This window comes from Hyperoodon ampullatus (genome assembly GCF_949752795.1).
Source record: "Hyperoodon ampullatus genome assembly, chromosome: 1".
Taxonomy (NCBI): Eukaryota; Metazoa; Chordata; class Mammalia; order Artiodactyla; family Ziphiidae; genus Hyperoodon; species Hyperoodon ampullatus.
This window is the reverse complement of record NC_136914.1, coordinates 135000074-135072162: the sequence shown is the minus strand read 5'-3', so window position 1 is coordinate 135072162 and position 72089 is coordinate 135000074.

The window sequence follows — 72089 nt, the reverse complement described above, 5'->3', positions numbered from 1 at the left end:
TAGCAATTTGGTGCATTTTGTATAGTAACTGCTTATTTATGTATTTTTTAAATCAAAGGACAGAAAGTTCAACATAGTAACATTTATTTGCTCTGTATAATATTTTCCAGAAAAGAGCTTGTGCTAGTTCCATACTGCATGAAAACAACTTTTAAATTGCTTCTCAATCCTATCAGATCCAATGTCTCTTCTTTACAACAAATATATTTAGAGTTCCTTTTACTACACTGAAATGAGTTGCATAGAAATGATCACCTAAGACCATTCAAGCATTTTAAATCAGAATGATGCATTAATTTTCACAAAAAAGGGAAATAAAAAGGAGATAAGTTATATTTCAGTGTATGAATGCCTACAGTGAACTACATAAATAATATAATAAAGTAGTCAGGTGCTTGCACCCATATGTGGATTAACCCTAAATGTAAAAGCTACAAATGCAGACCAATAAAGATTTATTTTCCTGGTAATTCAAACACCATAGATAGTGTGATCTGGGATCATCTGCTAAATGATGAACAATTTTGGTAACACTGCCAATAAAACTAAGTATAATCTTTCTTAAATTTATATAGGATTGAATTCCTGGATAATTCTGTTTATATTAAAATTATACACACAGTAGTTTATGCATGATACTGTGTTTACATATAAATCAGAATAATGTCCTAGGTGAAGATAATTAATAGCTGATTTTCATATACATGAATGACTTATAGGATACACAGACCTGTGCAGGATGAGGATCAAATCTTCATTGGTGACTCACTGCATTGGAGGATATCAAGAATCTCTGGAGACTGTGGTGCCAACTCAGTGACTGTGAATATCAAAAAGACCCTATGAATTTCAATCTGCCTGAATGGTGTCTCAACTGATGAAGTCACAAATGATCTTCTCAAGCTTATTATCTCGCAAACTGTTCAAATAAATTGCGAATCATTTTGTTAATACAAGTTCACAATTGAGCAATATTTATTGTATCAGAAACACAAACCTGAGAATGAAGAGCCTTTATTTCATTTAAAGTGACTTTAACATTTCAATATAAAAGCTTTATCAAAGTTTTCTTTCCTGGTGAGATTTTTTTTAAATGTAACTATACTCTAGGATAGCAATTTTGGGGGGATTTCTAATAGTATATATGCAATCTTTTATTATGTATTATAAAACATTTGTTGTTAAATGCAGAAACTTAATCTGTCTTAACTAGAATTTTGTTTAATGTCCTTTTAGATCCTTTTGTCATGTTATATAATTAAGTCAAAATCTCACTATGAACTTAATGACATTAACATTCATTAATGGTGCTTATTAGTAACTTGTGCATTATTAATGGATTAACATAGTAGACTAACACTGTAGGAGCTCTTTCTTAAGCTGAAAAATCAGTTTCTCCTGTGGATTTAAAAATAAAACATTGAAATACATTCATAAGATGTATTAGTAAGTATCTGCAATTTCTTCTAAATATAGAAAATGTTAGATAACATAAAAAATATTTTACACCACCAGAAGTTTATCAACAACTTCTGATGGGAATGTACTATTGGCAATATATTGTCACTTTTTAAGAAACAAAATACAGAATTTAAAGGCAGCTGTGAGGTTTTATATAATTATATGATATAAAATAATAAGATCCAAAATTTCTTCAAGTTGACTCATCTTCCAAATATATCAATTAAAAATATCTAACTCCATTCATCCCTCAGTGCTCACTTAGGTCATTTCCATGTCTTGGTTATTGTAAATAATGCTGCTATGATATGCAGGTGTCATCATCTCTTTACGACATAGTGTTTTGTTTCCTTCAGATATATTCCCAGAAGTGGAATTGCTGGATCTTATGATAGTTCTATTTTTATAATTCTTTGAGAAACCTCCATATTATTTTCCATAGTGACATTTTCTCCACATCTTCACCAGTATTTGTTCTTTCTTCTTTTGATGATAGCCATTTTAACAAGTGTGAGGTGAAATCTCATTGTGATATATATATATGAATATATGAATATTATTCAGTAATAAAAAAAGGAAATTTGCAACAATCTGGGTAGACCTTGAGGGCATTATGATAAATGAAATAAGTCAGGAAAAGACAACTACCTTATAATGTCACTTATATGTGGAAGCTAAAAAAAAGGCAAAAACCAACCAGCCAAATAAACAAACAAAAAAAAAACACACACAAAAAACAAAACCTAAAACACCCCCAAACTCATAAAAAAAGAGATCAGATTTGTGATTACCAGAGGTGAGGGATGGGGGGCATTTGACAGAAGTGGACAAGAGGTACAAACTTACAGTTATAAAATAAGTAAGGACTGGGGTTGTAATGTACATGATGACTATAGAAAACACTGCTGTATGGCATACTTGAAAGTTGTTAAGAGAATAAATCCTAAGAGTTCTCACCACAAGGAAAAGAAAACATTTCTTCTCTCTCTCTCTCTTTTTATTTTTAAGTATCTTTATGACATGATGGATGTTAACTAAACTTACTGTGGTAATCATTCATTTCACAGTATATGCAAATTGAGTCATTATGTTGTACACCTTAAATTTACACAGTGCTGTGTGTCAATCACATCTCAATAAAAATAGGAAAAAACCCTGAAGATTTTGTACTAAAGAAACAGGGCTATTTCTTGACATTTGAGAGAATGGAACCATGTGAATAACAAACAAGGTAAAAAAATACACTCTTATATGACATTTTGTACTTGACGTTGTGGTAGCAAGACTCCAAGATGGTGCCCAATGATTTTTGCCTCTTGATACTCATAGACTTGTGTAGTTTTCTCCTGTTCTGTATCAAGATGGGTCTGTGTGACCAATAGATTCTGTTAGAAATGATGTTATTTCCAAGATCAGGTCGTAAAAGGCATTTCTGTTTCCTCCTTGCTCTCTCTCTCTCGGATCACTTGCCGTGGGGGAAGTCAACTGCCACGTCATAAAAACATTCAGGCAACCTTGTGGAGAGGACAGTATGGCAAGTAATAAGGTCTTCTTGCCAACACACTGGGTGATAAAGATGCCTTTTATTTTTATCAAACGACAATATGTGTGACATAATCTGAATACAAATTACTCTATGGAGTTCCTTAGTCATCTTCTCTCTTTTAAAATTGATCTATATTTTTTAATAGAATTATTTTTAGGTCAGTTTAAAGTTCACAGCAAAACTGAGTATAAATTACAGAACGTTCTCATAGGCCCTATGCCCACACACATGCATAACCTCCCCCATTATCAATATCCTCCACATTTGTTACAACTGATGAACCTACATTAACACATCATAACAACCCAAAGTCATAGTTTACATTATGGTACACTCTTGGTGTTGTACGTTCTGTGAGTTTGGACTGATGTGTAACTACATGTATCCATCATCAGAGTATTATTGTACAGAGAAGTTCCACTACCCTAAAAATCCTCTGTACTCTACCTAATCATCCCTCTCTCCTTCTTAACCCATGACAACCACTGATCTTTTTGTCATTCCCATAGTTTTACCTTTGCCAGAATGTCATGGAGTTGAAATCCAACAGTATATATGATTAGCTTCTTTCACTTAGTAGTATGCATTTGTTTCTTGATGTATTTTCACATCTTGATGGTTCATTTCTTTTTATTACTGAATAATATTCCATTGTCTGGGTGTACCACACTTATTTATCTATTCATATATTGAAAAATATCTTGATTGCTCCCAGGTTTTAGCAATTATGACTAAGTCATCTTCTTTATAAATAATAAAAATGATCAATTTATGTAACTTCAAACAAAGAATTGTGTTTTCATAATATGTAATTAATTTCAGAATGTTTGCTATTAAATAATACAAATTTTATAGGTGTCAGAACTTAAAAGTTGTCATTTTCAAGTGTCAAGATTTCTATGCTGTTAGAAATTAACATTAAAAGTTTTTAGCCACATGAAAGTAGAAAAACCCCGTTCATTCTCAGACTATAAAAAAAGATACTTGAAATGATTCTATCAAGTGATATAATATCAATAGTGTATAAAATCCAAATAACCCTGGATATCTGTGCTAGTTTATTTGAAATTTTTTTTCAAAAATCTTTATATTCTTTTCCTAGAGCCTGGATCATGTCCTGAAATAACCCCTAATTCTCTGCCTACTTTCTTTTTTATCTCTGTAGTTCACCTACTACAGGCAGACTGATTTTCTTTACCACTTTTGCACTGGAACCCAAATATGTGTTTTGAAAGATTTTTCACATAAAATGAACAGAGAAAAAGAATGGTAACTGAATGGTGTTGTGGGGAGGATGGCAGATAAGGGCTAATGCTTCAAAATTAAGAGAGAAAATGATAAAACATAGATATGAATTTCATGTCAATTGAGATTATATGGTAGAAATTTGAGGATATTTCATATGATAATTTGAATTTTCTCCATGATAGTGTTTTACTTGGTTGCCTTATGACTTTAGCTCTCTGATGGATTCAAGAAAATATATAATTTTGTATTTTATCTGGCTATTTTTTCACTGTTAGATTGAGAGCAAAAGTCTTTGTAGGCTTCTATGTCCTAAGTAGAAAGAGGTCCTCTTTGTTACTTTGGATATTTTAATGGTTACATTAGAACATTCCCTTTACCAGCCCAGGGAACTGAGAACTGAGGGGATTCCAGATATCTATTTAAATGTAGCCAAACCAGCAGTCTGCAGAATAGTAGGCGATTTCTCCATGTTTTTCAGAATACTTGCTAGGGTTTGTGTCACTGGGGAAGGCTCTTTGTGGTCTAGCACCTCCACCTATTCAGTATATTTTTCAGCCTTTAGGTCCTTTGGAGTTCAGAGGGCAGAAGTTAGTGAACTCCTAGAATGCTTTCTCTCGGCACTCTTTCCTCAATCTCTGCTTTTTTTTTTTAAATGAAAGTCTGGAGTTTCTCTGACCTATTTTTCTCAGCTCTCCTGTTCTGCCCAGTTGCATTCTGAGACTATCTACCTTGCACGTGATGGATAGAGTGTCCATAACATGTGGGGACACTCAACTCCCTTTTTCTGCTGCAGCTTTTGGTGTACTTCCACTGAACATTTAGTGAGTAACTATGTAAGAAGTAGCCGGTGGGTGCAGACTCACTTTGTGCCTGGACTCCTTGGGATTTTAATCTCTCTTGCCAGCCCAGGAGCAGATGACCAAAGTCTCTTGAGTTCTGTTGCTTTCACAGACCTTCATCATAGTGGCCTTGGGTTATCTACTCACAGTTCCACAATTATAAATGAAGCTCTCAACTGAAAAACTTTTCACTTTCTGGAATTTATTTTATTTAAGTTCTTTGAGTCTTCAAATTTTCCTCATTTTAAGGAAAACTATAATTGTATATCTTACTTAGATTGTAATGCTTGTTAGTGTGAACCTGAAGTCTTGCAAATTTCCGTGTCCAAATTGGAAGCAGAACATGTTCTCAGTTATTTTAAATTTAATTTTTGTTGTTGTTATGTTTGCATCTGTAAAATGTTTTTGAAATTCACTAGACAAAGTCAACTACAAGTGAACTACACATATTCATAACATTTTTCAATGTGAGTGCCTAAATTGAAATGCTGTTTTGAACACTGACTTCTTAGGGGATTGGTTTTTGCAAACATATTAGCAAAACAATGATGGGGGAAAATCATGCTCCTATCAAAATACCAGTAAGCTGTCTTCACTATCAAACAGTTTCATCACATTGTTCTTTTCCAACCACATACACACAAAACAAGACATCTGGAAAGAGAGAAATTCTCTCTCTAGATTGAGCCCCAAGGAGGCATTTGCTTTCATATTTGGAGATCAAACAAAAGAGGAAGTGGTTACATTCTACAGCTTTCTCTCTGCAGACTATTTTTAGGCCACTTAAACTTTTATCATCCCATTTTAATCTCTTATTCTCCACACCTACACTATGTTATTAACCCCTAACCTAGTCTCTCTTGTTCTAGTGTGTCCTTTATTGGATATCCTTCAACAACCATATTGAACAACCAAAAATACTACTTTCATCATATTAATTTTCTTTTAAAAAATCAATGTCCATTATACATGATATAAAGATGCCAAAGCAAGGGTGGAAACACAGAAGCATTTTAACTAATTAAACTGGCATTTTATATTAGAAAACATTATAACACTAAGATTATATTAGTTTATAATATTTATTGCTCATTTCATGCCAGGTACAATTCTAAGTTCATTATGATAGATTGACTCAATTAATTCCCACTAAAACTGTGTGATGTGAATAATATTATTATCATCACCTCTGTTTTACAGATAAGGAAATAGCACAGAGATATTGAAGACATTGCCCAATGTCGAAAACACATACGGTTCCAATTGGTTATTTGACTTCTCTAGAACCTAAAAATGTAACCAATACACTATTACCTCAGTTGATAAAATTATATAGAAATATTAATAGAATGTAAACTGTGTGTCTAATATAATCATTTAAAAGAGGTGATAAAAAATGTTGTTCCTCCATTTTGCTTCATTATAAAATCATAAATTTTAGAAAGTTTAGATTAATTTTGTTTTGGTAGTTTAATTGGAGAACTTGAATTTTACTTGCTGTGAAGTATCTTTAGAAGTCAAGGAGAAAGATCAGTTCAATATATGATCTATATGCTAATGGAAACCTGGCCCAGTGTTAAAGCAACTGGAACAGATATGGGTTGTTATTCCACCTGGAAAGTAGTTTGGGAGCAGGGCGGTAGAGGTAACTTTAGTAGCTAAAATTTAATTCAATAAGCACTCATTCAATTCCTGGCCTAGGAAGTTTTTTTGTTTGTTTGTTTGTTTTTTGCGATACATGGGCTTCTCACTGTTGTGGCCACTTCCGTTGCGGAGCACAGGCTCCGGACGCGCAGGCTCAGCGGCCATGGCTCACGGGCCCAGCCACTCCGCGGCATGTGGGATCTTCCCAGACCGGGGCACGAACTTGTTTCCCCTGCATCGGCAGGCAGACTCTCAACCACTGCGCCACCAGGGAAGCCCAGGAAGTTTTGATAATAACAGTAATAATGAACGTGTAAGCCACACTTCTTAAGTTTTACGTGTTATCCTATTTACTGATTGCTACCATGTCTTCAATATCAGAGAGGCTCTCTTAGAACATAATTATGGAAAGACATTTTTCTATTCAAACTTCCACTTATAAAGGGATAAATCTATGAATAATGAGTATTCTAAAAATCAGTACTAGCTAGTGAATACCTAGATTTATGCTACAATAGAAGAACCAAATACATGCATTGACCTTTCCAAAGATTTGGATCTGTGCAGACTACAGGCAGGGGTAACTTCCTGAATACAAGAAACTCTTCCTTTGAGGAGGACAAGGTAAATTTGGAGGACAATCCCATCTTGAGTTGCAAGATCCTTCCTCCAATCATTACTGATAGATTCTCACAATAGTTAGCACAATACCCTGTATCTAATAGCTATTCAATCAAAATATACTGAATTGATAAATAACATTAGTTCTAGGGTACATGATAAAATTTAATTGCTAATATCATAATGAAAACTACAGTATTTTAATTATACCTTTTTAGAGTAAAAATGTATAGCTTTACAGTTTGAAGTTATAAGATTGGTGTGTTATCCCCAGTCCTATAACTAACTCTCAAATTACACTTGTGTAAGTAATTAACCTCTGGGTAACCAAGTTCTCTCATCTGTACAGCAGATACAATAATTATTATTGCCTACCCTGTGGGCATAGTGTGAGGATTAATGAGATAATTTCTAAAAAGCTAGTTGCTTGAAAGGTATTTATATTTATAAGATCTTTCTGTCCCAGGCTATGTGTTTTATTTTCATCATATACAATCAAAGTCTAAATGTCTTACAAAATAATTTTAAGTTTTAAGCCTTTTAATTTTAAGTTGACCAATTACTACTAACAGAGACCTGATGGTTCAACGAGAGTTGAAATGTAGCAATAATAATTGAAATCTTAACTAATATTTCTGTAGTGTTTTTTTTATTGGCTATATATTTGTGTTGTACAATACATCCTTGTAGTTTTTTGTTTTTTTGTTTTTTTTCTTTTTTGGCTGCACTGTGTGGCATGCAGGATCTTAGTTCCCTGACCAGGGGTCTAACCTGTGCCCCCTGCATTGGATGCGTGGAACGCTAACCATTGGACCTCCAGGGAACTCCCTCTGTAGTGTTTTATATGTCTTTTATTTTATTTTATTTTATTGGAGTATAACTGCTTTACAATGTTGTGTTAGTTTCTGCTATACAGTGATGCTAATCAGCTATATGTATACATATACCCCCTCCCTTTTTGACCTCCCTCCCCCCCATTCCACCCATCTAGGTCATCACAGAGCACCTAGCTGAGCTTCCTGTGCTATACAGCAGGTTCTCACTAGCTATCTATTTTACACATGGTAGCATATTTATGTTAAACCTAATTTCCCAATTCATCCTACCCTCCCCTTCCCCCCCAACCCTGTGTCCATATGTCCATTCTCTATGTCTGCATTTCTATTCCTGCCCTGCAAATAGGTTCATCTGTACCATTTTTCTAGATTCCACATATATACGTTAATATACAACATTTGTTTTTCTCTTTCTGACTTACTTCACTTTGTATGACAGACTCTAGGTCCATTCACATCTCTACAAATGACCCAATTGCATTTCTTTTTATGGTTGAGTAATATTCCATTATATATATGTACCACATCTTCTTTATCCATTCAACTGTCAATGGACATTTAGGTTGTTTCCATGTCCTGACTATTGTAAATAGTGCTGCAATGAACATTGGGATACATGTGTCTTTTTGAATTATGGTATCCTCAGGGTATATGTTCAGTAGTGGGATTACTCGGTTGTTTGGTAGTTCTGTTTTTAGTTTTTTAAGGAACCTCCATACTGTTCTCCACAGTGACTATATCAATTGACATTCCCACCAACAGTGCAGGAGGGTTCCCTTTTCTCTGCACCCTCTCCAGCATTTATTGTTTGTAAATTTTTTGATGATGGCCATTCTGACTGGTGTGAGGTGATACCTCTTTGTAGTTTTGATTTGCATTTCTCTAATGATTAGTGATGTTGAGTATCCTTTCATGCATTTGTTGGCAATCTGTATATCTTCTTTGAAGAAATGTCTATTTAGGTCTTCCACCCATTTTTTGATTGGGTTTGTTTTTTTGATATTGAGCTGCATGAGCTGTTTGTATATTTTGGAGATAAATCCTTTGTCCACTGCTTCATTTGCAAATATTTTCTCCCATTCTGAGGGTTGTCTTTCCATCTTGTTTATGGTTTCCTTTGCTGTGCAAAAGCTTTTAAGTTTCATTAGGTCCCATTTCCTTATTTCTGTTTTTATTTTTATTATTCTAGGAGGTGTGTCATAAAAGACTTTGCTGTGATTTATGTCAAAGGGTGTTTTTCCTAGGTTTTCCTCTAAGAGTTTTATAGTGTCTGGCCTTACATTTAGGTCTTCAATCCATTTTGAGTTTATTTTTGTGTATGGCGTTAGGTAGTGTTCTAATTTCATTATTTTACATGTAGTTTTCCAAGCACCATTTATTGAAGAGACTGTCTTTTCTCCATTGTATATTCTTGCCTCCATTGTCATAGACTAGGTGACCATAGGTGCATGGGTTTATCTCTGGGCTTCCTATCCTGTACCATGGATCTATATTTCTGTTTTTGTGCCAGTACCATACTGTCTTGATTATGGCAGCTTTGTAGTATAGTCTGAAGTCAGAGAACCTGATTCCTCCAGCTCCATTTATCTTTCTCAAGATTTGCCTATTTAGGGTCTTTTGTGTTTCCATACAAATTGTAAATTTTTTTGTTTTAATTCTGTGAAAAATTCCATGGATAAGTTGATAGGGATTGCATTGAAACTGTAGATTGCTTTGGGTAGTATAGTCATTTTCAAAATATTGATTCTTCCAATCCAGGAGCATGGTATATCTCTCCATCTGTTTGTGTCATCTTTGATTTCTTTCTTCAGTGTTTTATAGATTTCTGAGTACAGGTTTTTTGCCTACTTAGGTAGGCTTATTCCTAGGTATTTTATTCTTTTTGTTGGGATGGTAAATGGGACTGTTTCCTTGCTTTCCCTTTCTGATTTTTTGTTGTTAGTGTATAGGAATGCAAGAGAGAATACATGTATTTTAAATTGAACATTCTTTTGGGTAAGTGATCTTGTTTCCTAAAAGTTCAAACTTTCACAGTTTTCTTGTTTTTTTTTTATCCAATAGTTAGATACCAAAAGTTGTTGCGATCTATCTAGAGAAGGGTTCTTCCACTTCAGCACTACTGGCATACCGAATCTAGACTAATTTGTTTTGGGATGACATTCCTGTGCGTTATAGGATGTTTAGCAGCATCCTTGGCCTTTACTCACTAGATGCCAGTAACAACCCCCCATGGCTGATGTTCAAAAATGTCCCAGTTTTTACATTACCAATTGTCCCCTGCAGGACAAAATTACATTCAGTCGAGAACCACTGCCCTAGAAGAATTAAATAGGGTGAATGGCCTATCCAAACTCTGCAGTAAAATCAATTTAAACAATATTAACACTCAGGAAATGCACAGATAGACATACACACAAACACACACACCCCTAAGGGGACCTTATAGCTTAGTTTGCCTGGCATAGGTCTGAATTACACGTGATATCCTAGCATCTGGTCTCATTACCATTTGTACTATATTTTCAGTTTTGTAATGGATTATCATTATTAATCCATGTGAAAAATAAACACATGAGGATTTCATTGACTTACAATTTGTACTTCCAGTTTCTTCCATTTTTTGCCTTATTGTGTATAGAATCTGTTCTGGGTGGTGAACAGAGTTTTCACTTTAAGACCTTGTTAATATGAAAGATGTACCCATTTCTTGTTTACTCTTCCCTTTCCTGAGACAATGAAACTGAAGCTTCCTTCTAGAGCCAGTATGCTGAGCAGTGTGGAGAGGAGGAGCTAGAGCTCCCCCCAGATATGACATAGAGGTGGAATCATGCTTTCTGCCCCTGCCAGTCACTGGATGCACCAGCTAGTCATGCTTTGGCTCATGCATGGAGCCTCAAGTTGGGTAGTCAGAGGGGATCAGTGGGCAAGGTAGAAACTTCTAGGTTGACTGTACAGGAAATTTATGTAGAAAGTAGAGACTAAGGAATACCATTTCAGAACATATATCTTGCTGTGGTTGTTTTTAAATTTATTATATAGTGGAAATTTACAGATATTTATTTATTTTAAAGTTTGATTTTAAAAAATTTACAATAAATTATTTTAATGCAAATAAATGTATAAAAATAAAGTTGATATTTAAGGGAAATTTAAGTATTTAATTGATGTGCATGCACTGTACCAAAATGTTTGTTGACTTTTATGATACCCCTGATCCCTGCTGACTGTGAGCCCATCTTGGTCTGGTGTTTTCATTTTTTGGTTAATGATTTATTAGCTGTCTGGGAAAAAATAGATTTATTTTTCACATGAAATACTACTTTCAATGTTTGAATAATAGGTTTTCATAATCTAAAAAAATATATTTTTATGTTTTTAATACAATGTAATCTGTCATCAGTAAATTAATATCCAGAGAAATAACTTATTAAGGCTTACAATTCCTAGTTGTACTTTCTTCATTTGAAGGAAGTATTTCTTTAAATTGGTTTTCTCCTACATCAAAGAATGCAAAATCCACAGATCTTGTCTTCAGCAGATAGTGTTTAAATGAGAATTATTCAATAGGCATAAGTGAATTGAAAAATAAAAACAATGCTAATACCTAGAAATGCCCGCATAAAATATAACTGCTACTCTTAAAATATTATAAATTATTTCAACAGTACACATGTATTCTAAAGAATGTATTATTTCACCAAGAGAAATTGTTTTGTATAGGTCTTAGGCTAGATAGTGATGTTGAAGCTGAATCTGGCCTCTGTACCCCAACACCGAATTAGATCTCGGAGACAGTTTTGGGTGAAGTAGAAAAGAATAACTTTATTGCTTTGCCAGGCAAAGGGGGCCACAGAGGGCTAATGCCCTCAAAACTGTGTCCCAACTTGGGGGGCCTTGTGAGGAGTCTTATAGTCCAGGGTTGGGTCACTGAGGAGGATCAGGGTGCGTGCATGGCCTGCATTCCTTCAATCCACAGATCATCTGGCATCAGGTGGTGATGGACGATCCATGACCTTTTCTGGAATGAAGAGTGCTTCATCTACTAGTTAGCATCTTCCATTTCTTGGGGGTTTTAGTTCTGCAGGAGACCTCAAATATATTGTTATGACTATATACCTTGAGGGGGAATCAGGACCCTGCCCGCAAGGCTAGACTCTTGTTTCTTGACTGCTCCCCCCTGGTCTCCACATCCTCTCTCTTCCCTGATTATCAACTGTTTAAACCTGCTCTTTGGGACTCAGAGAAGGGGACACAGAAAGGCTTTTGTGCCCAGAAGCCCCATAAGGTCCTGCTCAGTTTCAGTGCTATCAGCTAGAGATGCTTAGGGGAGGGAACACCCCTGGACTCATACTATTTGTGGTAAGCTCCCAGAGACCTTCCCTCACACCCCTCCCACCAGAGCCCAAGTTGTGGTCTGACTGGTTCTTCTTGTGATTGCAAGATGCACCATAGCAACTGCTGTTGGGGAACTTTGAAAAATAGAGGTTTATTGCTAACAGGTCATGGACTTGCATGCCCAAGTGTCACACAGGGAGGTCTTGGGTAAAGAGAAAGAGAAAGCCTGGACCAGGTCTCTGCCTTTGTTAGGGTCGAGGTTGGGGTACTTGGAGTTTCAGGTGTTCACTGTTTATTGTTTAATTTAATACATAAGAGAAAGAATTAACTTGCAGGAAGGGAAAAACAAATGATCAGTTATCTAGGTCACGCATGGGTTTCTAAAAGGGGAACTTCATGGGTGGGGCAGCCTGGCTCTTTATCTAGTTGAGTAGCTGGCAATGTGTTTATTCAAGATGGATGTCTCTGAATGGATGCCTGGGCAAACAAAAGCTTAAGGTTAAGCACTTGCCTTACAATCAAAAAAGCTAATTGTCAGGTACTTTACACCATAGACATTTAAGATATTTTATCTAAATTACAATTTTTTTTTAAAACAATTGAAGTTGTTACTGAAAATTTTCTCATTTTGTATGGTATTTTATTCTTTCCATTAAAGTGACACTTATATTTTCTTTTTTATTCTCCAATTTCTAACCACCAGATCAATAAACAAATGAATCACTTTTATTTTTAGGTTTTCCCATTGTCTTAGTTCAGGCTGCTATAACAAAGTACCATAGACTGGATAGCTTATAAACAACAGAAATTTATTTCTCACAGTTCTGGAGACTGGAAGGCCAATATCAGGATGCCAGTATGGTTGGGTTCTGGTGAGAGTCTTGTTCTGGGTAGCAGACTGATGTCTTTTTGTTGTGTCTTTGCATGGCAGAAAGAGAGTGAAAGATCTCTCTCAGGTCCCTTTTATAAGGGAACTAATCCTTCTCATGAGAACTCCACCCTGTCACAACCTGGGCTAGAATTTCAACATAATGAATTGGAGGGGGGGAGGCATAAACATTCCATCCATAACACTCGTGTTCTCCTATATTTTCAAATCTAACACATTTAGCCTTTACAAAATATTTGCACTCAACAATTTGAGAGAAAAATTCATGAATAAAACAATGTAGGATATGCAATTATTTTCATGTTTAAATAGCTTGTCCTGCAGATGTGGTATGCAAAGGTGACATTTTAGCTAGTCATATTTTTCAAAGTGGTTGTGTGTTACTATAATAGTCATTTTACATGTAACAACTGCTGTGAAGTAATCCTTTTCTGCACTTTAATTTGGAAATTTTAGGCTGTAGTATTATGTATTCATTTTCCTCCAAATTTGGGATAATGCAAAGGTAACCTGATATAAATGTTGACAATATTAAGATTCTATTTTACTTGGTTATGATAAAACTGAGAAAAGTGGCAGAGAATAATTATTGATACACTAGGTAAAAGTCTCCTTGATTTGTATACCGAGCAAGGATAAGTGTAAAGAAAATTCCAGTCAGGGGCTAGAGGATGTGTAAATACCTCTTGCTGAGTGATGCATGTCAGGTAAAAGAAATTGGAGCAAATTGGAGCAAATTAGAACAAAGAGGGAAATTAGTGTGACATGATGTTAAAGAGGGAAGAAGGGGAGTGGTGGTAAAGAGTTGGTTTTTTTTTTTTCCCCCTAAGGCTATTGTGAAGCAATTGCAGCAGTTTAAACTTGGAGATTGGTATATTTATGTAATAAGAACATTTAAGTGTGACATAAACAAGCTTCATTCTTATAAACATCACTCTGATTTCAGTGTGGAGAATGAATTTGAGTAAGGCAAGAATAAATCTCTTTGCATCAATTAGGCATTTATGGGGTCACAGCTATGACAGCTATGATAGCTATGATACCATCACAGCAAGATGGTAATTTGGTTTAGGATTGTGATGACTGAAACGGAGAATAGAGGAACTGAAAAAACATTTAGAGGATTAAGATGGCAGGATGTCATGATGAAGACTTGAATATGTGAAAGAAGAGAGGAGATGGTCCAGAGAACAAATGCTAAGATTCTGACTTAAATGACTCAACTCAATCAGAATGGAGTAGAGGGCAGCCAGGTTTGGGGAAGTCCATCAGAGATTTTAAGGTCTTGTGAAATATTTAGGAAGATTTTTCACATAAGAAGTTGGATATAGGGATTTAGAGCTTGGAGGAGAAGTTTGGATCGAAGATAATTCATGTATGTAGGTGGTCATCAGAGTCATGAACACAAGTAACATCATCTACAAGGAGAAGACAGAATGACAAGAGAAAGACTGCTATTAAACCTTTAGGGATACAAACACTTATCTGAGAGATGAAATAAGCCTACTAAGGAAATTGAGAAGGAGGATGGATCAGCAAGAAGGTAGGAGGAAAATCAGTTGAATGCAAAGTCATAAAAACAAGAAAAGAGAATGGTTCAAGAAATAAAGGAGTGGCTATGAGTGTTGAATAATGTTGAGAGATATAACAATAATCAAACAGAAAATGTTACAGGATTTTTCAGTTTGAACATAATCGCAAACTGTAGAGAGCTGTTTTATGAGAATTATTGAGGTTAAATCCAGATTGCCATGGGCAGATTCACAAGAAAGAGGTTAAATATGAAGAGGAAAATATTGGAGAGGATGGAGGGTAATAGCATCATTAAGAAAATTTTTTTTGTCATGAACTACCCAAAGCATTAGTCTATTAAAATTATCTTATAAAGTTCAGTTTAATCTTTATCATATTAGGAAATTTTGCAGTTGCCTCAGGTCAGTGAAATTATTTTTATTTGAAGTCATTATAACTTGATGTTAAAATGTGCTATATTTGAAACCAGATAAACCACTGTATATTTATTAGAGAATTTACAGAGTTCTATGAACTATATCTACAATGATGTATAGATAATTTTATAACTATATTATATATAATGTCAATAACTTGATATCAGACTACATATGAGATATTTATCTTATATACAGTATATGTTATATTGGGTGAGATCATACATGTGTACATATAATGTAACAAAATATTGATTAAATATGAAATTAACAAATGTCTTATTTCAAATAAAAGAAAGTACTTGTATTAGAGCTCTAGAAGAATAAATATATTACTTATGCATTTAAACTCTTTAAAATGAATTAGCCATTGAATTTAGCAAATGCCCAAGGAAAACTATCTGTATCAAACCATTAACCAGTATAACATTGTGCCCCAGGAATTTATATATTTACTTATGTTTCCCTTTCCTAAGTGCACAGTGTTTTTATTACCAGAGTTGTCCTTAAAAAAAATAATTAAAGAGGTGTATTTTTTTGTTATTTTTCAGTACGCAGACCTCTCACTGTTGTGGCCTCTCCTGTTGTAGAGCACAGGCTCTGGATGTGCAGGTCCAGCGGCCATGGCTCATGGGCCCAGCCACTCCACGGCATGTGGGATCTTCCTAGATCAGGGCACGACCTCGTGTCCCCTGCATCGGCAGGTGGACTCTCAACCACTGAGCTACCAGGGAAGCCCCACAGTGTTTTTATTACCAGGATTGTCCTTAAAAAAAATAATTACACAGGTGTATTTTTTTTAAAAGCCAAAATCATAGAATGAGAATAGGAATTTCACAGAAAGGAAAATTTAGGACATTTATAAAAATTTTAAATGCTAGAAGATAAATAGATTTCTTCTAATAACATTAGTATGAATGATCTACTTTTATACTTACTAGGAAAATAATGTTTCTTAGAGAAAAAACAAAGAACAATTAAGAAAATAAGGCTTTATTCAATTGTCAGCTAAATCTTAGGATCGAATGGCGGTGTTGGAAAGGACAAGGGCACAGAGGATCACAGGATCAGAACACAAGGAGTCAGTTTAGTTCCTAAGCTCTGCAGGTGTCCAGTAAATACCAGTGCCTCAGGCCTATGAATCTTTAGATTCTGGCAGAATAAAAATTTGGGTTAAGACAATGGACAGCTGCTTATATCTAGTGGCAATAGATTTGCTTCAACACCTCAGAGTTTCCTACCTCTATTCAAATCCAGTAAAATTGATTAAAATATATATATATATATATATATATATATATATCATATATAAAGTAAGCATAGACGGGCCATTTCACCCTCCTCTGACAGCCACAGAACTTAAATTTCCATCAGCAGAGAAATGGATAAAGAAGATGTGGTACATATACACAATGGAAGATTACTCAGCCATAAAAAGAACGAATTTGGGTCATTTGTAGAGACATGGATGGACCTAGAGACTGTCATACAGAGTGAAGTAGGTCAGAAAGAGAAAAGCAAATACCATATATTAACGCATATATATGCATTTAGAAAAATGGTATAGGTGATCTTATTGCAGGGCAGGAATAGAGACACACATAGAGAATGAACGTATGGATACCAAGGGGGAAAGGGGTGAGGTGGGAGGAATTGGGAGATTGGGATTGACACCTATACATTATTGATACTATGTATAAAAGAGATAACTAATGAGAACCTACTCTATAGCACAGGGGACTCTACTCAGTGCTCTGTGGTGATCTAAATGGGAAGGAAATCCAAGAAAGAGGGGATATATGTATACATATAGCTGATTCACTTCACTGTACAGCAGAAACTAACACAATATTGTAAAGCAACTATACTCCAATAAAAATTTTAAAAAAAATAAAGTAAGCATAGAAAAATCCTATCATATGACTTCATTCAGGTGCCCTCACTTTCTTCTTAACCCTTCCTTGTGTTTTCTTTTTTGCCTTAGCAATATCACCTGCCTTTTGATCGTCTGATTTGTCAGGAATTTGTACCACTTTACTCTTATTGTAATGGCTGATGTCTAACCATTTAATTGGGGATAGTAGGAGTAGCAATGCCAACAGGGTCCAATTTCCAAAGTCAAACCTTGTAAATACAGAGTCATTAAGCCCCTGAAAGTAAAAAAAAAAAAAAAAAAAAAAAAAAATTTAAAAGAAAGGAAGAAAAGAAAAGAAACAAATACAAAACAAAACAAAAAAGAACTCCTTCCTCCCTTTATGTTCTGGTTCTGTCTAGAAGTACTACACTGTGAAAATGTTGACTATATCAACAAGTGCGACTTTAAGTCACTCTGAAGTCTCCAAAAGTGGTTAGTTGTATCTGGCAAATATTTACTCACACCTTCATATCCATGGCACGTTGAAACAGAAAGTTGAAACTTCCCAAGAAAGTGGATGATATATATTGCATACTCAGATACCTTTAGTGGCAGACACAAATTTTTAGATCATTTCAAGATGATATAGTTAAGACCTTTTTTAGCTTAGACAGCTTTATTACTTAGAACAAGAATGAAGAGCAAAGCCATTATAGACTCCTGTAGCTGTGAAATCCTCAAGGGACTCTCAATATCTGTACCTGGAGAATTGGGTATAGGAAATTACAGACAGCAGAAGTGTGTGTGCATGGATGCTGTGGCAGTGACTACTAGTTGCCTAGGAAATATCCATTCTCCCCTTCTTTAAAAATGGAGCTCCAATTTTATTCCAGGCAACAAAGTGGCAAAATTAAGGGCTTTGTTTTGCAGTTTCCATTGCAGCTAGGATGAGTCTTATTGTAACATTATTTAAGTATGCTCTGACTCAGCTGAAAGGGCACTATTTTCATGATCTCTTTTTACTTCTTTTCTCCCAAGTCTGTGGACAATTATCTTATGAAGCAACCTTGAGTTTGAGTCTCATGCCATTCTCAGTAGTGTACAATTAAAAGACTTGGTTTCTCATGTGCATAGAGCTATCACACTGACCTTGTATTCTTTTCTCTGATTTGTGTGTGTGAGAGAAGAGCAAACTTCTTCTTGGTTTAAATATTCTTTTTATTATTTCTCACTTTTATACAGCCAAGTCAAGCCTAATTGATTCAATTTCTATTTGGACATATACAGATAGAAGTAAAGTCATTCCAGCAAGAAAAAAGCACAGTCCAGGAATAGCATACAGAGTTCAAAGTGTAGGAAAAAAGGATGGACAGGTGTTTCTCACTGGCAGCTACTGACCTGTATTATTAAAGCCAGTATAACAACTTTTAAAAAAGACATTTTATGCATTCAGGTGGAACATATACTCTCTAGTCACCTTTGCAACGTCTAACATTTAGTTTGCTCACCTAAGCTCTGAACGCATTTTAGCGTCACACATTTAAGAGCATAATTAGTCAATTAAATCTGAATGAAGTCTGCATAAGGGAAAATCATATCAAAATAGTTACAACAGAATAACAGTGGAAAATTGAATCTTTAATGGTAGATCCTCTCCATGCCATCACACGAAGACATACAGACACCAAATTCTGATAGAGAGATGACGGTAAGGAACCACTATGTTTTCAGTGGAAAGTCCATTTCGGGTTCTGTAGGAAACTGGAAAACTACAATTCTCACTGTCTGTGGATAAATTCACTTTATTAATTCTAAATATCAAAATATCTTTTTCTGGTGAACATATTATTATTATTCCCAATAGTAAAAGTAATAAAATGAAAATTCACATTGGGACAGTCCCCAAAGACACACTTCAAATTGATTGTTCAAACTAGCTCAAAAATACAAAACTGGTCAAGGATTCTATTTCATTCTTAACGTCAAAACCTATGTTTCTCTCAAATATAGTTTACGAAGCCTCTTTCTGTGGGATTCAGAGAATTCATTTATGCATCCTCCCATTAGGTTAAGCTTATCATAGTAGATGAATTTCAAATGAAATCAAAGTGTGCTCTTTAAGTGTATTGAAACTAAGACATGGTTTTCTAATTTTCAAGGGTAGCTAGTATATTTTATTTATGAGGATTTTAAGAGGCATTTATTAATTATAATACTTAATTCATAAAATATAGAATGTATTTTACAATTTTAATTATATTACACTGATAATTAAATTTTGCCTTCATTTTCCATCACATATTCAATCTCTGTTTTTCTACACATCTAGGCTGTTACTTTCTAAGACTATTTGTTTCTTTGTTAATTAAATAGATGATTTCAGGTACATTTTAATGCTTTTACTAATTAATATAATTCTGGCATGTCAGTATCAAACAATTCTAATTTAAAATACACATGCATTGTTAAAATATAGTGATCAAATATGAAATTACACTTTAATGAAAACTTTCCATTTTAGTTGCTTATATTCTAGGAAACTTAAACTAACAATGTTGTGGAGATAACTAATGGTGAAGGAAATTAAAGATGTGCATTAATGTAAAGTGTATTGTAATATTAAGTTAGTAAAATGATGTTCCTACAAAATATAGTTTATACAAAAACTAATAAATATTTGCATATGAATTTCCCTCAAGTAAATTAATGCTCAAATTCACTTACTATCATGATTAACTCTAATATTAGTGTTAATAATTACTTCTAAGTGCAAATAAATGGTAGGTTTTAACAAATATTGGTGAAAATATTACTTTAAATATGATCAAGATTTTGGAGAGTTACATAAAGAGAAATGAGCTATTTTTCTTGGATACACATTGCAACTTCTTCAGATACAATCTATGCATTTTGTGAATGTTGCTTCTGTCCTTTTAAATTGACAAAATGGAGAAGTTGGAAAGAGAAATTGTGGGCAGAAAATAGTAGACTTCTATAAATTTAGATTAGATAAACTATGTGGCCTCATGAGAATTGTTTTAAGTCTGCCGTATTCTAATTATGAGAGTCAAATCTTCCTGTGATGTGCTACAGCGCAAGGACACAATTTTTCAGCAGTTATCAGCACTTGTTTTTTCTGGAAGCGAAGTCTCTAACATATTATTCCCACACTGGCTGTTTAGGCCTCCTTCTCAGGTCTGCAACAGGCTCTTCTAACCTAGGAAGAGATACAGGTTCATAGGTTCTCTTCAACTACCATTGATTCATATTAAAAATTTCAACCGCTGTTATCTGTTTCCTCTCATTAAAACCAACAAAACTGAAGAAGAGTGATTTCCCTACGAGGGAGAGAGACAGAGCAAAAGAAAAAGTAAATATAGGAAAAAAGAAGAAAAATTATTTGTCATATATCAGGTATGAAATCACCTGTAACTCTAAAATTGAATACAGTAAAGTATTTGTGCTAATTAAGCCAATTGCAACAGGGGGACAAAAAAAGAAAGAGAGAATATGTGAAAATCCCATTTATTAGAGAGAAGGTAGTGATCAACTTTGGGGAGATGGTGAACACCACTGGGGAAAAGGATGATGTATATGTAATAAATACTACTGATGTTGTTTGTAGATTTCCTGATTTCTACACATTGTGCATAGACGTGATATCGAGTGTGAATGGAGCTGGAATTGAGCTGGAAGCACTCTGCTATAGTAAAGAATCTCCACTAGCTTCTCCTCATAAGCCTCCCACCAAAAGCTTTTTCTTTCTGTGGGTGACTATGAGAGTGACCCGGTATCCAACAGACTGCTTGCATGCTAGGCAACCTGAGCTTAGTGATTCCGTTTTACCAATAGCTAGGTGAAGTCAACTGCTGGAAAACAAGTGTGTCTGTGGAGAGTTGCAACGCCCTCTATTGGCAGAGGAGCCTTCAGTCCCATGCTGGGTTGAGTGCAGACTCTCCTGCTGGGCTGAAGGTGGGTCCTCCATTTCCAACCAGCTCTTTACCAGGTAATCCAAGATATGTTACCCTAGAGCTGTTTTCTGGATAATGCTTATGATCATATTCAGAAAGAAAGAGAGGGAAAGGGCAGAAACTGGAAGAAGAAATTGAAAATGTATATAATTAACCTAAGTATAATATTAATATCTGGAATACATAAAAATTTAATAAAGACAAATAATCTTGTAGAAATAGATAAAAAAGATTTGGAAAAAATGAAGCTATATTAGCAATCTTGGTGCAAAATTAAAACCATTATGTCAACAACAATTAAAAGTCTGATAACGTGTTAAACAGGAAACAAACTGTGATAAACTGCTAACATGAACATAAACCTTTACAACTACCTTCAGAAATAATTTGTTGTTATCTCACAAAATTGATGATATACCTATCTTATGACTTGAAAATTTGCATATGTGCACCAAGGGAAGCATATAAGGATGTTCATAGAAACCTTGTTTGTATTAACCAAGAAACTAGAAACAATGCAAGTGTCCAACAGAAGTAAAATGGATAAATATTCACACAGTTTTCTACATTAACATCAAGGAAAGAACTGTGACAACATATACCAGAAACTCAAGAACTCAATATTGAGTAAAAAAGAAGGCATAGAAGACTCTTTACACTAAAATAAATGAACAATATGAAAAACTAAGCAATATGTTGTTTAGGGATAGAAATTTGTGGAAAAATATAAGGAAATTCATAGGAATAAAAGCATAAAATCATGGAAGTTGTTGTCTCTGGAGTACAGGAAGATAGGGTAATGTGGTCAGACACCTCAATTTTTTAAAGAATGTAGTTTATTAAAATGTAACTGAGGGACTTCCCTGGTGGCCCAGTGAGTAAGACGGCAAGCTCCTAATGCAGAGGGCCTGGGTTCAATCCCTGGTCAGGGAACAAGATCCTGCATGCATGCTGCAACTAGAAGATCCCACATACCACAACCAAGATCCTGCATGCTGCAACTAAGACCTGGTGCAGCCAAAATAAATAAATAAATAAAAATTTTAAAATGCAACTGATTTGTATTATATTCATGAATAATGAAATATGTTGATGTTTTCAATAGAATTTTGTTTCATTCAATATGATTTAGAATAGACTTTCAGAAATTGTTGTGCCTGCCTTGTGGATATATAAGAAAATAAACTCCTTTGTGTTATTGGGCTAAAATATTATATCACTGTTTTAAACGTGATAATAAAAATGTAGCAAAATCCTACTGCATTGGAATTTGGAACAAAAAAAGCTGCTAAATGACATGTTTACTTTTTTTATATGAAAGAGTCGGCCACCACGCTACACATTAGAAAAAGGAAGAAAGGAAAGTTAATTTATTATTTTCACCTACACTTTACAGGAATTGTCAAATAACATGAATCATTTATAAGCCTCTTTTACATACACATTTTTTTGAGTTATTTTAGGCAGACTATAAATGAAAAAGTATTACGAAGATGCCTGTGAAAATCCGCCACCTGGTGGAAGTCACCAGGAACTACAAGAACAAATGATTTTTTTTTTCCCCTTCTGGATGTTTCTTTATCTCCCCATAAGGTGAAAGTGGGAGATGGAAGGAGAGGGCGCTTTTTTGTTTGTTTATGTCACAAACACTTAAACACTATTTTGGACAAATTATACTATCTTCTAAATGAGTAATGTGAATAATATAGTACAATTTCTTTAAAAAGTGCAGTCAATAGTCAAGTGCTATGAAACCATAATAATGTAGTGCAGTGCATTTTATGAGAAAAATACTTTTTGTTAACAGAGGCCAAAAATAAATTTGCTAAGTTTCTATTGCCATTATTAGCATTAACATACTGTAATAGTCTCAAGTATAAAACAAATGTAACTACCAAACAATCACAACTGGAGTACATTTCAGCTATCACTTAGTTATCAAACACAGAAAAAGAGAGAAGTATTTCCTAATATACCATTGTACATATAATAGTATCCCACATCTCATGATATTTGTCTTAGCCTTCATCTTTTAAGTTTTATTTGCACTAATAAAAGAACATCCAGACTACTGATTTAGCTGTGTTATTTCTCAACTTTTCATAATACTGAATATCATTTACACACTTTTGGTCATTTATATTCTGTTCCTCTTATTTAGTTCAAAAATGGGGAAAAAAGTCATATAATGTATTTCTTAAACTAAAAATATATTTGTTCACTGCCTAGTGCTGTATAGATAGAAAAAAGTACAATCTATTACATTCAATATTATTACTTATATGGAGGAAATAGCTGAAGTAACTCCATAGTATTCCTAAATCAAGAGAATTGACATGTATAACCTAGAGTACAGAAAAAGAGAAGATAACATTTTACTGCAAATTGACATAAGAAAAGAAGATATAGATCTATATTCTGGAATACCTGGGAAGTCTAATCTCTTTTTCAATTAAATCTCTTGATTTGGATTGCTGAGCACTTGGGTGAAGAGAATTCTCCTAAGAACTTGAGATTAATCTATAAAGGAGAAAAGGTTTAAAGACATTAACAATCAACTTCGGGAAGGAATAAAAATAATAATACATGATAATGAACAATGAAAAATAACAGGTTAAGATGAAAAGATAAGATAAATGAAAGTGATGTTGTCCCATTAATAATTTGGTTAGGAGAGACTGGGATTTATTTTAATGTAAAAGTCAAAATAAGAGATAAGGGGTTTAGACTTCCAAATCATCAGTTGATGGACTTATCAAACAGTAAGGTTAAGATAGCTGCAACAAAAAATTTATAAATAGACAAGAAATCAGAAGTAAAACTGGAATGTTTTCTTTGTATGTGAGTAGATATCTCTATGCCCTGCAACTGCAGAGAAAAAGGCAACTGTAGTTAAAAAAAAAAGACACACACACAAAAAACACACAGAAAAGTTCGAGCACTGGCTATTAGAAGTAATATCTTTAAGCAGAGAATGAATCTTTGAACAAAAACCTCAGTATAGAAGACTAGAAAACGTTACTGTAAGTTTCCCAGACAGTATTTATGTCACCGTGATGCCATTAACCTATTCAAAGCTGTACAGAAAAAGAGGAAAATTATGGGCTATCCGAGCCTAGACAATCAGAATTGTATGCTGTTGCAGCTGTGTGCTATACTCTTGCTGGTTGTCCACCAATACACACTCACTAGATCCATTCTTGATGATGTATTAATTTGTTGCTACAGATTTAAGAATTTCTCATTGACACACACTTATTGAGCTTACTACCTATAGTAAATTTGGTTAAATTAATCTCTTTTTATGAGTTTCTGATTTGAAAACAAAACCCAATATTTTTTACTCTTTTTATGACCTCATTCTCACCATAGTTCTTAACACATTTTCATTTTACACTTTAATAATTTAACTGAATACAAACCTGTACTAACTTCTAAATCCAATTTTCTTCAAAATTCAAGTGAGCTTTCAGTCTTTGAGATGGATTTGTGTGTATTTGTGTGTGCAAACATGTTTGCTTTCTGAATGTAGAAATAGGAAAGTACTTTTTCATTTAACAACTAACACCTCTAACATGGAAATTGATGACCCTCGTGATTCATTGATCTCAGAGCTCTGCAATTTCCTAAATACAGGAGAACTTCATCCAAATCATATTCTTTTTTGTCCAATTGTTATCTTTATTTTATTATTATTATTATTTTATGTTTTGGCCATGCCATGCGGCATGCGGGATATTAGTTCTCTGAGCAGGAATTGAACCCATGTGCCCTGCAGTGGAAGCCCAGAGTCATAAGCACTGGACCGCCAGGGAAGTCCCCAAATCATATTCTTTTATCTTTGTTGATAGCTATATCACAGATATCATCATCACCTAGAACTGCTAGGATAAAGAAGATTTTAATTTTAGAGTGTATGATCTTTCCAACTCTCCCACATCTTTATACTTAGTGATTTGTCTCTGCCTCCTTATTGTAAAATTCAGATCCTCACCAATGTACCATTTTCAAAGACAATTAACTTTACATCATTAATTCTTGACATGCCAAAAGTGGATTCCTATTAGTCATTTGAACAATGCCCATGAAAATAGCCCAGGATTTTCATATCTTTTATTTACTACTGTATCTACTAAGTCAATCTTGAGAGTGGCCGCATGAAGGCAGTTGTTTAAGTTGTCACAACTTTTCATGCTTCAGACATGAACTGTGCATTGGAGACAACATAGTAAGGCATTAAACTCCACGATGCTCTTTTTTTTTTTTTTTCGGTACGCAGGCCTCTCACTGTTGTGGCCTCTCCCGTTGCGGAGCACAGGCTCTGGACGCGCAGACTCAGCGGCCATGGCTCATGGGCCTAGCTGCTCCGCGGCATGTGGGATCTTCCCGGACCGAGGCACGAACCCGTGTCCCCTGCATCGGCAGGCGGACTCTCAACCACTGCGCCACCAGGGAAGCCCTCCACGATGCTCTTTTGCTCAAAATGTCTCACAAATGAAGGTAATGTGCACAAAAAGCTGTCCTCATCAAGCTTACATTTCTTCCTAAGTGAACAAACATATAAGATCTGCTCCATCTCTATTCCTTTTATATCCCCTTTTCCCCAGACCAACCAGTCTTGCCCCATGTATTGCAAGTCATCATTAGTCAGCAGTTTCATTATTACAGGTCCCATTAGTTGCAGGATTGCTTTATTATTATTACTTTATAATCAATGTTAATTATATTAATACTATGAGCAATAATCAGAGCAGAGTATATTTGTATAATGCCTCTATTGAAGGAACACTTCAATTACTTGTAGATCAAGTTAGGCCTGGGGTCTTTGGAACTTTTCTCTAATTCAGTGAAGAAATAAACCCCTCTGGCTCTCTTGGTTTAGTAAGTTTCTTTATTTGAAACCTTCATCCTCTGAAAGAATCATCACAACCAACTCTGTGCTTAATTATAAACATGAATCAAACTCTGAAAGCTTTTGTACAATCTGCACTTTCTTAATCTATGTAATACATCAAATTTTTAAAATGTGCATTATAAATTATACCTTCACTTATAATGTGGTCGTTCAGCTTGCATTTTTTTGTATAATTCTGATTTCCCTATTCATTTTTTTCTTCCAGTTTTACTGAAATATAATTGACATACAGCATTGTATACATTTATGATTTGATTTACATATATCATGAAGTGATTACCACAATAAGTTTAGTGAACATCCATCATCTAATATAGACACAAAATTGTTTAAAAAAACATTTTTCCTTGTGATAAGTCTTAGGATTTACTCTCTTAATTTTCATATATAACATAACAGTATTATTCAATGTTTATCATGCTGTGCATTACATCCCTAGTATTGATACTTATGTGTCTTGCAACTGGAAGTTTTTATCTTTTGACTACCCTCATTGAACTCTCTCTCTCCCCACCCCCTGACTGATCTCTTTTTCTATGAGTTTTCTTGTTTGTTTATTTTTGAAGTATAAGTGACCTTCAACACTATGTTAGTTCCTGTCACATAACATAATAATTTGATATTTCCATACATTTTAAAATGATCACCAGGATAAGTCCAGCTACAATATGTCACCATACAAATATATTACATAGTTATTGACAATATTCCCCATACAGTACATTGCATAACCATGATTCATTTATTTTGCAACTGGAAGTTTGTACCTCAATCTCCCTCACCTACTTCTTTCCTCCCCCGACTCCTTTCCCCTTGAAAACCACCTGTTTGTTCTCTGTTGCTTTTTAAAAATTTTTTAGCTTGGCTACTTAGGGCTCACTCATGGGTAAATATGAGCTTTTTATTGGTCAAAGGTTATACTTAAACTTCCTTAACCAGTTAGATCTTTACCATTTACCACTGGATATGTATATGCCTTGGAGGCTACTATTACACTTCAAGGAGCTGTGTTTGTCCCATTTTCAGACAAGGCCTAGTAGTTTGTATATTTCCTCTCCAATCACTCTAGAGAGGACCCAGCCTTGGACATTCCCTGAGTCTTCCAGATTGCCAAGGGTGAGTATGATTTTATTTATAAGAGTTTATAGGAATTGGCTTTACAGGAGTTGCCACTGGGTCAGAGTAGCTTATTACTTAGTATATGCTCTGAGATTGTGTTTAAGCCCCCATACAGGTGAGGCTTCTGCCTTATATTGATGAGTCTGTGTGTGACTTGATGAATGCTTTATTTGCAACTTAACTAGAACTATCACATTAACCACTTTCTCCTGCTTTAGACCTTTCAAAACAAATTAAAAAACAAAATTAAGTCAGCATATCATTGATTTAAATTGATCAATACAGCCAACAGTATATGGAAAAGGTCTTTAAGGACAGTGGGTTGAAACTAACTTCTCTTTTGTATAGTTTCTTAAATCTTTAATCAAAATGTGTTTTTTATTGTTTTCCTCAGCATCTTCACCTCTGCATAAATAAGTTAATACTGTTATTGTTTTTGCACAAATAAGTTAATATTGTCTTTGCCAGTATTCGTTTCCTGAGGCTGTTCTTAACAAAGTACCACAAACCAGGCTTAAAGCAACAGAATTATATTCTCTCACAGATCTGGAAGCATTAAGTCCAAAATCAAGGTATCAACAGGGCCATCCTTCCTCTGAGATTCTTGCATCTTCCTAGCTTCCGATCACCGCTAAACTTTGTTATTCCTTGACTTGCATCTGCACTGTTCTAATCTCTGCCTCTCTGGTCACAGGATTTCCTCCCTGTGTGTCTCTGTATTCATATGGAATTTTCTTCTTCCTACAAGGACACCAGTCATATTGGATTAGATCCCATCCTACTCCAGTGTAATTTTATTCCAACTAATTACATTTGCAATGATTCCATTCCCAAATAAATTCATATTCAGAGGTACTGGGAGTTAGGAATTCAAAGTATTTTCTTAGGTACATGATTGGACCTATAATATTGTTTTTACATAAAATGCTGCAAGTAGTACTTAGAAGCCCTTTCGTTCCCTCTTTGAGACTTAACCAACCCCCTCAGAATGGGACAGATGAAAGGGAAGACTTAAAATAACTTCTGCCCAAACACAGTCCTCATTTTAGTCTTTCCTACCAAAGCTCCAATTTAAGAACTTCTGACCCAATCTAAATATTCAGTTAAAAGATAATGAAGTGTAGGCCAAGAAAGGCCATGTGACTTATCCAGAGTCATATTAATCATTAATAGAGCTGGGATTCTAGTTTAGGAATTTTGAATTTTCAAGTTTAAATCATTATCCAAAATGAAGTGATGAACTCAAAGTTTCATCTGTATTTGTTTTGGTGTCCAAGAATCAGGGACATGGGATGAGATATCAGGAATAACTTTGGCTATGGATCTCCATCAAAAATATTTCCTTTGATTTGAAAGGAGCCAGCATCATAAATCAGCATCATTTTTCTAATTCATGCATGGACCCAGTCATGTGCTGAATGTAATTACAGTAAAGTTAAACTGCATTTTGAAGTTTACATCAGAATTCTAGAAATAAAGAAACCAAGAGTAAAAACCAGATTAAGTCAGAGTGACAGCTATTTAAATTAGGAAGCACAGGACTTCCCCGGTTGCGCAGTAGTTAAGAATCCACCTGCCAATGCAGGGGACATGGGTTCAAGCCCTGGTTCGGGAAGATCCCACATGCCACGGAGCACCTAATCCCATGTGCCACAACTACTGAGCCTGCATGCCACAACTACTGAAGCCCGCGTGCCTAGAACCCGTGCTCCACAACAAAAGAAGCCACAACAATGAGAAGCTGGCACACTGCAAGAGAAGCCACTGCAATGAGAAGCCGCGCACTGCCCAAACCCGCACTTGCCACAACTAGAGAAAGCCCATGCACAACAACGAAGACCCAATGCAGCCAAATAAATAAATAAATGAATTTATAAATTAGGAAGCACAGCCAAGGTTATGGGGAAAGTCTGTACTCAAACAAATCTTCTATAAACCCATTTCGTTGTTTGCAGTTGTCACTGTATCTGCAAGAGACACTGAGCTCCATTTATTCCATTTGAGAACAACCAGAAGGGATAAGCACTATTAGGTAAAATGGCCCATCTTTCCAGATTTCTGAGCTAAAACTTCATCATTGGTTTCTGATGGCTAGCATTCTCTCTCTTTGCAGAAGTTCTTAAATCTATAATCAAAGGGTTATAGAGTAACTCCTTAACTCTTGTTTCCTTCAATATTTAACATCTTAAAAATTCAAACTATATACTCTATGTTAGATAATCATCCCCAAGAATAGGCCTGGAATCCTTTAACATTAAGAAGCATAGATTTTAGTTCTAAGCCCAGACCAAGAGGTTTAAAGACTCACAGAACAATGCAAGAACTGTCAGAAGAGATGTTTCACCTGACTACATTTCTGAAGCCTTGTTATTATAGTCTGATGCATGGCTCTTTCTCAGCGTGTCATATTTTTAGCCTTCCTTTTCCAGTTTCACACAGTGCTCTTTGGTCTTGACTAATGGCTTGACTTGGCTTTCTGGAGGAACTTTCCTCTTGACTCTTACATAATCCCTGTCACATAAACCACTCTTCTACTTGTTGACCAAAACTTGCCACTGTGGTAACTCCTTTTTTGAAGACTTTGTGAGGGGTACCAGCTGCTCTGTTACGCTTTGCTTCCCTCCTCTGGCAATAACTAGTCATTGCAGTTAACCTCTCAAATTCTTACATATCAGTTGTAGTTCCTGACTCAGTTCATTAATTTATTCATTTGTCCGTTTCTTCAAGAAATATTTATAGATTACCAATGAATTGCCAGACACAGACAGGTTGTGAAACAAAAAGTTGTATAAAATCATATTTTTTTCTTAGCCCTATTGTTCTTACAGTATGGGGAAGATAATCATTAATCAGGGCTTCCCTGGTGGTGCAGTGGTTAAGAATCCGCCTACCAATGTGGGGACACAGGTTCAAGCCCTGGTCCGGGAAGATCCAACATGCTGCAGAGCAACGAATCCTGTTTGCCACAACTACTGAGTCTGCACTCTAGAACCCGTGAGCCACAACTACTGAGCCCGTGTGCCACAACTACTGAAGCCCACATGCCTACAGCCCGTGCTCCACAACAAGAGAAGCCACTGCAGTGAGAAGCCTGTCCACCACAATGAAGAGTAGACCCCACTCACCACAACTAGAGAAAGCCCACGCGCAGCAACAAAGACCCAAAGCAGCCAAAAATAAATAAATAAATTTATTTAAAAAATCATTAATCAAATAATGACTTGCTTATCATTGACATTGCCTTGTTGGAGTTATCTGTGTTTCCTTAATTGCCAGGCTTGCTTCTTTTGGATCTCATGATATTAGAATGATTACTTTTTAATAAATTATCTTACTTATTCATTTATTTATTCTTTTCATCTGTTCATTCAACATGAATCTATTAAATAACTATGCATCAGGCTCAAAACACTGATGATACAACATGAACAAGAGAGATCTCTAGCATGAAATCTAACACAAAATCTATCAGACAGATAACTATTAAGATAAGTGATTAAGATAAATTTATCTTGAATAAATGTAAAGTACAAGAGAAGAAACACTTGAAGTATGTAAGAAGTATTTATTTTCACATACATACTTTCCATATAATGAGAGAATTAGGCCAAATTTTCCTCTAGTGTTTGCACATGGTAATATTATCACCTTTATCTTTGTGTGTTTGTATATGTATGCTTTTTGGGGTGAGTGCTATACTCTGCATAATTTGTATAATCTTAGTAGATGTATATATTTTTACAGAAAAGGAAAATGATTCTCAAACAAATTTAAAAGATTTGCTTAAGACTAAGTGTCTAAACAGTGGCAGACATAATTTTTCAATTCAGAGTTTCTGCTATGATTGCTCTCTCTTCCTAGTATACCAGAAAATGAAGATAATGTTAATATTCATTTAATGTACCATCAGGGTTATGCCTACAAAGAATTCTTTAAATCACATTTAAAATTATGCAACATTTTAATAATGTAAGATCCCCCTTTTTTCCCCCATTTTTACTTTAATTTTATAGAGCCTAAACATTTAGTCTGTCATTAATCTGTATTGGATTCTGTGATGTGCCACTAAGATCTACCTTCAATGAAATGTTTTTTGATCTAGCTGTTTGGAGCTCTGGTGGCCAAAAGCCTTCAACTTCCCTGTAGAGATTGTCTCAGCTGAAGAGAGTCGCTTCTTTCAATATCATGCTCCTTCCTGGGCCACCCCCCACTCAACCAACCACATATCAATTCCTGACCATTTCAATTCAAATGAACAATTCGAAGGGCCGTTCTAGTTCCATAACTCCAGTGCATTTGGTGATGCAGCCATTGGACCTGCATTACAGTGGGACATCTCCCTTTGCCCAATCTGTTTCTTTCCTCTCTCTTCCACAGTTACTGATTTCAAGGAAGGGCATGCCTTAGGAAATATCTAATACACTAAACTTCATCTCAATTTAGTCTGCTCTCTGGGGAATAACCCCAGTGATAGTTGTACCAGATGTGGGCTAAGAAAGTAACTGCATAAGCTGGGTCCCTTATGATCAACTATTATTGTACCAGCTCCCCTTCCCCAGCTAACACTTATAGCAGTATGCAGGGACTTTTATGATGACCTGATGGAGGAGGAAAAAAAGAAAACTACGTATGTGGATGTAAGCCAAAAATAGATGGAATTCTCTACAGATTCTCCCAGTGTGGACCTTGAAAGACATTGGCAAGAGAAAATTCCCTTAATGAGCAGAGCACGTGGTGTCTAATTTGTGTGGAAAGAGATGTGGCCCAAGGTTAGAATTTATACTTACTTGTGGATGCTAGCAAATGGTAGGGGAAAAACATGAAAGATCATGGACAAGAAGGTATAGATTAGAGAAAAATGTATTATATATGAGAGTGGGCATAAACTATGAAGATTTTCATATCACATGTTAATGCCAACCAGAGAGCTTCTACCATGGAACAGGCAATAAACAACTAGACAAAGTGACTCAACCTGTTAACATCAGCTGACCTCTCTCATTGGCCATCACAGTGCTGGCAGAAATGGAGGCTATACATGGACCGAGGAGGATGGACTTTTGCTTACCAAGGCTCAAGTAGCTCCTGCTGCTGTCAAATGTCCAACCTGGCAGCAAGAAAAACCAACATTCAGTCCCCATTGTGGCACCATTCCTTGATCATACTAGTAGGCCATGTAGGGATAACTTTACTACATGGATCTTCTATCATGGGTTTGGGAACCAAAGAGTTGAAATAGGAGTGGCCCCACTTACTTTCACTCCCAATAACCCACTTAGAACATTTGTGTTTCCTGTGTCTTGAACTTTAAGTTATGTAGGTTTAGAGGTCTTGGTTCTCAAAAGGGGAACATGTCCACTGGATCCAGGAAACCCAGGGAGAATCCCATCTAACTAGAAGGTAAGAGTTGCACTTTTCATTATGGGCTACTTGTGACAAATGACAATCAGCAAGAAGATGTGAGATATGTGATATCCTTGAAGAGATAATTGACCTTGTTTACCAAGAGGAGTTAGGACTTCTGTTATACCTGGGTTCAAGGAGGAATTTGTTTTTCACACAGGTGATTCATTTAGGTATTTGTTCTTATGTCCTTGCTGTAGTTTGATCTTCAATGGGAAAGTGTAGCAATTCTGGCCTGAGTAGGGCATGCATGGGCTCAGAACCTAGAAATGATCATTTAAGTCACACCAGAGGTAAGCCATTGAGACCAGCAAAAGTGATAGCTGAGGAGGAGGGGAAACTTTAGGGGATAATGAAGGAGAGAAACAATGAATGGCAATTTTGGCCAACTACAGAAGCAGTGAATGTTTTTCAAAGTGCTAATCTTCCTCTCAAAGGATTCCTCCAGGAGGAGAGTCCACTTGAATCCCACTGAAGTTTCAGAGCATATTTGAAGTTGTGGATTCAAAAGCTGCAAATGGGGGATGTTGTGATGCACCACCCTTTAACCATCAGCTGTCATTCCCTCCAGAAACTGCATCAGTTGCAGAGCTGCCTTGCCCCAAATCACATCCCTTTCCTGGGGTGGATCAAGTCTAACAAGTGTTAGATCTGTGTACTAGTTTAAAGACCAATCCATCTCATTCTAACCTTGAGGTCAACTCTGAAGGGCCCATTCTAGCTTCACAGTTCATAATGGGTTGTCCAAGGCTGTTGGGCTTGCATGACAACTCAACTCTTCCTTTGTCCAAACCTGCTCCCTCCCTCTCCCATCCATAGGTATTGATCTCAAGGGTGATTCTGAATATTTATCCTACACACTAAACTCCATCTCAGAATTGGCATCTCAGAGAACGTAACCTGCAATGAACATTCTTTGACTCAAGTTCAGTTTTCCTCCTCTCCTAATTTTGCTGGGATTTCCATATTTAATTAGGCTAAGCTGAGATATAATAATTTTGCCTGTTGTTGTTCTCTAGTTTATAACAAACTCTTTCCTCAGCATTTGATATATTTAGTTATATAAAATTATTTATGACCACTTTATATATTCCATATGTTTCATTACCTTTAGCAATTATGCAAGACCTATAGTTTTAGTTAAATTAAAAAAAATTTTCTGTAACATAATTCTGTCACATAGAAGTATGTGTATGTGTTTAGGTGGAAATGCAAATAAGAGTGACGAAAGGTATTATAAGTAGAAGGATGTATTTAGGACAAAAATTTCATAGATAACATTATCTACATGATTCTAAATTTTTATATTTGATCCATTGGTTAAAATGATCATGATAATATAGCTCTAATTAACAGTGACACATTTGAAACTGACTCATAAATAAGTATTTACATGGAAATGACTCCTATGCAAGTACTTTTCTGACAAGTTTGAGTCATATATATTTCTAATTAACTCAAATTATTTGTATTCACTAATGCAAATTATTGTAATAACAATTTCATGAAGCTTTATATATATACCTCTAATAAGTTTTTGTAATGATAATTATACTTTCTCTAATATCTATTTAACTTTGTTTCCTCCTCTGAGAGAGAGAGAGAGAGAGAGAGAGAGAGCATGCCTATCACAGGGATAATTTTTCAGATTTTATCTGAATATAGGTAAGTCAAATAAATTATTTTTTTATATTTGATTTGAATTTTTTATAAATACAGAAAAATAAAAAATAATAAACAATGCATTGATATATCCACCAAGTAGACTAACCTATTACTAATATTTTGCTACTTTTGATATATACTCAGTCCTTACTTTGCAGAGTCAGATGGTAACAGGAATTTTATCTTAATTACCACTAAAACTTGGAAATCATGGACTGCATTCTGATCTGCATGTCTCAATTAATGTGGTACTGTACAAAACAAGGACTGCCTCTGTGTGTGTGTGTGTGTGTGTTTCTACTTATATGTACCAATGGAAAGCAAACTATGGACATCATGACTCTTCACTCAAATGCTTCAGTTCACATCTCCTAAGAAATTCAGCATCCTCTTACATAAATACAGTACAGTCATAACCCCTAAAATATAACACCTAAATTATAATTCAATAATCTCACAGAATAATGAGCCTGTATTTTAATTTCCCCAATAATTATCCCTCCTCTCAGTCTAAGATCCTATCCAACTTTACACATGGTATTTGGTTGTGATTTTACTTTTGCCTTTTTAAATATACAGTATATATATATATATATATATATATATATATATATATATATATATATATATATATATATATTCAATACATATATATACATATATACAGAGAGACAGAGATACAGAGAGAAGAGAGAAATGTTTTTTTATGACCTTTTCTTGAAACACCAAGGCCAGTAATCTTTCATAATCTGATGTCTGAATTTTGTCTTCCAAATGATTTTTGCCCTTTAAAATAGTTTTAGTGTTAGAAACACACATGCACACAAGTATTTCCACTTCTATTGTCATTAATGAAAGATGCCATGCATTCAAGTCAGTTTTTTCATTGGAGCCATTCATAGTCCTCCCTCCCACGTGCTTTGACACACATGGCACTTTTTCTGACAGCAGTCTTCTATTTCTATGTACTACATATAAAGCCCTTTTATTGAGTAGGAACTGAAATTAATTTTTCTGCTGTTGCCCTAGCAAATGGGAACACAGGTATTATTAAGATTTTTTGTTCCAAAGGGTAGAGATCAGCAGAGGTATTTTTTCTTCCATTTAAACACTGCTCTCTTTCCTTTCATTATGTTATCTCAAAGAAGAGAGAAAAATATAAGACAGTATTAGCAACTCAGGCACCAAAATAATATTCTGGGGTCTGACATACTATGTCCAAACATTATTTTTTTGTTTGAATATCTCTAATGTGCTCTCATATTTGCTGATATTTCTAAGGTAACTTCACACACACGCAGTCAGCACCTAGATATGTAGGACAGTTTGGGGGGACAGTTATAACTGCTCTCATCTGCCTACACTACAGTGCACATGTCCTTGGTCACATGTATAATTTCAGTGACTTTTCCAGAATATATTTAGGTCTATATGTATATATATGCCATATTAAAAAAAATGTACAGAATATAGATATATAGAGTTTTTTTTTCCTGCATCAGTAAATGTCAGATATCTAGAGATGTACAATTAATATGCAGATAACTTTCACATACATTTATTCTCATGGACAGGAATTTGTAATTTTTTATATACAACTGTTGGCATTTTTCCCCTATGCTAAATTTCTATTTGGTAAATTTCATAGATCTGGATTCAACATTTCCTGATTTGTAGCATCCAACTTGAAAATATTTAAGGCACAAACCAAAGCAAAGAAGAACACCCTGGGTTTTTGTCTGGAGCACTTATCCATGGTAGTTTCTGTAAATTTGTTAATATCCAATAATAACACTTTGCAGTTTCTTTGTTTTGTGATAATTGTATAAGCATATCTATGATTGGTTCCAGCTATTTTTGTCTTTTGCATGTGGAATATTTAAAATCTAAATTTGCATTAAATATATTTTCTATGGTCACTTGGCAAGATTTCATTTTTCTATATGCCTTTCTGTTCAGTTCTCCTGTTTAACCATGTAGAAACTGCTGTTTAAAGTCGTGGTGTCAAAAGGCAAGCTTAATAAAAGCGTAAATATAAAAGGACATAAATATGACTAAATAAAATTACACCTCATGCTTTTCCAGGAGTAAAGATTTATTCACCATTTCACTGCATCATCTAACTGAAAGAAAATTTATAACATACAAACCTCATTTTTGTCTTTGTCTTGAAAGTATTGAATGAGACACTTTAAACAATTATTATAGTCTTTCCTTCTCAATTTGGTCAGGAAAGGGACCCATTTGATAGAGATGTTTTCCATCATGTATGAATGTGACACCATGTCAAGATGAAGCAGAACATAGAAAGTTGTTATAATATAACTTTCAGTTTATGCACTGACTCTCTACTGCGTACAAAGTGTTATTAAAATCTGGCTTAAATATAAGCAAAGAACGGGGAAAGTACTGTGTATTATTATAGTGACAATAAAGTGTTTGGGGTTGGGAATAATTAATTGTTTGTTTTTACAAAACAGCAGGAGTTCACTTAGACAAATAACCAGAATTTACAAGTACTTGTAGAAAGAAAAAAAGTAAGATAAATTTACCAGCAACTACTAATCTGAGAACAAAGACTATAATAGTAGCTGTAAACAGTTTTTATGTTCAGACATGCTATCACTAAAATATTTACTTCTCTGCAAATAGAAGTAAAGCAGCTTTTGGTTAAATGTTAACTTCTGTGAAAGCAGGTACAAAAAGTACGTTACAATAGCAAATGTGCTTTACTATACTTCCCAATATACAACATACAATATAAAATATACAAAAAATTTGAAAATACTATTTCTCCGACTAATGTATTACTATAATATACATATAATATGCTATAAACATCTACATTTGAGTAAATCTTTCTGCACTCAGAAGCATTTCTGTGTTTCTGTATTAAATTGGCAAATAGATCAGTAATATATTAGGATTTGGTTTTACTACATCTCAACCAAGGCATTTCAGTATAATTTAAATATATTTATATAATATGCCAGGACTTAAATAGAACATTAGTTGAAAAGGAATTTAGAAAACTTATTCATATTCTGGCCTGTTCCAATTTAGAAATGTATATATACTTTCAGGAAAGACTCAAATCAGCTCACATTTATCCAGTGGCAGTGTAATCAAAAGAAAATATTTGGATTTAACTTGGTTTCAATTTTTCAAGTTAATGTTCATCTCCTATAATTTCATGTTCTTGATAATAACTCAAATGTATGTCATTCTTCAGTGATGTCTTAAGCAATTAGGGATGTACTTTAACTTTTCTGATCTAACAATGTAAAATTAGATTGCTCTTGTATTTCAGTTCATACGAAGAATTTTGTGTGCCTTCGTATTTGTACCTAAAATTTTTTTTTTTTTTTTTTGCAGTACGCGGGCCTCTCACTGTTGTGGCCTCTCCCGTTGTGGAGCACAGGCTCCAGACGCGCAGGCTCAGCGGCCATGGCTCACGGGCCCAGCCGCTCCGCGGCATGTGGGATCTTCCCGGTCCGGGGCACGAACCCGTGTCCCCTGCATCGGCAGGCGGACTCTCAACCACTGCGCCACCAGGGAAGCCCCCTGTACCTAAAAGTTTTATTCTAAGGCATACATGCAATAAAATGTGGATCGGATAAGTAGTGGTTACAGTAAGTCCCCTAGATACGAACGAGTTCCGTTCTGAGAGTGCTTTTGTTAAGTCCAATTTGTTCGTTAAGTCCAACAAAGTTAGCCTAGGTACCCAACTAACACAATTGGCTATATACCACTGCTTTCACGCTTGCTTCCGGACATCCTGGGCTTGAAATAAAGATACTGTACTACTGCCCTCTATACAGTACTGTACAGTAAAGTACACAAAAGAACAACCACTTGTAGAGGATCCACGCATGTGTCAATGTACACCAGACTCGTGAACTAACTTACGTGATTGGACATGCAAATGCATGTTCACATCTTTGAAAGTTTGCAACTTGAAGGTTTGTGTGTAGGGGACTTACTGATTATGATAAAATTTTTCCACTGTAGAATGTTGCTAGAAAAGATTTTGGGAATCTTACTCATGTTTAGTTGATGAAAAATATTTTATCCAGGCAAAGGGAGAATAGCTCTTATAAATTTTAGAGGACATGGCAAGGTTGGCTCCTATTGTTGGAAGAATCTAGAAACTGGAGAGGTCCCAGTGAGGGGAGTTACTGTGATATTTTCCAATCTGGAACCCGGAAGAAACCACAGGAAATCAAAGTTAGTCCCTTCACAGTTCCTTCCTTGGCCCTGATTACATAACAGGATTTTAAACTACTGAGCCAGCGCTTCCCTCCCAGCCTTGGCAATAACAACTTAAAGCTAGATCCCATCATCTGTAGCTCACAAGGAAGTCAGCTGACTTGTAGTTAGATTGCAAGCATATTGCTATGTCCCCAAGGGCTGAAAAGTCCTATGTATAGAATGTTTATATTTCCTATAATCACAATATTTCTCAGCTATACCTGCTGAGAAAAGCTGAAACTGTATTCCAAGGCTCCCACATACTTGGTGAGGCCCTTGCTGTCCAAATACATATATCAAATAAAGTTCAAGTCATGCTTAAGCAGCCAGAACCCTTTGGATCATCTCCTCCTGCTAAAGTCTTATGCTTTTGCTGAGACAGAGGTGGCTGAAAATTGTAGACAGTGTCTGCCAAGGTCACCCTTATAGTTGGCAAAATTTTCAAAGGTTCAATCTCTCCTGAGCTTCAAGACGTTACTAAGCCTGAAAATCTTTCCTGAGCCCTAACATTGCTAGGGCCTATCCACCCTTGTTTTAGGTCATCATAGTTCATGTATCATTCACTTGTAGGCACTGTAGTCCTCATTCTCTAGGAGGAGATTTTCAAGTGAGAGCTAGGCCACTTGGTGTGTAATCACCCTCTCAACCATGCTGAGTCTACAGACATTGAAAGTCTACCACACATCTGTAGAACTGCAGTTCTTCAAATGTTAGTTTCTACCAAATACCCAGGCAAAAACATCTTGCCACACATGGAATTTCAAACCTAAAAGCCACATGCTCTAGACTCACTCAAAGCTTCTCCATGCATTTAATGTGCTTTCCTAAGGTCCACTCATATCTAAATATGTCAAGAATATGTACTAAATATTGGGGTCTCTGAGGGTCCTCAAAAACAGCATACCACTTTGCTGCCTAAATTCTGAAAAAGAAAATGAGAATTAAGACTGGCATATAGAAGCCAAACTGTCACTTTTGTTACTAATAAAGGCTAAACCAGTGGAACAGCTGCTTCCCAGAAAGGCAGATTTATCCATCTAGAGATGACGCTAAACTTGGGTAGAGCTCACCTTGAGTAGAGGACTTGTCCACAGAAGACCAGTGACGTGGATTTGGCAAGAACTCCTTTTCTATGTGCACACATTGGGTTCTAGGAAAGGAGAAAGAAAGTGCGTTGGCTAAATACTCCCAGTTTATTTTTCCAAGTTCATCAATTAAATGGATAGTCTCACTTCCCCAGGTAGTTGTCATTATTATTATTATCATCATTATTATCCTTCTTATGACCATTATATAACACTAGTGCAAAAAGGAAAATGATGAAAACCATAGTTTTTCATGTATTTTCTAATATTATAAAAATGTGTGAGTTTCTTATGAAAACTCCCATGTCTTTGAGCCAAAAATGATAAATTCTCAACTTCCACGATTATCTACCAACATAAGAGGTTTTGGAATTGACTCAAACCCCAAGTGGTACTGGCCTTCTGAGATTGGGTGATCACATCAGGAGGCAGGGGTCACCTGTGGCAAAGTCCTAGAAATGCATTGGCTGTGTGACATTCAGCAAGTGTGACATTCACCAAGTGTGAGTCAACCAACGCCCTAATCTGAGCAAGGCTTCATGAACACTTCTCGATTTTATAGACCTCAAGTGTATTGTAAATACTCTCCCCAATTCCACCTTCTCCTAATACTATAATAACAAGTTGCACTGGAGGTTTCCAGTGTCTATTTTGTCCTGGTGTCTCATCTCTTTGATATCCCTTGATATCTCATTCACAGAACATCATAATTTCCTATTGGGTAGTGGAAAAACACAGACAAATATTTCTACCTTTCTCATTCTCTATGCTTGCCTCCAAATATTCCTCTAGATTGCAGAGGAATTGAAAAATTCCAAAATTCCAAAATCATCAACTGTGACTAAAAAGACTAACAGGGAAGCCTTTATTCAAATATATTGAATATATTGCATGTATCATGTATCATTCAAATATATTGTTTTGAAGAGCTAATATCAGAGATTTTTCAAGAAATGTGAGATGAGGTAAACTAAATATATTTGTTCTGTTTTCTTTAAATATAGATCACAGTATGATAAATAATACGTTTCTGTTGTGTTAGGCATTTTCAGTCTTAATTTTTTGCTAATACCCTTTGGAATACTGTAGTGTTTTTTTATCACATATTTAATGAAAATTGTGATAATATGCATAACATATCTCTGCTAAAAATCTGTGTGGCCTATGGATCATACCAGTTACTAATAAAAACATCAACTCAAGCTCATAATCCTGAGTAAATATCAGCAAGTTAAAGTCAAGCTAAGGATGAATTAGAACCCTCATTTCCCAAGGTGTGTTTTGAATAACAGGTGATTACATCTAACTGTCTGCTTCCCAACTGGAAGTTTTCAGGATAATCTAGATTTACATAACAGTTCCCTTTGCTCATTATTCCCTCTTGGCTAATTAACTCTTTTCCTTCATTTGTACTAATTAGACTACATTTTGTGTGGCACATTAGCTTGAATTGTGTCACCAAGGGAAAACATCTTTAATAAAACCTAACTATGCAAGATTGTTACTAAGATTGTTATTGATTACAAATGTACCCTCAAAAATGAATTTAAATGAAAAGTAATTAAATTACATAGAAAGATGTATATTTCAATTTGTTTTAGGAATAAAAATTCCATTTTTATATACCTTTCCTTTATCTCTTTAGACATTTACTATGAAATTTGTGATGAAATAGGTAATCTACAATTTCGGATGTGTAAAATTTCTTGCATTTGTTGGACAGATTGCTTCAAAAATAACCAAAGACTACTGTAAAATAAGTTCACTTGTTCTACAATTGTGCAAGCTGACTGTGCTGATGGATTTATTACCACTTGTAGAGATTCTACTGGATAAGCAAAGAGGTAGTTTTGCCTCTATCAAGAAGTTGAAAGTGTGCCTCCTCTGCCTGAAAGACTTTGTTTTTTTTAACATCTTTATCGGAGTATAATAGCTTTACAATGGTGTGTTAGTTTCTGCTGTATAATAAAGTGAATCAGCTATTGATATATATATATCTCCATATCTCCTCTCTCTTGCATCTCCCTCCCACCCTCCCTATCCCATCCCTCTAGGTGGACACAAAGCACCGAACTGATCTCCCTGTGCTATGCGGCTGCTTCCCACTAGCTATCTGTTTTACATAGATTGTGGATATATGTCCATGCCATTCTCTCACTTCATCCCAGCTTACTCTTCCTCCTCCCCATGTCCTCAAGTCCATTCGCTATATCTGTGTCTTTATTCCTGCCCTGCCTCTAGGTTCATCAGAACCATTTTTCTTTTTTTTTAGATTCCATATATATTTTTTAGCATATGGCATTTGTTTTTCTCTTTCTGACTTACTTCACTCTGTATGACAGTCTCTAGGTCCATCCACTTCACTACAAAAAACTCAATTTTGTTTCATTTTAGTATAAGTAATATTCCATTGTATATATGTGCCACATCTTCTTTATCCATTCATCTCTCAATGGACACTTAGGTTGCTTCCTGGTTATTGTAAATCGAGTTGCAATGAACATTGTGGTACATGACTCTTTGAACTATGGTTTTCTCAGGGTAAATGTCCAGTAGTGGGATTGCTGGGTCATATGGTAGTTCTATTTTTAGTTTTCTAAGGAACCTCCATATTGTTCTCCATAGTGGCTGTATCAATTGATATTCCCACCAACAGTGCAAGAGGGTTCCCTTTTCTCCACACGCTCTCCAGCATTTATTGTTTGTAGATTTTTTTGATGATGGCCATTCTGACTGGCATGAGGTGATACCTCTTGGTAGTTTTGATTTTCATTTCTCTAATGATTAGTGATGTTGAGCATCCTTTCATGTGTTTGTTGGCAATCTGTATATCTTCATTGGAGAAATGTCTATTTAGGTCTTTTGCCCATTTTTGGATTGGGTTGTTTGTTTTTTTGATATTGAGCTGCATGAGGTCCTCGTCAAATTTGGAGGTTAGTCCTCTGTAAATTGCTTCATTGGCAAATGTTTTCTCCCATTCTGAGGGTTGTCTTTTTGTTTTATTTATGATTTCCTTTGCTGTGCAAAAGCTTTTAAGTTTCATTAGGTCCCATTTGCTTATTTTTGTTTTTATTTCCATTTCTCTAGGATGTGGGTCATAAAGGATCTTTCTGTGATTTATGTCAAAGAGTGTCCTTCCTATGTTTTCCTCTAAGAGTTTTATAGTCTTACATTTAGGTCTTTAATCCATTTTGAGTTTATATTTGTGTATGGTGTTAGGAAGTGTTCTAATTTCATTCTTTTTTATGTAGCTGCCCAGTTTTCCCAGGACCACTTATTGAAGAGGATATCTTTTCTCCATTGCATATTCTTGTCTCCTGTATCAAAAATAAGGTGACCATATGTGCGTGGGTTTATCTCTGGGCTTTCTATCCTGTTCCATTGATCTATATTTCTGTTTTTGTACCAGCAACATACTGTCTGATTACTGTAGCTTTGTAGTATAGTCTGAAGTCATGGAGGCTGATTCCTCCAGCTCCATTTTTCTTTCTCAAGATTGCTTTGGCTATTTGGGGTCTTTTGTGTTTCCATACAAATTTTGAAATTTTTTGTTCTAATTCTGTGAAAAATGCCATTGGTAGTTTGATAGGTACTGCACTGAATCTGTAGATTGCTTTGGGTAGTAGAGTCATTTTCAAAATGTCGATTCTTCCAATTCAAGAACATGGTGTATCTCTCCATCTGTTTGTATCATCTTTAATTTCTTTCATCCGTGTCTTATAGTTTTCTGCATACAGGTCTTTGTCTCCTTAGGTAGGTTTATCCCCACGTATTTCATTCTTTTTGTTGCAGTGGTAAATGGGAGTGTTCCCTTAATTTCTCTTTTAGATTTTTCATCATTAGTGTATAGGAATGCAAGAGATTTCTGTGCATTAATTTTGTATCCTGCTACTTTACCAAGTTCATTGATTAGCTCTAGTAGTTTTCTGGTAGCATCTTTAGTATTCTCCATGTACAGTATCATGTCATCTGCAAACAGTGACAGTTTTACTTCTTTTCCAGTTTGGATTCCTTTTATTTCTTTTTCTTCTCTGATTGCCATGGCTAAAACTTTCAAAACTATGTTGAATAATAGTGGTGAGAGTGGGCAACCTTGTCTTGTTCATGAGCTTAGTGGAAATGATTTCAGTTTTTCACCATTGAGAACGATGTTGGCTGTGGGTTTGTCACATATGGCCTTTATTATGTTGAGGTAAGTTCCCTCTATGCCTAGTTTCTGGAGGGTTTTTATCATAAATGGGTGTTGAATTTTGTCAAAAGTTTTTCTGCATCTACTGAGATGATCATATGGTTTTTCTCTTTCAATTTGTTAATATGGTGTATCACATAGATTGATTTGCATATATTGAAGAATCCTTGCATACCTGGGATAAACCCCACTTGATCATGGTGTATGAACCTTTTAATGTGCTGTTGGATTCTATTTGTTAGTATTTTGTTGAGGATTTTTGCATCTATGTTCATCAGTTATATAAACCTATAGTTTTCTTTTTTTTGCCACATATTTGTCTGGTTTTGGCATCAGGGTGATGGTGGCCTTGTAGAATGAGTTTGGGAGTGTTCCTCCCTCTCCTACATTTTGGAAGGGTTTGAGAAGGATAGGTGTTAGTTCTTCTCTAAATGTTTGATAGAATTTGCCTGTGAAGCCGTCTGGACCTGGGCTTTTGTTTGTTGGAAGATTTTTTTTTTTTTTTTTTTGTGGTATGCGGGCCTCTCACCGTTGTGGCCTCTCCCATTGTGCAGCACAGGCTCCGGACATGCAGGCTCAGCATCCATGGTTCACAGGCCCAGCTGCTCTGCGACATGTGGGATCTTCCCGGACTGGGACACGAGCCCGTGTCCCCTGCATCGGCAGGCGGACTCTCAACCACTGCGCCACCAGGGAAGCATTTGTTGGAAGATTTTTAATCACACTCTCAATTTCAGTGATTGTGATTGGTCTGTCTATATTTTCTATTTCTTCCTGATTCAGTCTCAGAAGATTGTGCTTTTTTAAAGTATTTGTCCATTTCTTCCAGGTTGTCCAGTTTATTGGCATATAGTTGCTTGTAGTCATCTCTCATGATCCTTTGTATTTCTGAAGTGTCAGTTTTTACTTCTTTTTCATTTCGAATTCTATTGATTTGAGTCTTCTCCCTTTTTTCTTGATGAGTCTGGTGAATGGTTTATCAATTTTGTTTATTTCCTCAAAGAACCAGCTTTTAGTTTTATTGATCTTTGCTGTCATTTCCTTCATTTATTTTTCATTTATTTCTCATCTGATCTTTATGATTTCTTTCCTTCTGCTAACTTTGGGGTTTTTTTTGTTCTTTCTCTAATTGCTTTAGGTGTAAGGTTAGGTTGTTTATTCGAGATGTTTCTTGTTTCTTGAGGTAGGATTGTATTGCTGTAAATTTCCCTCTTAGAACTGCTTTTGCTGCATCCCATAGGTTTTGGGTCACCATGTTTTCATTGTCATTTGTTTCTAGGTTTTTTTTTATTTCCTCTTTGATTTCTTCAGTGATCTCTTGGTTTTAAGTAGTGTATTGTTTAGCCTCCATGTGTTTATATTTTTTACAGATCTTTTCCTGTAATTGATATCTAGTCTCATAGCATTGTGGTCAGAAAAGATACTTGATACAATTTCAATTTTCTTAAATTTACCAAGGCTTGATTTGTGACCCAAGATATGATCTATCCTGGAGAATGTTCCATGAGCACTTGAGAAGAATGTGTATTCTGTTGTTTTTGGGTGGAATGTCCTATAAATATCAATTAAGTCCCTCTTGTTTGCTGTGTAATTTAAAGCTTGCATTTCCTTATTTATTTTCATTTTGGATGATCTGTCCATTGGTGAAAGTGGGGTGTTAAAGTCCCCTACTATGATTGTGTTACTGTCGATTTCCCCTTTTATGGCTGTTAGCATTTGCCTTATGTATTGAGTTGCTCCTATGTTGGGTGTATAAATATTTACAATTATTTTATCTTCTTCTTGGGTTGATCCCTTGATGATTTTGTAGTGTCCCTCTTTGTCTCTTGTAATAGCCTTTATTTTAAAGTCTATTTTGTCTGATATGAGAATTGCTACTTCAGCTTTCTTTTGATTTCCATTTGCATGGAATATCTTTTTGCATCCCTCACTTTCAGTCTGTATGTGTCCCTAGGTCTGAAGTGGGTCTCTTATAGACAGCATATATATGGGTCTTATTTTTGTGTCCATTCAGCCAGTCTGTTTCTTTTGGTGGGAGCATTTAATCCATTTACATTTAAGGTCGTTATCAATATGTATGTTCCTATTACCATTTTCCTAATTGTTTTGGGTTTGTTATTGTAGGTCTTTTCCTTTTCTTCTCTTTCCTGCCTAGAGAAGTTCCTTTAGCATTTGTTGTAAAGCTGGTTTGGTGGTGCTGAATTCTCTTAGCTTTTGCTTGTCTGTAAAGGTTTTAAATTCTCCATCAAAACTGGATGAGATCCTTGCTGGGTAGAGTAATCTTGGTTGTAGGTTTTTCCCTTCCATCACTTTAAATATGTCTTGCCCCTCCCTTCTGGCTTGCAGACTTTCTGCTGAAAGATCAGTTGTTAGCTTATGGGGATTCCCTTGTATATTATTTATTGCTTTTCCCTTGCTGCTTTTAATATTTTTTCTTTGTATTTAATTTTTGATAGTTTGATTAATATGTGTCTTGGCATGTTTCTCCTTGGATTTATCCTCTATGGGACTCTCTGTGCTTTCTGGACTTGACTGACTGTATCCTTTCCCATATAAAGGAAGTTTTCAACATAATCTGTTCAAGTACTTTCTCAGCCCCTTTCTTTTTCCCTTCTTGTTCTGGGACCCCTATAATTCTAATGTTGGTACATTTAATGTTGTCCCAGAGTTCTCTGAGACTGTCCTCAATTCTTTTTTTTTTTTTTTTTTTTTTTTTTTTTTTTTTTTTTTGTGGTACGCGGGCCTCTCACTGTTGTGGCCTCTCCCGTTGCGGAGCACAGGCTCCGGATGCACAGGCTCAGCAGCCATGGCTCACGGGCCCAGCCGCTCCGCGGCATATGGGATCCTCCCAGACCGGGGCACGAACCCGTATCCCCTGCATCGGCAGGCGGACTCTCAACCACTGCGCCACCAGGGAGGCCCTGTCCTCAATTCTTTTCCTTCTTTTTTCTCTATTCTGCTCTGTGGTAGTTATTTCCACTACTTGATCTTCCAGGTTACTTATCCATTCGTCTGCCTCAGTTTTTCTGCAATTGCTTCCTGCTAGAGAATTTTTTATTTCGTATATTGTGTTGTACATCACTGTTTGTTTGCTTTTTAGTTCTTCTAGTTCTTTGTTACATGTTTCTTGTATTTTCTCCATTGTATTTCCAAGATTTTGGATCATCTTTACTATCATTACTCTGAATTCTTTTTCAGGTAGACTGCCTATTTCCTCTTTATTTGTTTGGTCTGCTGGGTTTTTACCTTGCTCCTTCATCTGTTGTGTATTTCTTTGTCTTCTCATTTTGCTTAACTTACTGTGTTTGGGCTCTCCTGTTCACAGGCTGCAAGTTTGTTGTTCCTGTTGTTTTTGGTGTCTTTCCCCTGTGGATAAGCTTGGTTCAGAGTGTTGTATAGACTTCCTTGTGGAGGGGACTGGTCCCTGTGTTCTGGCAGATGAGGCTGGATCTTGTCTTTCTGGTAGACAGGACCATGTCTTTTGGCGTGTTTTGGGTTGTCTGTGAATTTATTACGATTTTAGGCAAACACTCTGCTAATTGTTGGGGTTGTGTTACTGTCTTGCTTGTTGCTTGGCATAGGGTGTCTAGCACTGTAGCTTGCTGGTCATTGAGTGGAGCTGGGTCTTAACGTTGGTATGGAGTTCTCTGGGAGAGCTTTGGCTGTTTGATAGTACATGGGGCTGGGAGGTCTCTGGTGGACCAATGGCCTGAACTCGGGTCTCTCACCTTAGAGGCTCAGTACTGACACCGAGCCAGAGCATCAAGACACTGTTAGCTACATGGCTCAGAAAAAAGGGGAGAAAGAAAATGAAAGAAAGAAAGAAGAATGTATAAATAAATAAATAAAATAAAGTTATTAAAATAAATAATAAAAAATTATTAAATATAAAAAGTAATAAAAAAGAAAGAAAGAAAGAAGAGAGCATCCAAACCAAAAATCAAATCCACCAATGATAACAAGTGCTGAAAACTACTAAAAAAATAAAACCCTGACAGAAAGAACCTTAAGACAAATGCTAAATGCAAAGCTATTCAGAAAAGAATCACACAAAGAAGCACACATATACACCCTCACTAAAATAGAAAAAGGAAAAAAATATATCTATACACATAAAAATAAAAAAGGAAGAGAACAGCCAAATCAATAAATGAATCTACAATAAGCTCTAAATACTAAACTAAGATAAACATAAAACCAGAAACAAATTAGATGCAGAAAGTAAACCCCAAAGTCTACAGTTGCTCCCAAAGTCCACTGCCTCAGTTTTGTGTTGATTCGTTGTCTATTCAGGTATTCCACAGATGGTGGGTACATCATGCTGATTGTGGAGTTTTAATCCGCTGCTCCTGAGGCTGCTGGGAGAAATTTCTCTTTCTCTTTTTTGTTCGCACAGCCCCTGGGGTTCAGCTTTGGATTTGGCCCTGCCTCTGTATGTAGGTTGCCTGAGGGCATCTGTTCCCTGCCCAGACAGGACAGAGTTAAAGTAGAAGCTGATTAGGGGGCTCTGGCTCACTCTGACTGTGGGGAGTGAGGGGTATGGAATGCAGGGCAAGCCTGCGGTGGCAGAGGCCAGCATGACATTGCAACAGCCTGAGGCATGCTATGTGTTCTCCCGGAGAAGTTGTTCCTGGATCATGGGACCCTGGCAGTGGTGGGCTGCACAGGCTCCTGGGAGGGGAGTTGTGGATAGTGACCTGTGCTTGCACACAGGCTTCTTGGTGGCTGCAGCAGCAGCCTTAGAGTTCCATGCCCATCTCTGGTGTCCATGCTGATAGCTGCAGCTCGTGCCCATCTCTGAAACTTGCTTAAGTGGTGCTCTGAATCCCCTCTCCTAGCGCACCTGAAACAATGGTCACTTGCCTCTTAGGCAGTTCCAGACAGTTTCCTGGACTCCCTTCCAGCTAGCTGTGGTGCAGTAGTCCCCTTCTGGCTGTGTTCACGCAGTCAACACCAATCTTCTCCCTGGGATCTGACCTCCGAAGTCCGTGCCTCAGCTCCCCCCCCCCCCAGCAGGTGAGCAGACAAACTTTCAGGCTGGTGAGTGTTAGTCGGCACTGATCCTCTGTGTGGGAATCCCTCCGCTTTTCCGTCTGCACCCCTGTTGCTGTGCTCTCCTCCATGACCCCGAAGCTTCCCCCCTTCCCATCCCCTGTCTCTGCCGGTGAAGGGGCTTCCTAGTGTGTGAGGACCCTTCCTCCTTCACAGCTCCCTCCCAGAGGTACAGGTCCCATCCTTATTCTTTTGTCTATGTTTTTTTCTTTTGCCATACCCAGGTACGTGGGGAGTTTCTTGCCTTTGGGGAAGTCTGAGGTCTTCTACCAGCATTCAGTAGGTGTTCTGTAGGAGTTGTTCCACATGTAGAAGTATTTTTGATGTATTTGTGGGGAGGAAGGTGATCTCCCCGTTCTACTTCTTCGCCATCTTGAAGGTCCCTCAAGAGTTGTTTTTAGTAATTCCAGAGGGTAAGAGAAGATTAAAATTCCATTATCTGTTCTTATCAAGATGTTACCCATGTCCTGAGAGACTGCTATCAAACTATTGTTGGGAAATGGCCATTAAGTAAGAACAGAAGTTGAAAACAGGCACAAGAGAATATGGGCGACTTCCAGGTACATAGAATCATGAGTTTAGCTTTTAAAAGAACTTAAGGGAACAATTACTTCACAAGGGAGGTAAGGCATATCAGTGAATCCATGAACAAAGAAAAGACAGTGGTGCAGTTATGGGTTTATTGTCATCTCCTAACAGAAAGCCCTCAGGGTTAAGGAGTTGCTACAAGAAACACTGAATGACAAGTTTTAATTTGGAAGCCTGTAAAGTGACTTTGTGGATTAAAAAAAAAAAGTAGTAAATTAAGAAAATCATGGCAAGCACCACTACAGTGGAAGAATTATTTTTTTAAATGCACAGTTTAGTAACTTTGAAGAGTGCTTTATTAAATGAAAATATATTAATCCATAACTCACATTCTTAAATGAAAAACAAGCAAGTACATTTTAAAGAAGTTACAAAAAGGAAGAAATCCAAGAAATGTGCTTAAAAATAGCATTCTATACAGAATTTAGATATCTAAATAAGAATATGGTTTCTACCAATTTATAAGTCATTTCAGATTTTATGATAACAAGTAAAGATTTCACACTTAGATTCTCTAAATGCCACTAATCAGAAGAGAAATAGGTGATTCTTTTATGTTTGTTTAAAATTATTAACTAATATAGAAAGCTAACATGCACTGATGAGTGAAACAAACAACAAATGTATGACTTTTACACAAGACCAGATAATGACATCAGAATGATGTCTTGCTAACCTCAGTCTCACAGTGGATGCATCAGATAACTCAAGAAACTTGCAAGCTGACAGGTCATGTCTCATTGTTGCCTTCTGGATACCATGCCTAGTGGCATGGATTTCATAATTTTCTATTCTTTCTCTCACTATATATATAGGCATTTAAGAAGACTTGACTCTATCTTAGACTCTCTTATAATACCAGTTGTACAGCCTGCAATAAGGTTAATCAGATTATTTATATTTTCCTTCCCCCTTTTTTCATTTCCTGTTACAGCACGGTCACAGAGAAGTCTTGTGGTTAAATTTATCCTCCAGTGGATTGCCAGTCATGACTTCTCAGCTATCTCTCCCTTAACTCTTTCCCCTGTCACACACATACAGACCTCGGAAAGCCTTGTAATTTCTGCTTCCACAATTACCCCAGATTCATTCATTTTACTGCATCTTCAATGCTGTCACCCTTATCTCAACAACTTTCCTCTCCCAGTCTATCAATTTGTTATTTGACATTCTTGGCTTTCTACAATCCATTCTCTATAAAGCAATGTCCTCTAACTTATAATTCAATTCATAGTATGCCCCAGCTTGAAATTCTCCAACAGCTTTCTAATTCACTTGAAGAAAACCTGAGTTCCTAATCATAGCTTACAAGGTGCTGTATGATTGGATTCTTCTGACCTTGTCTCATAACCGACTCCTTAACTAAGTTCCATTCACAAACTTATGTCTGATTTTTCCATAAAGACAATAAGTTAACTTTCATCTCAGGGGTTAGTATCACTTGCTCTTCTTTCTATTAGTAACTCTTTGCTAGTAACTTCACTTGGCTGGCATCTTTCAAGTTTATTCACCTCAGGAAACCTTCACCAAAAATTCTATTTGAATTAGTTACCTTCTCCAACATACAGACAAATACTTGTTATTTTATGCAGATCTTCCCCTTTATGGCACTAATCACTATTTGGAATTACCTTATTATATAAATATTTTGCATTTATGTCTTCCTCAGCTAGAACATTAGCTCAACAAGAGATTCCTTGACTCTTTTATTTACTCTGGTATTTGCTGGGATTGGAACAGCACATACTCAGAGTAAGTTCCCAATAATAACTGTCAAATAAATGAATGAATGAATGAAAATAACTGTATTCTCACAAAACATCTGTATATCTGAGTTAAGTAACGAATGAATAATACTTTTATTATCCGAATTATAATATGTTCCAAAGTTCATTTAGTCTTTTACTTTAAATCATAATATGATTTTAAAAACTATCCTAGCTTGTGGACATCTAACCAATTTTAAATTGAATGATAAGAACTTCTTCACATCTTAATCACAGTTCTTTTACAAAGATAATTTGTGAGAGAAGTGTTAAGTATATTCATTATGTTAGTTCCTTCCCTCAGAATTCAATAATTATTGCTACCAATTGTGGCCCAGAGATGAGATTGCAATACTGCTGTAACTCTGAAAATTGCTATAGATAAGTGTTCTAAGTGTTTTTATTCTAGATCCCATCTTATTTTAATACTGTAATAAATTAAATATTTAATATCTATAATTTATTATTTTTCTTCCTTCTTTACCTCCTTTCCTACCTTCCTCCTTCCTTCCCTTCTTCTTCTTCTCCTTCCCTTCCTTCTCCTTCTTCTTTTTTTGATTATAGACTAGCCTGGAGCTTAAAGTTTCTAAATGACTTCGCAGTCTAGCTAAATTTCATCTTATATGGCCCATTATGTCACCCCAATATGACAAAATCTTTTGGGGATTCTAATTCACTCATCTAAGATCTCTATTATGCCATGTCTCTTCCTCTCTCCCCCAAATTGGTGCCAATATTATCCAAGATACTAACTTAATTTGTAAGTAGAATTATAGAGGTGAAAGAGCTAATATTATGATAAATTTCTCTCTAGTTTGAAATCAACACATAATTTCATACATATTTTCAGGAACACATTATGTATGACACGAGAATTATGCAAATAGACATAACACATTAGGTTCCAATTGCATAAAGTAAAATATTGCAAACATTTATTGACCTCATTCAGACTCAGTTCACTCTGTTAGTGATGAAACCTTTACTCGTGCTTCTAATAGCTTGTGATAAAAGCCAACAATCAGCAGCTCCTACAGCCATCCACTGGTTACCCTGGCATCACAGAAAGTACATCTATGTAATTCAGCTTCTCTTGGGCTCAAAGCCTCTTCTCTGTTACATAGAAAATCCAAGGCTCATAGTCAGGTAGTTCCCAACTCTAACCTCTGCTTTGAGGAGCTAAGTGCCTGGAATGAAGCAGAAAAGTGTAACTTTTTCCTCCACGTTGCCATCCAAGGTCCAGACAAGCTGGTCCTGACCAGCTGTCCCAAATCTGTAACTGACATTTGTGAGGTGCTAATCCTGTGCACAGCCTTGATTCATCCTCTCACAGCCCACTCAGGAATGAACGAGAGGAATACTGATAGCTAGGGGAAACAGAGAAGAAAGCGAGATGATTTTTTTTTAATAAAATAGCAACTGCATGTGACAGAAGAAGTTGTAAGCCCTGGCTGGCAAGAAGACACCAAAAGGTTGTAAGGAGGTAGGGTGAGAAGGTTTTTGCAAATTTCTCAGTTTCTACAATGTTCATAGACACCTTCTTCTGGTTGTTGTTTTTTATATATTGTCTTCTTCTTTTTGATGGCTTGTTTTTTTTATGATTTCACCACCAACTTGCAGTCTGCAGCATTATAAAGATGCTTGAAATAATCATTTATTAGCTGATATTTAAAGGGATCTGTCACACACATACATAATATTCAATCTCTGATCATATTTTATCTCCTCTAATAGTCTTACAGTTTCTGAAATAGTGAATAATAACTAGACTTTTTAGCAGGAGTTGGATATGGCAGTGATTGATATATGTGACAGTAATGCACCATTATTATCATAGTCTCATGCTAACAGATTTTGATGTCAAAAATCTATAAGAACATCAGTTAAAAACCCCTGATTTCATATACTTTCATCCATTTCCTTGCACTCACCATTGAATATAAAGACCATTTATTTATATGTTCTTAGGAAATGAAGGCAATGAACAAAAGATGAGATCCAGGTTTTTATATCTCTACCATTCATATTTTCTGCAGTACTTGATGCACTTATTTAAACAATGAGTAATTAAGAGATAAAGCTATGGTCTCAAGTAGGTATTATTCTGATGGGCAACAAAATTGCACAAATAACAGCGTGAAAAGCACTCTATATCAAGAGGGGTATGTACAAGGAACTATAGAAGTAGTCTGATGAGGTAATTAATGAAATCTGGGACATGGGGAGGAAAATGAGCATCTTTTTGCAGAAGGTGCTATCTAGAATATAGTTTAAAAGTTGATTAGGACACAGCTTTTGGAGGCTGAGGCAATTCATATGTAATTCATGTCCTTCTTTAATATGATACCCTTACGTAGTCAAACCAGTTCTTTTCTATAGCTATTTTCTATAAATAAATGTTCTATAAGCATTTTTGAAAGCATTTTTAAAAGTTTTGAGGAATATTTTTATGTTATGCAAACTGAGTCCTTCTTTTTATTGGAAAATAAATTTAGGCAAATTAAATCTGTACTCTGGAAACATGAATCCAAAAAGGAATGAGATGAGTTCCCAGGAATCCTCTGCTTTTATTATTTCCATTTTGTGAAACTCCCTCCTTCCACTTCTGCTCTTAGAAGAGTGGAATTTAACCAGATATGGTAAGCAGAATTTTAATGCTATCCCCTCAAATTTCTGTCTCTTGATCTAGGTACTACGACAAAGGAACTTTGGTGCAATTCATGTTGCTAATTAGCTGACTTAAAAATTGAGATATTATCTTGGATTATCTGAGTAAGTACAAAACAATCACATGAACCCTTAAAAACAGAATAGGAAGGCAGAAGAGATGAGTCAGAAGTCAGAGAAGTTTAAAACAGGACAAGGAACCGACCTTCTATTGTCGACTTTGAAGATGGAGAAAGGGAGTCATGACCAAGGAATACAGTCCATCTCCAGAAGCTGGAATGTTCCCCTGGTTGATAGTAAGAAAGGGATACAGGAAACTCAGTCTGACACCCCCATTGTAGTAAATTCTGCCAACCTCTTCAGTCACCTTGAGAGCAGGTTCTTCCTCTCAGTTTCCAGAAAGGAATGCAGCCCTGCCGGCACCCTGATGTCCGCCTTGGGAGGCTCTCTCAGAACTAACTGAGCTACGCTGTGCTCAGATTTCTAACCCATGCAACTGTGAGATGACAGGGGGTGCTGCTTTACACTGCTAAGGCTGTGCAACTTGTTACAGTGGGACCTAGAGATTGTCATATTGAGTGAAATAAGTCAGGCAGTGAAAGACAAATATCATATGATATTGCTTATATGTAGAATCTAAAGGAATGATACAAATGAACTTATTTACAAAACAGAACTAGAGTCACAGATGTAAAAAACAAACTTATGGTTACCACGGGGGAAATGGGGAGGGGGGAGGGATACATTGGGAGACTGGGATTGACATGTATACACTACTATATATATAATAGATAATTATTGGGTTGGCCAAAAAGTTCCTTTTGTTTTTAAGTAAAAATAAAAGACACATTTTCATTTTCACCAAGAACTTTATTGAACAATGTATTCATTGTTTTGTTCCACTACTTTCTGCTATTTTTCAAGCAACTTCATAGTTCCATCTTCCCAAAACGTTTTATGTTTTTGAGCAAAGAACTGTTCCAGGCGCCTTTTACAGTATTCCAGGGAATTGAAATTTTTCCATTAAGATAATTTTGTAAAGACTGAAATAAATTGAAATCTGAAGGTGCGATGTCTGGTGAATCAGAACTTCCCAGCCAAGCTGCAAAAGTTTTTGCCTGGTAATCAATGTCCATCAACAGAGGAATGGATAAATATTATTCAGCCATAAAAAGGAACAAAATTGGGTCATTTGTAGAGACGTGGATGGACCTAGAGACTGTTAGAGTGACATAAGTCAGAAAGAGAAAAACAAATATCGTATATTAATGCATATATGTGGAATCTGAAAAAATTGGTATAGACAATCTTATTTACAAAGCAGAAATAGAGACACAGATGTAGAGAACAAGTGTATGGATACCAAGGGGGAAAGGGTGGTGGTGGGATGAATTGGGAGATTGGGATTGACATATATACACTACTGATACTATGTATAAAATAGATAACTAATGAGAACATAGTGTATAGAACAGGGAACTCTACTCAGTGCTCTGTGGTGACCTAAATGGGAAGGAAATCCAAAACAGAGGAGATATATGTATACGTATAGCTGATTCACTTTGCTGTACAGTAGAAACTAATACAACATTGTAAAGCAACTATACTCCAATAAGAAAAAAAAAAAAAAAAAAAAAGAAGAAGCATGCGGTCTTGCTTTATCCTGATGGAAGATTATGCGTTTTCTGTTGACTAATTCCAGACACTTTTAGTCGAGTGCTGCTTTCAGTTGGTCTAATTAGGAGCAGTACTTCTTAGAATTAATCATTTGGTTTTCAGGACAGAGCTCAAAATAGAGGACTCCCTTCCAATCCTACCATATATACATCACCTTCTTTGGATGAAGACCAGCCTTTGGTGTGGTTGGCAGTAGTTCATTTCACTTGCCCCATGAGGTCTTCCATTCCATATTATTGTACAGTATGCACTTTTCATTGTATGTCACAATTTGTTTTAAAAACTGAATGTTTTCATTACGTTTCAGCAGAGAATCACATACGGAAATACTGTTAAGAAGGGTTTTTTTTTGCTTAACTTATGTGGAACTCAAACATCAAAGCGATGAACATAACCAAGCCGGTGCAAATGATTTTCAAACTTGATTTGGATATTTTAAGTATGTCGGCTATATCCCAAGTGGTATAACTTTGATTGTTCTCAATTAATATCTCGATTTGATCACTATCAACTTCAACTGGTCTACCCGACCATGGAGCATTGTCCAGCGAGAAATCTCCAACACAAAACTTCACAAGCCACTTTTGCCATGTTCAATCCATCACAGAACCTTCTCCATACACTGCACAAATCTTTTTTCGCTTTTCAGTTGTGTTTTACCGTTCTTGAAATAATAAAACATAATATGCCAAAAATGTTGCTCTTTTCCTTCCATCTTCAAGATTAAAATGGCTACACAAAAATTCACCAATTTTGATAAGTTTTTTTAAAAAATACACACTGATATGACAGCTGTCACAATACAATCTAACAAAATTGTTTCGAATGAATTAAAGACAACTAAGCACTACTACAGCCATCTTACAGAAAAAAAAAAAAAAAACCGAAAGAATCTTTTCACCAATCCAATAATAACGACCTATGGTAGAGCATAGGGAACTCTACTCAACACTCTGTAATGACCTATAGAGGAAAAGGATCTAAAAAAGAGTGGATATATGTATATGTATAACTGAGTCACTTTGCTGTACCCCTGAACCTGACATAACATTGTAAATCAACTGTACTCCAATAAAAATTAAAAAAAAAAAAAGAGAAAAGAAAATGAATACACCAAACATAGCAAACACTTCCCCAGCTCTGTGTTCTCTCATACTCTTTGATTTTCATTTTTTGTTAATCCACAGAACAAGGTTCTGATGAAAGCAAAGTGCTGCTGTCCTACACATGCAGGAGTAGGAGAAACGTCAACTATGTTGACCATATTACTTTGAAATTTCTTCTTTTTACCATGTCCTGGAGGTAAGACAATTACTTTTTGTTTGAGAAGAAATAAAGTTCAAGTTGCCAGTAAAATTCTGTTGCGATAATGTTTTCCAACTTATTTTACTCTGATGAATAAATAATAAATGATCATTGATAAAGAGAACATTAATACCTGAGCCAGATTATTAAAGGCTTTAAAGCAATGGTCCTAAATTTTTATATTTGTCTTTGAGATGGGAAAATATGACCACAAACTTGGAAATGGATTTAAAGAAGACAGACTTAAAAAAATTACTTTAGAGCAGTTTATTAACAGAGTCTGGACAAGAAATAAGCTTTTGGAACATGAAAAATTATTACCAAAGCAACCCGGAGCATAATACAGTTTCAAAAAACCAAACAGAATAAAACATTTCACAACGATGTGATAAAGAGACTTAAAATTGGCCAAAAGATTAATTAAAATAAGGAATTTTAAATGCCTCATTGGATTCTGAAAAACAGGAGAATATTAGTGATCTTATTAGAACTAAATTTAGCAGGTAAAAATCAGATCTAAGTGTATTGACAAGTAAGTGAGAAAAAAGAACTAGTGACAAGAAGTTTACATGAGAAATGGAAAAGTGATAGAAGGTAGATTAAGTGGATTAATGGATAATGGAAGAGCTTGTTTAGAATGAAAAACAGTTTAACCTATTCACAAACTGAAGAGAAATTTCCAATACAAAAAAGTTTTAAAATATACGTACAGGAAGAGGAATAAAAGTTAATATAATAACAGTAAGTGATTCCTACGAATGTAGTTAATTCTCTGGAATTCAAAAGGGTAGCTGCCAGTCAGCAACTGGTGTGGGCCACAGAGGCTTTGGAAAGCCTGGGGGTCAGCAGGGGAGCTCATAGGGATACAGAGGTAGCAGGGGCTGGAGATCAGCTTGGTGCACAGGCCAGCTGCCCAGGGCCTGCAGAGGGGGCAGGGCCCTGTTACAGATATCAGGGGATCCCTTAGAAGAGCGCCCATTTCCTCAATCTGGGCATTGAATTTTCTTCCTTAAGCCTAAGAGGCCAGAATATGAAACTGAAGGAAGATTTAGGCCCTACTCCTAATTAATATCGGCACATGCCCCTCAGGGCATTCGTCAAGTTCTTGTATGTATATAAAACTTATCTCTGGTTACAAGTGTTCATGAGGAAATTAGTTTTCCAATCTTCAATGCTTTTAAGATTCTTTAAAAGCTATTTTACTGATCGTTCTTCCTTGTTTGCAGTAGGAAAGTTGAACCAGTTCAACCTGCAACTGCTATTACTGGGAACCAGAATAGGTTGAAATTTGACTATTTCATTTACCTAAGACTTATATATTCAAATTTGCAGAAAATCCCTTTATGCCTTTAATGACAGTCTCTCACCACTTTAGTCAGAGCACTCCATCAACCATGGAACGACACCTCTCTCATTAGGATAAACTTTATCACACCAAGCCTTATAAAAGTCTACATACAGTGGGCTGTCCACATCCACAGGTTTCACATCTGCGGGTTCTGTATCCTCAAATTCAACCAAGTAAGGATTGAAAATACTAGGAAAAAAAAATCTAGAAAGTTCCAAAAGCCAAACTTGAATTTGCTGTTCACCACCAACTATTTACATAGCATTTACACTGTATTAGGTATTATAAGTAATCTAGAAATGACTTAAAGTATATGGGAGGATGTGCTTAGGTTGTATGCAAGTACTATGCCACTGTACATAGGGACTTGAGCATCTGTGGATTTTGGTATCTGTGCCAGGTGTGTGTGGAGGTGGTGAGTCCTGGAACCAATCTTCTGAGGATATTGAGGGAGGATTGTATCTGGTCTGCCCAGATCTCTCTCTGGCCATTAGAAATTCTAAAATAACAGATGGTTTTTGTCTAGTCCCCAATAGCTCTTCTTGGTCAAGAATTCTCTTTGTTTACTAACATAGTGAAGCCCACAATTATTTCTCCTTTCTGCCGGGTGAAATAGTCAGTGAGGAAAATTAAGACCTTATTTGTTTAAAATAAAAATAAGTACTGGAAACCTGGCAATGCTCTGTAATATGATTTACCTTTTCACCTCAGCTTTTTCAGAGTATGGAATTGAGATCTAAATCTTGATCATGGCTTTGAAATTTAATTGTATTCTGTCTCTCTAAATTTACAGATTGTTGAGTATTCCTGCTGCAACCCAGATGTCAGTCCTCATGTTTCTTACTTTGTGTTAACTTTACAAACAGGCTGAATTGACCCTTTCTGGACCCAAGGACATATCTGATTGACCAGTCTAGTCGTAAAATGTCAACAAGTATTTAAAAATTTTCCATGTCACCCAGACTGCTCACTTGAATCAATTAATATAAATTTTATTTAATTTGAAGTTAGTTTATGTATTTTTTTCAGCGTCATCGTCATTATTAATTTTCAGCACCCATCTTCATATGGTTAAGAGGTTCTATACTGGAGAAAAACTGCCTCATTTCAGCTCCTACTTCCAATATTTAATAGGTTGGCTCCAGCAAGTTACTTAGCATTTGTTGTGTCACTATTTCTTCATTTGTAAGAGAATGACATTAATACCTATCTCATAATGTTATTTCAGAATAAAATAGTTAATCTTTACAAACTGAAGGGAACACAGTAAGCCTTGAGATGTTAACTCTTATTGTGATTTTAGTGTAAAATTATGATATTTTATTTTTATTATATATTGAACAATTATGCAAAAGATTATGCTCTCATGAATTTGTACTCCTCACCTATTATATTACAAATTACATTCATGTTATAATTTAAAATACGTGTTCCACATTTTCTTCAATATAACTTAATAAGCAATAGTATCTCTTATTTAATATTATGTTATTAAATATGAATGACTAATTTCGGTCTAGTCTAGTAAAGTTTGTGCACTACTAGATTTCTCTTATCTTAGAACATTTATCAATTTTATTTATTTATTTATTTACAGTGGATAACAATAACACAAATTTATTATTTTATAATTCTGAAGGTCACAAATCTAAAATAGGTCTCGCTGGGCTAAAATAAATCTTGATCTGGGACTTTCCAGCCTCCAGATTGTGAAAGAAGAAATTCTGTTGTTTAAGCCACTCAGTCTATGGTCTGTTATGGCATCCTGAACTTACGAATCCAGATTTGTTCCTTCTAGATGTTCTAGGGGAGAATTTGTTTCCTTGCCTTGTTCAATTTTTTTTTTCCTTTGGCCATGCTCCATGGCATGGGGTCAGGGGACTCCCCTGACCAGGGGTCAAACCCCTGACCCTTACATTGGGAGCACGAAGTCTTAACCACTGGACCACCAGGGAAGTCCCACCTTATTCAATTTCTAAAGGATCAATTTATTAATTACCTTGTATATTTTTTTAGATCTTAATCTTGACAAAAATATTTAAAAATCTAGATTCATTTTACCGAATGGGCAATTTTTTGCCAATGATAGTGAGGTGGGATTCCATTTTAAAGCCATTCATTTCCAGTATCTTAGTTAAGTGCCTTCCATATTTAATCTTGATATGTTGAAATAATACAACTTTCAGGATAATAAAAAATAAGGATGCAGATAGAGACAAACTTAAATGCATTTCGGATATGGACAGAGGCTCAGACCCAGATAGGAAACATACACGAGTGCCCTCAGTTTCACGAAGAGTCTATTTAGTGAAAATAGATTCCTTGGCAGAGTCAGCTGTGGTGACCAGGTGGACAAAGCTCATGCCACAAAAACAATACAGGCATACATATGTTTTAATTTTGTAAACACAAAACCATCTTGAAAGCTCTATTTTTTGCCAAACAAAAGCATTCTTAAAAATAGCTTTAAACTAAAAACATATTCAGGATGTTTTTCAAAAGCAATCCCTGTCTGAAAAAAAAAAAATCACTGCTTATTAAACATCTAAAAATCATCTAAAACATTATTATAGGATTTTTACCATGCTATTTTAGAGGAAGCTTTAGAAATGTAATAAACGGAATCTGAAACAACAAAAACAAATCATCATTTATCGATATTACTATGCTTTTAAGCTGTACAACAAACTACAGACTTACTGATAGTTTTGGAATTTAATAATTGCTGTAAGAAACAACATAAAAGAAATTCATCATTGATCAATGTCCATCCTTGGAGTTAACAAGTACATAAAATCACTAGTAACTGGTGCCATCTTGATATAATGAAAAACAATGCTTATGAATAAATTTTGGTATGGTCAATTTTCAAAGGTCAGAATAATCAATCATTTCAAATTATTAAATTCAAATTATATCTGTTCTAAAATTGTCCATAGGGTTAAAATTTGAGGTGCAATACAGATAATTCACATTAAAGCAGATTAATAACGTTAAACATTTTGAAATGGGGAGCACAGGCTGCATTAATTAAAGGATGTATATCCAGCAGCACAGCCATCAAAAATACCCAGACCAGAAATCATGGAAAAACTTGCACTTATTAAAAACAATACAACTACAGAGTATTGGAACACATTTTTGAAATATCAATCAAACAATTTAAAAGTGTTAAAAGCAATTTTAACTATATCCAAGATAACTCAGAGATATGTTAGGGAATTCAGAGAAGTATTTTAATGACTCAAACAGAAAAGGTATCACTTGCTGTTTAAAAGTAACTGAAACAATTTTACAACACTGTGAAGAACTGAGAATTTTTTATAGAGTTATTTTCTAAAGAAAAGCAACTTACTATAGAAAGTTACTTAACAACAGAAATAAATTTGAAAAGAAATTCTACATCAATAGAATTTCATACCATCCTATCATTTACTTTTAAATCAGAGCTTATTAATCATGGCACTTAATTTTCACATCACCTTGTTTAAATAGGGAGGAAGTAATAGATTTCTATCTATAGACATAAATAGAATAAATGAATATAAAAACTAAACTGTTCACATTCTTTTGTATCATCGTTTTTCTTGGTGGCCTCACTGTGTCAAAAATAGTAAAATTTTATCAGTTATTATAGTAACAACTAACTGTCTTTCATTCAATAGCTAGATGCATATAATGCAACTTTCTTATTCATTTATAATAATGTTAAAGTTCTATATAAACATATGTTCTCTTCAAATCTTATCCAAGGCTACCCATATATATATATATATATTTTTTTGGTACGCAGGTCTCTCACTGCTGTGGCCTCTCCCATTGCGGAGCACAGGCTCTGGATGTGCAGACCCAGCGGCCATGGCTCACGGGCCCAGCCGCTCCATGGCATGTGTGATCCTCCCAGACCGGGGCACGAACCCGTGTCCCCTGCATCGGCAGGTGGACTCTCAACCACTGCGCCACCAGGGAAACCCTAAGGCCACCCATATTTAACTGTGTAAATGATGCAAAAGCTAAACTAAACCATCTGAAGTACATGAACTCACTATTAGGTCACTGGATAATTTAAAATAAATGTACTTTATAGTAAACTTTATCACATGCAGTTTCCCATTCAAAACTGCACTACTTTGTTTGAACTGTATACATTTAGTATTGTAATCTAGATCAAAGCTAGTAATCAGAATAGTCTGTAGTTTTTGGTTAATTTAGTATAGATAAAGTAATTTAATGGCTTATTAATGGAGGTCATCCACTTTTGACAACACCATATTTCTGTATGTGTTTGTGCACATGTTTGTGTTTGTATATATGCATTGTCGCTTAGAAAACACAACTCAAATGAGAAATGAGGTTATAATAAAGCTTCTTATTAAAATTCAAATAACAGGAATATAGACATGACATATGAATATTTATTGAGGAAAAGTAGAGGAAATTGTTTATCTTGATATTTTTGTATTATATTTTTGGAGTACCTATATAAAATATACAATTAAATAATTCACAAAGGTGCCTGAAAATTGAAATAATCTTTTTCTTCTTTGATTAATTGAAAAAAAAACTGAAAATAAAATCAGATTTCTGAGTGTCTAATCTATTCCTGTATTTTTATTTCATAAACTGCTCAAGGAAATAAAAGAAAAAAAATACTTTGGCAAAATTGTTATCCTTCTCTCTCAGGTTAAAAAAAAATAATGCATACCCAGTGAATTTAATTACTTTAGCCCAATCCTGTTTCCCAGTTTCCCCACTGCTGATCCACCTTATTTTGTACTATTTAGTGTATTCCTGCATTTTTATGATTTGTTTTCCTTTGAGAAGAAGCAGTTTGGTCAGCACTGTCGTCAACAGCATTCTCTGAGGTATGCAAAGAATCAAACTGTGTAATTTTTTAAAAATTGATTAGAAAAAAGAAAAAGGAAGAAAAATTTTGTATCTACTCTACCCAAAACTTCTCTCCTAAATCCCTCTTCTCGCTTGTCTCTTCATTACTGCCTGGGAAGGCCAGGACCACAGTTTACATTCATTGTATAGAAAAAATATAATCTGTTTGTAAGAATTCCAACAGTCATAGAAAAATACTGCTTAGGAACAAAGTTGATTCTGTTTTTAAATTGAATATGCTTTACTTACAAAGAAAGTACATTACTGCTTGCAACTGCTATCAATTAAAATTGAAAATGTGAGTACTAATGAATCACATATATGTACAAATCTATTTGTATTAATTAACAAAAATTACCAAATAGAAAAATGAAATAAATAATTATAGTCACAGTATTTCTCAAAATATTTGAGTAATTTCCAAAATACTCAGTTTTTCAAGTTACAATTCAAAAAGCTCTAAGCAGCTGTGGTACTGGATGATTAAAAGTGTGATACAATACACTACCATGTGTAAAATAGATAGCTAGTGGGAACGTGCTGTATAGCACAGGGAGCTTGTCTCGGTGCTCTGTGATGACCTAGATGGGTGGCATGGGGGGAGGGAGGTCCAAGAGGGAGGGGATATATGTATACATGTAGCTGATTCACTTTATTGTACAGCAGAAACTAACACAACATTGTAAAGCAATTATACTCCAATTAAAATAAAAAAAGAATTAGTAGTGAATAAAGAAGGATTTATAGATAATAAACTACATTCTTCTGACCAAATATAGAAAGGCAAACTGAACTAATTAACCATATTTTTTCTTGTTGTTGCAGAAATTTCTATAGAGTATGTTAATGGTGGTTAAATTCCTAGTTTTTTCTACAGTTTATAAAATACCAAGACATGATTTGTAAAAAAATAGACAAATAAATTAAAATCACCCTAAACCATTATACTGAGAGACAGATAAAAAGATATGAATAAATTCAGAAATACATCATGTTCTTGAATCACATTACTTCATTTCATAAAAATGTCTAGTTTCCTCAAATTAACATAAGTGTGTTTGCACAAAATTTTGAGAAAATATGACAAAAAAGTGCCAAATAGTTTATAGTTCATATGAAGGAACATGCTTATTTCTATGAAAAGTATTTAAATAGAGTGAAAAATGAAAAGCATGACCTAATTCATTAAACTATATCATGAAATAACTCAATAAATATTAAAAATTATAACAAATGACAAAAATTACCTTTCAATTTAATTGAAAAATGAGATCATATATAAAAATGCCTTGGACTAATTGCGTATATATCTGGAAAAAAAATAGAACATAACCAAAAAAGTACTAAAGTAAATTTAAAATTGTTAACAATTTTAGTGTAAACTAACAATCTATTCAATAAATATAAGAACTGTGTAAAATCAAGATGTGTAGGTTGTACACTTTTTAAGAAAATAGTATATTTTCTGGAAAGTAAACATTCAATAAGTTAAAACAAAAAATCCCCTCTAAGGTGGGAGAAAATTTATGTCCATTTGAGAATGAGGATAATAATTCACATATATATAACTTAGAGCTCTGTTTGAAATTGTATATCAGTATTATGCATGGCAGATGGTAAATGTTTAATACTTGTTAATCTTATTACTTATGTGTCAACTTTTAGAGTCCTTACAAATCATTAAGAAAAAAATCTTGGAAAAGTGAGCAAAGGACATATAAGAATGCAATTAAGAGATAAGGAAACATAGAAACAAGAAAATTATCTTTAATTAGATTGACAACATTAAAGACTGGAATTTCTACAACTTTTTTGGAATTTGGAAGTTTCTATTCAATTTTATGCTTGCTAAAGACTTTGACCAAGTAATTACACTCTTGAGAATCTATTTGGAATTAAATATGTCTCCATAAGAGATATATTTAAGGATTTTTACTGCAGTCTGTATTGATTAAAAAAAAAAGACAAATAAAATGAAGAGAGAGAGAGATAGAAGGAGAGAAAGGACAAAACTCAAAAGCAACTTGAATGCATGATAATAGAGAAATGGTTAGAGTAATTATGCTGTATTCACATGTGTCCCATTGTTGGGCTTGACCACCTACGATATGGCTCAGTGTCTTACGATATGCCCTTTGCTCATATATGAGGACAGTGTAGCACAGGGACTCAGCAGTCAGCCTAGGTCACAGAATAAGAACACATGGACACTAAATGCCAAGTGACCTACAGCCTGGAGCAGAATTTCAGTTGACTGTAGCTTTCATATAAAGTGAGTCAGAAATAAGATTTTGTTGTTGTAAGACACAGAGATTCGGTGGTTATTTGCTTTTGTCCCAAAGGCTAACAATCCTACAATGACATATTCTAAACCTATTGAAATAATTAGACATATGATATATAGTAACAAAGAGATATGACAATATATGTATTTGTATGTGTGCATGTGTGTGTGTAATTATAATGTGCAACTTACAGAGTAGTCTCTAAATTCTGACCTTTCTTTTAAAAATATGTGAAAAATATTTGTATGTATATGTGTTTTGAATGTGTATGAGTATTAAGAATTATAGGTATAGAAAAGAACCAAACTTTAATTTTGGTTTATATGAAAAAGGAAATAGTGGTGATGGTGGGTCAGAAGAACTGGATTGAAGATAAGATTATTCATTTTTACACAACATTTATTTATCTTGTCAAACTAGCCTGCATTGCTTGTATAATTAAGAACAACAACAACAATAATAATAATACAAAAAGAACTTGTAGTGAAAATTTGGTATGAAGATATTTTACACCATTTTATTTCTTTAAAAATCATTGCAAATATTCTTACAAGAAAATTTTAAAGGTCTAGAAATACTTACTTCAATTAAAAATTGAAATGACCCCTACTAACAAAATTTTTTTTCTAAAACCTAGAAAGTTTGGACCAAATCTTGGGTGAAAACTGAGAGATGATGCAAACTTTCTCAAAATGTAATTTTCAGGTGAATGACCTAGGGAACAGAAAAAAAAAAAAAAAAAAAAAAAAGAGAGAGAGACTGTTCTCATAGAGATGCAAAATAGCCCACAGCTGAATTGCAAGAGGGAACCTGAAAGACCGGCTAGCTTTCATTGTCTAGGAAGAAAACACTCTTGAGTATATTGACATTTCTCTTATCTGAAGGCAGTATAGAAGGAAGAGAAAGCATTGATCACAACACAATATTGAGAATTCAGAACAAAGGTTTTTTTTCTGTGAACTATATTGACCTAATGAAAGAGGGGAAAATGAGGGAAGATGATCTATCTGGAATGGAGGATATAATGGATGGGGTCCCTAGTAGGTAGGGCAGAAAATTAAAACTGGTGAAGTTTCAGACTATTCTGGTCTCCTCCACCCACTACACATTGATTACTTTCTTTGATGGATACTTATGACTTAACCTGTAAGCAACAAATAAACACCTAGAGTATTTACTGAATTTTGATGTAAAGGGAAGAATCATGGCGATATTTGTTATTAAATAAATGGCAAAACATCCCAGAACACATTCAAGTCCAGAAAATTGTCGAGCAAATTCTACAAAATTTTGAGGGAGAACAAACATGACACATGACTTTGGTGCCCAGTCAAATTGTCATCCAAATCATAAAAGCAACTGATGGAAATTTTAAATCATGTAAGAATTTAGGAAATATGTCAGCCTTGAGTGAATCTTGATTTTAATTTAAAAAGGATGTTAATAACAAAATCCAGCATAGCTAGAGGGGAATCGTAACAAAAAATATGGAAATGGGGGACCTTATTAAATTGACTAGTATTGGCATTTAATACATTTAAGTACTAAAGAGAGAAAACAATTGTGGGGCCTGGGTATAAAATATAATTATTTTGGCAATATAAATAACACAATTTTGAGCTAAGAGATGTAAAACAGATATAAGCATGCTTTCTGTACTTATTAAGTAGCAAAATAATTGTAGTAATAATGATAGTTACAAATGATAACAAAAACAAAACCAAAAACCTAACCTTCTAAATGCTTTCATAATCTATTTTTTATGTTTGGGACACACTTATACTCTCAAAATAATAATCATTGTTCACTGGAAATTAAAATTTAAGTAGGTATCCTAATTGTACCTGACAATCTTATTTGAGGAGGTGTATTTGCTGGAGACTTAAACAAACCTAAAAATATAAAATATGATGTTGAATTGCATCCCGTTTGGGGCAAAAATAGCTGTTAAGAATATTTTGAGGACAATGGGGAAATGTGAATATTAATTAGGTATTGGAAAATGAAAAAGTAATGGCGTGAAATAAGGTGATTGTTAACTAAAAAATGCCAGGTGATATTATGTACGGTATGAACTCCTAATTATATTCTTCTAACCTGTAGTATTTAATCCTCATATAATATATATATTTTTTGCTTGTCATTTTCTGACCACTCTATCACACCACTTTATTTAAAAATATGTAAATTGAAATTTAATATATTCAAAATTTTTCCTTGGACTATGAACTTTTTTTTTGAATTTTATTTTATTTTTTTATACAGCAGGTTCCTATTAGTTATCTATTTTACACATATTAGTGTATATATGTCAATCCCAATCTTCCAATCCATCCCATCCCCCACTTCCCCCCTTGGTAACCATAAGTTTGTTTTCTACATCTGTGACTCTATTTCTCCTTTACAAATAAGTTCATCTGTACCATTTTTCTAGATTCCACATATAAGCAATATTATATGATTTTGTCTTTCTCTTTCAGACTTACTTAACTCTGTAGGACAATCTCTAGGTCCACCCAAGTTGCTGCAAACGATATTATTTTGTTCCTCAGTAATATGGCTCAGTAATATTCCATAGTATATATGTACCACATCTTCTTTATCCATTCCTCTGTTGATGGACATTTAGGTTGCTTCTATGTCCTGGCTATTGTAAACAGTGTTGCAATGAACACCGGCATGCATGCATCCTTTAGAATTATGGTTTTCTCCAGATATATGTCCAGGAGTGGGATTGCTGGGTCATATGGTAGCTCTATTTTTACCTAAATGTAAGGCTGGATACTATAAAACTCTTAGAGGAAAACATAGGCAGAACACTCTTTGACATAATCACAGCAAGATCTTTTACGATCCACCATCTAGAATAATGAAAATAAAAACAAAAATAAACAAATGGGACCTAATGAAACTTAAAAGCGTTTGCACAGCAAAGGAAACCATAAACAAAATTAAAAGACAGCCCTCAAAATGGGAGAAAATATTTGCAAATGAAGCAACTGACAAGGGATTAATCTCCAAAATATACAAACAGCTCAATATCAAAAAAACAAACAACCCAATCAAAAAATGGGCAGAAGACCAAATAGACATTTCTCCAAAGAAGACATACAGGGCTTCCCTGGTGGCGCAGTGGTTGAGAGTCCGCCTGCCGATGCAGGGGACGCGGGTTCGTGCCCCGGTCTGGGAAGATCCCACATGCCGCGGAGCGGCTGGGCCCGTGAGCCATGGCCGCTGAGCCTGCGCGTCCGGAGCCTGTGCTCTACAGGGGGAGAGGCCACAACAGTGAGAGGCCCGCCTACTGCAAAAAAAAAAAAAAAAAAAAAAAAAGAAGACATACAAATGGCCAATAGGCACATGAAAAAATGCTCAACATGACTAATTATTAGTGAAATGCAAATCAAAAATGCAATGACGTATCACCTCACACCAGTCAACATGGCCATCATCAAAAAATCTACAAACAACAAATGCTGGAGAGGGTGTGGAGAAAAGGGAATCCTCCTACACTATTGGTGGGAACTTACTGGTACAATTAATCGGTACAGCCACTATGGAGAACAGTATGGAGGTTCCTTTAAAAAAACCTAATTCATCACCTTCTAAATTGCTACACAATTTTTTATTTTGCTTCTTTTTCAAAGAAGACAGAGATTGTTATTTACTGTGTCTACTGTTGTACCTCCATGATGTAGATTATTTTTTGACAAATAATAACTACCAAATAATTTTTTTTTAGTAAATGAATATGTAGCCAAGGTTTTTGTTGATATTAATGATTATGTTTTTAAGATAATAAACAAAATGTTACTGAAATGGTACCAATAGACTGGAAAAGGATGAAAAGAAAGGGAGGATATGTTAAGATATCTGGGAATATGAAAAATTGTTACTTGCAGAGCACTGGTAGAGAGATGACATCAGAAAGAAGGACCATACTCTCATTTTAATAAGAGGATGGAAAAAAAGGATGTTTATGGATATATGTAGTTTATAGATTTAGCGGCTAGATGTTGAGAAATTTATCATTTGAAAGTTTCTTTTGTTCTCTGTTTACTTTGACAATGTAATCATAGCCTTAGAATTAGCTGGGAGTTGGAAAATCAAACTTTTAAGTAAAGTGTAAGATAATTGAAAGAGTTGTAGAAAATTAAAAGAGCTGAATAGGCAAAAGTAGACTTATTAAAAAGTATACAGTGATGTACATTATATATGGTAGCTTGGTATGCATTATAATGAAATCAGTCCACTACTTTCATTGATCCTCTGCAGAAGTGTCAAGTAGTCTAGAATCCTAGCTTATTTATAGAAGGATTTAGTTTGAAATATAAGAATACTATGAGAATCCCAGTGAAATGATAGGTGTCTTAGTCAAATGAGAGTTAGTAGTTTGACCAGGGACTTCAAACTGCAGAGAGTGGAACATCAAGCCAAAAGGCAGTTGACAGATGGGAAAAGAAAATGTAATAGCATTAAAAGACTGCTGGTCCAGAACTTATTGAAACTTTTAGAAGTTTAGCAGTTTGGAATGGTGACTGTGGGCATGGCAGGTAGATGTAGAATAGAAGAAATAAGCAGATCTAGGAAATGATCATCGTTGTTAAGGGATTGGTCATTCATACAAATCAAGTCTATAGTTTGGAGGTGGAGAAAGAGAGACATTGTGATTCAGATTTCAAGACCTTTAATTAATGTTATTGGTAGATTTGAAGAGATTATTGGTAGATAACAAAATAAGTTTTAAAAGTAGAGAATAGTAAACTAAATGAAACAAGCCCAACATCATAATTCTTCTTGATTATTATTTTATTTTGTTTTGAAAGAAAATAGTTATCAAATTGCCAGCCTGGGGTCTTGGAGCAAGGGGAAGGGTGACTGAATGACACAGAACTCATCACCAGAACCTGAGATACATTTGTGTGGTAAACTTGAGCTATTTTTTGTGTGGTCAAAGGGCAGCCTCCTTTTGTGGAAGCTCTTAGGGAAACAAAGTCCTTAGTGAAACCTAGATTTCATTTTGAGCAGAGAAAGCTTAGGGAAGTGAGTTTATGTTTGTTTAATAAGAAGCTTAAGAGGGCATGTTGGAGAGAGAGAGAGACTAAGGATTTTAGTCAAAGAAAAGGGAAGAGTAAAATAATTGGTGATGACCAGAGAGAGGATACGATGATCAGAGTGGAGAGTGAGGGTTTGAAATTTGTGTTGAGACTAAGGAAATGAGCAAGACAGTCTTGACGTACTTAGCTATTTGTCAGGCTAACACATTTCAGTGATCTTTAGATGGTATAAACAGGTTACTCTGAATTCAGCTGTGGCTAGAATCTCATTTTCCTTTGATCTTCAGGGATGGAAACCAGCAGGCTGTGAAGAGTGATTCTAACTGGCTGCCCAGCCAGTCAGGCCTGACAAGGGCTGGCATTTTGCTCTGTCCTCAGCCTTGCTGATTTGGTGAGGTATTTTCAAAACTACATAAAGAGTCTTACTGAAGAGTTTTGGACACTGAAAAAATTTACATTGTTTCCAAAGTGTTGGGTGGGGATAAAGTTCCATTTACTTGGTGTCAGTTTCTACCTATGTCTGGTAAAATGGATTTAAACTCACAAAATTTAAGGATAATCTACATGCAAAAAGCACCAAGCACCAAACTTAAAAACATGAACAATTTCTACCTTATCAATTTACTTTAAAAGTAATGTATTAAAGGAAAACTTTGGGGGAAGATTGTGAGTAAATATACAAGTTCTTTTTAAAATTTTTCAACCCCCAAAGCATTTGTTGGTCCATAGATAATTTTATTTGAAAAATCAATGTCGTCTATCATGATGGTCACAAAATACACCTCCTCCCATATTTTGGTGTTTAAAATACTGCAAAGTATAAAGTGGTTTAAAATGTAAGTATAAAAATATACAATGTATATTATTAATATAGAAAAATAGCATTAAAGTTATCCAGATTGAAATAAATATTCATGCTATGTTTAATGTATTTTTTAATATTCTGTGTTTATTGTTTTCCAGAAGAGAATTTTTCCTGAACTACTGAAATCCTTTTGCTATTATGCTCCAATCTTTTTTAAAAAATCAAACTAAAGTGATCTTATTTGTAGCAAATTTTGAGGATGGCTGATTTTTTTTAAATAAATAAAATAAATGGTAACTATGTTTAGTAGGTAACTTCAAAATGTGTGATTTTAATTCTTTTCTTTAAAATGACTATTTAGTTTTTTACAGCAATGTTAAATTAATTAATTTTCAACAACTTTCTTGGTATTTATCTGTTTTTAAATTAGTATCCCTTAAATCTATCTACACATCATATAAATATACCGTATCTGGGTCTTTCTTTAGAATAATTATGAAATACTTTATATTACCAATGTGTTTTGTATATTGAGTTTGTTTTGAGTATTAGAATTACATACTGTAGAATGAATCACTAGAGTCTAGCAGGGTGATGCAATGGAAGAAACAGAAAAAAAATCAAATTTCCTAGGTTCTCTTTTTCTTTTTATTCCTAAAATAATAGGTTGATATTTGGCTTCTGACCAGGAAATATCCACTCCACTCTGTTCAAAGATGCCTGATAATTCTTTATCAGGTTACAAAATACGCCATTACACAATTAGAGTAAAAGACCCAGTAAAGATAAATTTAGGAAAGATAAAACACATAAATTCCCTGAGCCGGAAAGAAA